Raw genomic sequence first — 72089 nt, forward strand, 5'->3', positions numbered from 1 at the left:
AGGGGTTGCCGCGCTTGAATTTTGTATGGATAGAGGTGTAAACTCTGGCGCATGAGACGATACGTGGACGTTGGCGTCATTTGGACCGCAGCTTCAACACGGCGAACGGAAACCCGAGGCCGCTGTTGGATCACCTGCTGCACTAGCTGCGCGTTGCCCTCTGTGGTTGCCGTACGCAGTCGCCCTACCTTTCCAGCACGTTCATCCGTCACGTTCCCAGTCCGTTGAAATTTTTCAAACAGATCCTTTATTGTATCGCTTTTCGGTCCTTTGGTTACATTAAACCTCCGTTGAAAACTTCGTCTTGTTGCAACAACACTGTGTTCTAGGCGGTGGAATTCCAACACCAGAAAAATCCTCTGTTCTAAGGAATAAACCATGTTGTCTACAGCACACTTGCACGTTGTGAACAGCACACGCTTACAGCAGAAAGACGACGTACAGAATGGCGCACCCACAGACTGCGTTGTCTTCTATATCTTTCACATCACTTGCAGCGCCATCTGTTGTTGAAAATTGTAACTACTGTAAAAATGGTTCAAATGGCTCTGAGCACTATGGGACTCAACTGCTGAGGTCATTAGTCCCCTAGAACTTAGAACTAGTTAAACCTAACTAACCTAAGGACATCACAAACATCCATGCCCGAGGCAGGATTCGAACCTGCGACCGTAGCGGTCTTGCGGTTCCAGACTGCAGCGCCTTTAACCGCACGGCCAACTACTGTAACTTCGAAAGTTTGTCCGCCTGAAAATGTACTGTTGTCCCAAGCATATTGCAACAAACGGTGTGTTTCTATCGCTGCTCGTTTAGTTTTTATTGCCGTTTCAAATATACCGGTCATTTTTGAAACACCCTATATATATATATATATATATATATATATATATATATATATATATATATGTGTGTGTGTGTGTGTGTGTGTGTGTGTGTGTGTGTGTGTGTGTGCGTGCGTGTGTGTGGCCCGCAGAGTACAGTTGAGTGTGAAAAGTGGTGTCAAGTTCTCTCTTGTATGATGATAGTGGGAGATGATAATCTAAAACCCGCTCTGCTGGAATGCCAGTACGTAACGAACTCTGTGCCACCTCAGTGGACGATTGTAGTGCGGCACAAGTCAGCAATTTTAAGTTAGGAGATACATATTGGGCTCGATAAAATCCACAGAGTGTATTCAGAGAGTATCTGAATGCTACCATTAATAAACTTATACGTCTGAATCGCACAGATACCCTACAAGTGCTATGTCATCGGCGCAGTCGTAGAAGTTTTAATGCTATGTTTGAGGTAGAAATACACCGAATTTCAGATCAAGTGTGTTCGTTCATGTATTGTATTGGTGCAAAGGCTTGAAAGTGGAGTGCCACGAGGGGAAATCGGAGCATTTAGAACATATTCTCATATTTTAATTCAGTAGAGGAGTGGCAGCAACGGAGGTAGTCACAGATAATGGCGTCTTGTATGGGAATAATGTCATTCGACACAGCACGGCAAGAAAATGATTTTCTCGGTTTAGAGAGGATAGTTATGATATTAGCGAAACACCACGCTCAGGACGACCTTCGGGGTTTGATGATGATCGTTTAAACACATTAATTGATGATGACCCACGTCAGTGTACTCGAGAACTGGTATTCCACCATTTGCAAGCAATGGGGAAGATTCAAAAATCAGGTGTATGGGTACCGCGTGATCTACGCTAAAATCACAAAAACCAGCAAATGGCGATATGTACATCTCTATTTGTTCCTCGTCCACTGCCTAATGAGAAACGCCGACCTGTCCTATCTTGTATCGTTACTGGTGTCGAGAAATGTCTTCATTCCAACATAAAGACAACAAGAAAGGAGTGGTTGAGCCCAAACAAAGACCTGTGCGCATTCACAAAATATTATCTTGTGTATCAAGTGGAATAGCGATGATATGGTTTACTAAGAATTATAACCATCCCTACTGACTTTTATTGTTAACAAATAATACCGTCTACAGACGCAGTGCAAGAACAACGACTAGGGCCACTTGCTTGAAGTGTTGCTACAGCATGATAACGCCTCTCGCATTCTGCTATTCTGACAAAAAGCACTATACAGGACGTGGTTGGGGAAGTCTTTCAGTATGAACCTTATTCACCTTATCTTGTGCTCTAATATTCTCACAGTTCCCATTCTGTATAGAACAACCTGAAATGAATTTCGTTTCAGGATGAAATTGCGCTCCGAACACCTCAAAACAATGTGATTTCTGCAGTCGTGGAATAGAAAAGTTACCCCAGCGTTGGCAGACTGTCGTAAGTAGTTAAAGGGGATATTTTGTTGATGACTAAAGTCTCAGTTATGTGTATCTGTTGTGTTTATCAAACTTACGGGTAAACGCTACGAATTTATGACCCAGTTGTTGTTGTCTTCAGTCCTGAGACTGGTTTGATGCAGCTCTCCATGCTACTCTATCCTGTGCAAGCTTCTTCATCTACCAGTACTTCCTGCAACCTACATCCTTCTGAATCTGCTTAGTGTATTCATCTCTTGGTCTCCCTCTACGATTTTTACCCACCACACTGCCCTCCAATGCTAAATTGGTGATCCCTTGATGCCTCAGAACATGCCCTACCAACCGGTCCCTTCTTCTAGTCAAGTTGTGTCACAAACTCCTCTTCTCCCCAATTCTATTCAATACCTCCTTATTAGTTACGTGATCTACCCATCCGATCTACAACATTCTTCTGTAGTACCACATGTCAAAAGCTTCTATTCTCTTCTTGTCCAAACTATTTATCGTCCAAGTTTCACATCCATACATGGTCTCACTCGGTAGAAATACTTTCAGACATGATTTCCTGACAAATCTATACTCGATGTTAACAAATTTCTCTTCTTCAGAAACGCTTTCCTTGCCATTGCCAGTCTACATTTTATATCCTCTCTACTTCGACCATCATCAGTTATTTTGCTCCCCAAATAGCAAAATTCCTTTACTACTTTAAGTGCCTCATTTCCTAATCTAATTCCCTCTGCATCACCCGAATTAATTCGACTACATTCCATTATCCTCGTTTTGCTTTTCTTGATGTTCATCTTATATCCTCCTTTCAAAACACTGTCCATTCCGTTCAACTGCTCTTCCAAGTCCTTTGCTGTCTCTGACAGAATTATGTCATCGGCGAACCTCAACATTTTTATTTCTTCTTCAAAGATTTTAATACCTACTCCGAATTTTTCTTTTGTTTCCTTTACTGCTTGCTCGATATACAGATTGAACAACATCGGGGAGAGGCTACAACCCTGTCTTACTCCCTTCCCAACCACTGCTTCCCTTTCATGTCCCTCGACTCTTATAACTGCCATCTGTTTTCTGTACAAATTGTAAATAGCCTTTCGCTCCCTGTATTTTACCCCTGCCACCTTTAGAATTTGAAAGAGAGTATTCCAGTCAACATTGTCAAAAGCTTTCTTTAAGTCTACAAATGCTAGAAACGTAGGTTTGCCTTTCCTTAATCTATTTTCTAAGATAAGTCGTAGGGTCAGTATTGCCACACGTGTTCCAACATTTCTGCGGAATCCAAACTGATCTTCCCCGAGATCAGCTTCTTACAGTTTTTCCATCCGTCTGTAAAGAATTAGCGTTAGTATTTTGCAGCAGTGACTTATTAAACTGATAGTTCGGTAATTTTCACATCTGTGAACACCTGCTTTCTTTGGGATTGGAATTATTATATTCTTCTTGAAGTCTGAGGGAATTTCGCCTGTCTCATACATCTTTCTCACCAGATGGTAGAGTTTTGTCAGGACTGGCTCTCCCAAGGCCGTCAGTAGTTCCAATGGAATGTTTTCTACTCTGGGGGCCTTGTTTCGACCCAGGTCTTTCAGTGCTCTGTCAAACTCGTCACGTAGTATCGTATCTCCCATTTCATCTCCATGTACATCCTCTTCCATTTCCATAATATTGTCCTCAAGTACATCGCCGTTGTATAGACCCTCTATACACTCCTTCCACCTTTCTGGTTTCCCTTCTTTGCATAGAACTGGGTTTCCATCAAAGCTCTTGACATTTATGCAAGTGGTTCTCCTTTCTCCAAAGGTCTCTTTAATTTTCCTGTAGGCAGTATCTATCTTACCCCTAGTGAGATAAGCCTCTACATCCTTACATTTGTCCTCTAGTTATGCCTGCTTAGCCATTTTGCACTTCCTGTCGATATCATTTTTGAGACGTTTGTATTCCTTTTTGCCTGCTTCATTTACTGCATTTTTATATTTTCTCCTTTCATCAATTAAATTCAATATTTCTTCTGTTACCCAAGGGTTTCTCTACCAGCCCTCGTCTTTTTACCTATTTGATCCTCTGCTGCCTTCACTATTTCATCCCTCAGAGCTACCCATTCTTCTTCTACTGTACTTCTTTCCCCTTTCCTGTCAATTGTTCCCTTATGCTCTCCCTGAAACTCTGTACTACCTCTGGTTTAGTCAGTTGATCTAGGTCCCATTTCCTTAAATTCCCACCTTTTTGCAGTTTCTTCAGTTTTAATCTAGAGTTCCTAACCAAAAGATTGTGGTCAGAGTCCACATCTGCCCCTGGAAACGTGTTACGACTTAAAACCTGGTTCCTAAATCTCTGTCTTACCATTATGTAATCTATCTGATACCTTCTAGTATTTCCCGGATTCTTCCATGTATACAACCTTCTTTTATGGTTCTTGAACCAAGTGTTAGGTATGATTAAGTTATGCTCTGTGCAAAATTCTACCAGACGGCTTCCTCTTTCATTTCTCTCCCCCAATCCATATTCACCGACTATGTTTCCTTCTGTCCCTTTTCCTGCTCTCGAATTCCAGTCTCCCGTGACTAATAAATTTTCGTCTCCCTTCACAACCTGAATAATTTCTTTTATCTCATCATACATTTCATCAATTTCTTCATCATCTGCGGCATATAAACTTGTACTACTATAGTAGGCATGGGCTTCGTGTCTATCTTGGCCAAAATAATGCGTTCACTATGTTGTTTGTAGTAGCTTACCCGCACTCCTATTTTTTATTCATTATTAAACCTACTCCTGCATTACCCCTATTTGATTTTGTATTTATAACCCTGTATTCACCTGACCAGAAGTCTTGTTCCTCCTGCCACCGAACTTCACTAATTCCCACTATATCTAACTTTAACCTATCCATTTCCCTTTTTAAATTTTCTAACCTACCTGCTCGATTAAGGGATCTGACATTCCACGCTCCGATCCGTAGAACGCCAGTTTTCTTTCTCCTGATAACGACGTCCTCCTGAGTAGTCCCCGCCCGGAGATCCGAATGGGGGACTAGTTTACCTCCGGAATATTTTACCCAAGAGGACGCCATCATCATTTAACCATACAGTAAAGCTTCATGCCCAACTCAATCAATTGTACTTGGTTACACAAAAGCGCGGAAGATAGATGATCACCTTTTTTTTACATATAAAATATAATTTCTATTTTGTAAGGCTATAAAATACACAATGGACTATCATTGAACAATGTACGATGCTAATTACACTATGTGATGAAAATTAACCTGACACCTAGCTGAAAATGACTTACAAGTCGTGGCGCCATCCATCGGTAATGTTGGAATTCAGTATGGTCTTGGCCCACATTTAGCTTTGATGACAGCTTCCACTCTCGCAGGCATACGTTCAATCAGATGCTGGAAGGTTTCTTGGGGAATGGTAGCCGTTCTTCTCGGAGTGCTGCTCTGAGGAGGGCATCGATGACGGTCGGTGAGGCTGCGACGAAGTCGGCGTTCCAAAACCTCGCAAAGGCGTTCTAGAGGATTCAGGTCAGGACTCTCTGCAGGCCAGTCCATTACAGGGATGTTAAAACATCAGTGTAGGCCTGTGCTGTGATAGTGCCACGCAAAACAAAAAGGAGTGCAAGCCCCTCCATGAGAAACACGACCACACCATAACACCACCGACTCCGAATTTTACTGTTAGCTCTACACATGCTGACAGATGACGTTCACCAGGCTTTCGCCATACCCATATCCGGCCATCGGATCGCCGAATTGTGTACCGTGTTTCGCCACTCCACACAACGTTTTTCCACTGTTCAGTCGTCTAAATATTACGCTCCTTACACCAAGCGGGGCGTCGTTTAGCATTTACCGACGTGATGTGTGGCTTATGATCAGCCGCTTGACCATGAAATCCAAGTTTTCTCCCCTCCCCCGTAACTGTCATAGTACCTGGAGTGGATCCTGATGCAGTTTGGAATTCCTGTGAGGTGGTCTGGATAGGTGTCTGCGTATTACACATTACGACCCTGTTCAACTGTCGGCGGTCTCTGACAGTCAACAGATGAGGTCAGTCAGTACTCTTTTGTGTTGAACGTGGCCCTTCACGTTTCCAATTCTATCACATCGGAACAGTGGACCTAGGGATGTTTAGGAGCGTGGAAATCACGCGTATAGACGTATGACACCCCATCTCCTGAGCCCGTTCAAAGTCCGTTAGTTCCGCGGAGCGCCCCATTCTGCTCTCTCACGATGTATAATGACTACTGAGGTTGCTGGTATGGAGTACCTGGCAGTAAGCGGCAGCACAATGCACCTAATACGAAAACAGTATGTTTTGCGGGGTGTCCGGATACTTTTGATCACATAGCGTATGTGCAAAACAAAGGACAAGCTGACAGAAAGCGAGGAGAAGTCTTCGGCTCTCACTTTCCCTCTCACACAATCATTTATGTTTCATTCCCTATAAATCCTACCAATACTGCCTATACCTCTATCATTTATACGTCATATATGCACTATATCAAAACTACTGAACCGTAGTTTTGGTAGAGCGAATATCTAAACGAAACGACTTAATGGTTGGTTTTACGCTGTACCAATTCCCAATTTCGACAAAAGTCAGTTTTACGATTTCCGATTGCTAGAACAAGTTGTATGTTCTAGCGATGGAAAAAAATGGATCAAAGGGCTCTTGAGCACTATGGGACTTAACATCTGAGGTCATCAGTCCCCTAGAACTTAGAACTAATTAAACCTAACTAACCTAAGGACATCACACACATCCATGCCCGAGGCAGGATTCGAACCTGCGACCGCAGCGGTCGCGCGATTCCAGACAGAAGCGCCTAGAACCGCTCGGCCACCGGCGGCCGGCTAGCGATTGAAAGAAGTGAGCTTCAAACACTTACTTGTGACTACGTCTGTGGCACATGTGGCTTTCGTACCCAATTTCAGGTAATTTACTGGTTTGATAGATCTCAAAAGCCTTATTTCAAACCGTTCATGTGGACTTCTAGTACACCACTGCAGTACTTTATAAGCATCGTTTACAGCCTGTATAATTACTATGGATTTCATGCTTCTCGGCATTTAGTATTAGCTTTTTCTTTTTTTTTAACTGCCTTAGAGAGTGTCTTTATCTGTGCGGAAGATAATCCGCTTCCTTTAAAATCATAAGCTACCCCAGTATCGTGTGCTTTATCGGGTACTGCTGGATGTCAAGGAGCCCCGCAAATAAATTTTCGTCAAATCAATATCTCTCCAAGAGACCTGCAATAGCTGCCGCAAATCTTGTTTCATTTCGTCGGTTTCGAAACGTAGTTTCGAGACTGCTCGGCTTAGCCATGGGAAGTGGCGAGGAAATTGTGGATGGTGTTGCCACGGGTAACCCGTTCAGCCCTGCGATTGCCAATTTTTACATGGAAAAATTTGAACAATTAGCGTTGAATAAAGCACATAAGAAACTATGTTGTTGGTATCGTTATGTAGATGACACATTCGTGGTTTGGTCACACGGTAAAAAAGCCTTAGACGAATTTTTTCATTATCTTAATAGCATAAACCCTAAAATTCAGTTTACCACTGAAGTGGAAAAAGACCAGGCTATTTCGTTTCTCGATGTGTTAGTCATGAGACAGACCGATGGCAGTCTAAAACATAAAGTGTTTCGGAAGAGCACACTGATAGATACTTACATAAGAACTCCAATCACCACCCACAACAAGAAAGAGGTGCAATCAAAAGTTTAGTGGGCAGGGCAAAACGGATTTGTACGCCGGAACATCTGGATACGGAACTGAATCACCTGAAACAGGCCTTAGAAAAGAATGAGTACTCAAACGAAGAAATTAATAGAGTTTTAAGACCTAATTACAGCAGGCCAAAGGACAAGGATGGTACACAGCAATGGAAGAACACGGTGGCTTTACCTTTCATTAGTAAGGTTACAGAACGAATCGGCAAAATTTTGCTGAAACGTAAAGTGAAACCGGTATTCAAGTCTACCAGAAAAATAGGACAAGTACTTCGTTCTGTTATAAATAGAATGCCACCATTATCATCTAGCGGTGTGTATAAAATTCCGTGTACTTGTGGCAACGTCTATATTGGTACTACGAAAATAAGTGTGAATACGAGAGTAAAGGAGCATAAAAGTCTTTGCCGACTGGGAATAATAGATAAATCGGCCGTTGCGGAACATGCACTTCAGTCAGGTGACCATGTAGTTAAGTTTTCTGAAACTACAGTTTTAAGTGCTACCACTAACTGTTATCCACGACTGTATAGGGAGGCTACTGAAATTTATAAACATGAAGATAATTTTAATAGAAAAGAAGAGACCACGAAATTAAGCGAGATATGGACAGTGGCGTTACAGAATTGGTAAGTGATTTTCATCTATGACGGACTATTATCGATAGTTACATTTTATCTTTGACTAGTTTTCTCTCTGCTACTATGTGCAAGCTAGACCACGCCCACTTTCCTCGGTATTCAGGCCGCTCTCCGACGCCCGACTCGTCAGTCGGCAGGACTCAGCAGGACCAGCCATACCTCTGAAGATGTCCAACGTAGTATTAGACGAAACGTTAGGAATAGAAGAATTCCATGGACCGCGGCCATATAACCCGGAAGAATTATCGACAACAGTAGCGAGGAAAGCCAGAAATGCGCGTGAAGTACCTGCGCTCCGCGGCGCGGCTCGTCCGCTCTGCCACTGGGGAGCCCCACCGCGGCGCCGGCGGCTGTGCTCGCGCTTCGCCCTTCGAGCGTGGCGAGGCGTCGCGGCGCCGGTGCGCTGCAGCCTCTCGAGCGGCGTCGCGAACTCTCCAGTTAGCCTGCGGCCGGCCGCGCGCTGCTGCACTCTGCTCACCTGCATCCGCCTGCACGTGACTCTTACCAGCTCGTACACAACGCAGCAGGCGCGTCCGCGCTATGCGGAACTCGTGGCGAACCGACTATTTACCCTGAAAGAAAACAGATCACGCGTTGGTCATCGACATGGTACGATACTTTCCTTTGCTATTAAGCTTCAACTCTTCTTGCTCTTTGGTCACTTGAGGACCACGTTCACTCGGGTACCCTTCGATTCTTCTGGCCTTTATCATTGTCAGTGTTATTTAATTCACATTCTCTGAAATCTTCTTCGCTCTTCATTCCGTATCATGTCATTTCTGGAAACCCAGAATCTACTCTGTAGGAATCAACATGGATTCCGGAATCAGCGATCGTGCGAGACCCGACTCGCTTTATTTGTTCATGAGACCCAGAAAATATTAGATACAGGCTCCCAGGTAGATGCCATTTTCCTTGACTTTCGGAAGGCGTTCGATACAGTTCCGCACTGTCGCCTGACAGTGTAAGAGCCTACTGACTATCAGACCAGCTGTGTGGCTGGATTGAAGAGTTTTTAGCAAACAGAACACAGCATGTTGTTCTCAATGGAGAGACGCCTACAGACGTTAAAGTAACCTCTGGCGTGCCACAGGGGAGTGTTATGGGACCATTGCTTTTCACAATATATACAGGGTGTTACACAAAGGTACGGCCAAACTTTCAGAAAACATTCCTCACACACAAATAAAGAAAAGATGTTATGTGGACATGTGTCCGGAAACGCTTAATTTTCATGTTGGAGCTCATTTTAGTTTCGTCAGTATGTTCTTCCACCCACGCTCAATGGAGCACGTTATCATGATTTCATACGGGATACTCTACCTGTGCTGCTAGAACATGTGCCTTTACAAGTACGACACAACATTTGGTTCATGCACGATGGAGCTCTTGCACATTTCAGTCGAAGTGTTCGTACGCTTCTCAACAACAAATTCGGTGACCGATGGATTGGTAGAGGCGGACCAATTCCATGGCCTCCACGCTCTCCTGACCTCAACCCTCTTGACTTTCATTTATGGGGGCATTTGGAAGCTCTTGTCTACGCAACCCCGGTACCAAATCGTGCTCGTATTGTGGATGGCTGTGATACAATACGCCATTCTCCAGGGCTGCACCAGCGCATCAGGGATTCCATGCGACGGAGGGTGGATGCATGTATCCTCGATAACGGAGGACATTTAGAACATTTCCTGTAACAAAGTGTTTGAAGTCACGCTGGTACGTTCTGTTTGTGTGTGTTTCCATTCCATGATTAATGTGATTTGAAGAGAAGTAATAAAATGAGCTCTATCATGGAAAGTAAGCGTTTCCGGACACATGTCCACAAAACATATTTTCTTTCTTTGTGTGTGAGGAACGTTTCCTGAAAGTATGGCCGTACCTTTTTGTAACACCCTGTATATAAACGACCTAGTAGATAGTGTCGGAAGTTCCATGCGGCTTTTCGCGGATGATGCTGTAGTATACAGAGAAGTTGCAGCATTAGAAAATTGCAGCGAAATGCAGGAAGATCTGCAGCGGATAGCCACTTGGTGCAGGGAGTGGCAACTGACCCTTAACACAAATGTAATGTATTGCGAATACATAGAAAGAAGGATCCTTTACTGTATTGATTATATGATAGCGGAACAAACACTGGTAGCAGTTACTTCTATAAAATACCTGTGAGTGTGCGTACGGAACGATTTGAAGTGGAATGATCTTATAAAATTAATTCTTGGTAAGGCGGGTGCCAGGTTGAGATTCATTGGGAGAGTCCTCAGAAAATGTAGTCCATCAACAAAGGAGGTGGCTTACAAAACACTCGTTCGACCTATACTTGAGTATTGCTCATCAGTGTGGGATACGTACCAGGTCGGATTGGCGGAGGAGATAGAGAAGATTCAAAGAATAGCGGCGCGTTTCGTCACAGGGTTATTTGGTAAGCGTGATTGCGTTACGGAGATGTTTAGCAAACTCAAGTGGCAGACTCTGCGAGAGAGGCGCTCTGCATCGCGGTGTACCTTGCTGTCCAGGTTTCGAGAGGGTGCGTTTCTGAATGAGGTAACGAAAATATTGCATCCCCCTACTTATACCTCCCGAGGAGATCACGAATATAAAATTACAGTGTTTCGAGCGCGCACGGAGGCTTTGTAGCAGTAGTTCTTCCCGCGAACCATACCCGACTGGAACAGGAAAGGGAGATAATGACAGTGGCACGTAAAGTGCCCTCCGACACACACTGTTGGGTGGCTTGCGGAGTATAAATGTAGATAGATGAAGAAGAATGGAAATGAGCGTTTGGCTTCATTGGCCGGGAGGCCCCTTGCGGGGCAGGTCCGGCCGCCTTGGTGCAAGTCTTATTACATTCCACGCCACATTGGGCGACCTGCGTGCCGGATGGGGATGAAATGATTAAGACAGCACAACACCCAGTCCTTGAGCGGAGAAAATCCCCGACCCAACCGGGAATCAAACCCGCGCCCGTAGGACGGCAGTCTGTCACGCTGACCACTCAGTTACCGGAGCGAACACTTCGTTCCGTAATGAGTTTGCTCTGGGTCTAATTCTGCCCTGAGAACTATGACAGCCCGATTTCTGTATTTGAAAGTCATCCTCTTGCATGTTTCTGTTTCCTGAATTCAAATTTTTCCTACATTCCTTTGTGCCTATAGGTAAGCCTATTTTAGCGTCTAGTGCAGAAGAAACTGAATTACAAGGGGCGTTCAGTAAGTAACGCTGCACATTTCTTTCTGGAAGCGCGTTAGTTTTATTCAGAATTCCAGATACTATATTACTCCCCACATTATTCATCACTGTTTTTTCATACAAAATCCTGTTTTTCAACATAAACTCCGTTCAATTAGATGGCTTCAGGCCAATTTACTGGGAGAGCCTGTTTGTCCACATGGTACCACTCTACAGGTCCACGTCGAAGCCAACGTTTTGCTGCATCAATAACCACCCACTTCCTGCAGAGTCCATCCTTCACTGGGCCAAAGAAATGGAAGGTGCGAGACCTACTCTGTGGGAAGATTAATAAAAAACAGTCCAGCGAAGTATTGTGTGTAGAATAGAGTGCAGTCTTCCGCTACTACGCAGGAGACGCTCGTTTGCACTTTTGTGCATGACTAACAGCCTGAAGTCGTTTCTTCAATTTGACAGCTGTGTGCTACCGGGTGGCACGTTGGAGATCGGACAGGTTTGCGCGACCTTGTTGCAATGATGACATAGGGCTCACCCAGCGACTCACTGAGCTTTTGTTCACTGCCAGGTGTGTGTCGATATTCTGCAATCGGCTATGGATATCTGCGGTGCTCCCGCCAAAAGAAACTCGATGACAGCTCTGTACTTTGAGCGCAACCCGTTATAGACGCCACTTTAAGGTCTAGGTATAGCGCCACAAACGACAAGAACTTCATGAAGCTATAGGGCCTAAAGCGGGAATTTTCCACAATATTCCACAACACACTCCACACTTCCACAACAGAAACTGGCATTACTTCTTGAATGCCCCTCGTACCTGATTTGGTCCATTCTGAGAATAAGTCTGAAGAACTTTGCCCTCATTTAACGAAATTCTTTCTGTTTGGTTATACACTTCTTGCTTTCGTCGTCGTCTACACATATTGAACGTCTCCTGTTTTTTTTTTTTTTGAGGTCCCAGAGTCCTCATGAGAATCCGGCGTTCCTCAGTTCTAGCTTCGTAAGGGATCTCGTTCTAACGAGGTTCAGGAACTCTTCTGTGTATAAGGCATTGCAGCTGCACTACGTCGCCAGCATCGTGGTGTCGTTGATGTAAGTGTAAACAGGGGCACTACTCCCAGCCGAACATCAGGCACGCATACCTAAAGAGACATGGCTACAATTCTATTTCCAACCACACATATTTATTCAGTGACATTCGGATACTCAACTTAAAATAATCGAAATCTGTTCTAAGGTGTTGTTTGCTGTATTACATTTCATTTAATGTTACAATACTTTTTCATTTGACTTTACATTTCTCTCACATCTCCGTTACATTAGTTTCTCTCTTTATTTATTTACAAAATTACTTTACTTTGTTATATCATTGGGGTGCCTCGATGACGGCGCCCAGGATTCTTGTGTGGCGCAACCTCTCAGGTGCGACAAACGCCACATAATCAAGATGTCACCTAGTGGGCCTTAGTGCCTCGATAGTAGCAAACTGTTTTCGAGTTGATGGTACGATTACTTCCCTGACAGTCTCCATGTGGAGTTCTTAATGGAGATCCCTGATCGTTGCCACTCTAGGGGCTCCAAGAATTAACCTTACGCATCGGTTTTGTAGGGTTTGCAGGGATTTGCTGTTACAGGTAATCCCCGGACCAGTAAAGATATAAGATTGATGGTAGTGTTGATGTTCGGTAGTTTGGTCCTTGGCAGCAATGGGTATAATAGGTGGAACAAGTGCATTATTCTCTTGCTTTTTACCTGAACATAGTCTCTGAAAAGGAGTTTCCAGTCCAATATCACTACCAGGTATTTCACCCGATATATCCATGGGTAGGCGATGTTGCATAGTGCGAGACGATCCCTGCGTTCAGGTTGACCGTGAATACACTCAGTGGCCATCGTCTTCTTCGCAGTCAGAGTAATATGGTTTCTGCTCTCCATAATTCAGTAAGTATAAGCTGACGTTGGAGGTGCCGTATCGTTGCATCGACTCTGTATATGCTGCTAAGGGTCGCTGTATCGTCAGCGAGTTGCACAAGGACGATTTGTGGATGTAACAGCAGGTCTTTCATGTACGAGATGAGTAGAATCGGGGACAGAACAGAGCCTTCATGGATGGAGCCTTCACGGATGCCATCCGGCAGTTGTTGAATGCTGGGCCACTGACTATCTACACGGACAAAGCTGCGCCTATCTTGAAGGTAACTGTCAATAATCTGCGTGCAGAAGTGCAAGGTGGTGTGCATATTATGGAATCTGCTGAGTAGCTTACTTTTTTTCTGTCCAGGAGCAGACCACCAGAATTTGCAGGCGGACTTTCTGTGCCTAGCGAGTCGGACTTACTGTGTAACATGTGTTGACTGAGGGACGTCTAGTCCTCAAGACTTGCGACTTACAGTTACAACGCAAGACTTCAGGGCAGATCATTGGCAGTGTCTTAGTTTATCACTGATTGACGGATTCTTCTTATTTTAGATGTTTATACTGAGTATTGGTCAAAGTCATCTTGTCCACTCGTGCTCCTATTGGTTATTTTTCTGTCTGACGCGTTTCTGTCCAGTCCCCTAGATATTTAAATCACTATACACACTGAATTTTTCCGTAACTGTGTTCATGTTGGTCATGGAAACTTTTGTTACTGAAAATATGTTCGCAAATGCTACCCGACGATACTAGGCGTTCTTCAGCTCTCCCCGGCCCTGGGACGACCAGGTTTCGCGGAACTAGCAGGGCCTACTGACTAGGTCTACTTCATCTCCATACTACCTACCACAGTAAACTGATATGGTGATATTCATCTTCTGGATCTCCCGCTGTTGTCTTCCTATCCGTGTCTGCAGTTAAATTGTAAGATACAGATTTTCAACTTTTTGCAGACACACTGCTTTCTCTTTTTACCAAACATGTTTCAGCACCTATGTACCATCATCAGTGGGTTTTTCTTTAATGAGAAATGTTCTCACCTACAATAACAAAATTATCCATAGGAAAGCAACATACTGAAGAAACAGCGATTTCAAATAGGATAAAGGACAGACATCACAAAAAAGCTCATAACACATGACACATCCAGAGCTAAATTCAACAGATCAGGAATATATGAACTCACATGCAACACATGTCAATCAGTATACGTAGGACAAACATGCAGGGACTTTAAAGCAAAATACTCAGAACACCTCAGACCCCTAAAAAGTAACAGCATCCACAGCACATATGATGACCAGCTAATAGCTCATAACCACCATCCAACAACAACTGTAACAGATTTAAAAGTACTGAAAACCAGCCACAGCCTATACCATAAACTCACAATAGGAGAGAACTTCCACATACAGAAGACAATAGCAGAGGGCAAAGAAGTTTCAAATGAAAGCACTACACTCTGTAAAGGCACATTATTTAACATTTTAAACGAACTTTACAGGAGGGTAATACGTAACGCCGTACTGGTTCCCAACGGCCTCGTATCACTAGCAGTCGATATGACAGCCATCTTATCCGCATGGCTGTAACGGATCGTGCAGCCACCTCTCGATCCCTGAGTCAACAGATGGGGACGTTTTCAAAACAACAACCATCTGCACGAACAGATCGACGACATTTGCAGCAGCACGGACTACCAGCTCGGAGACCGTGGCTGCAGTTAGCCTTGACGCTGCTTCACAGAGAGGAGAGCCTGCGATGGTATACTCAACGACGAACCTGGGTGCACGAATGGCAAAACGTCATTTTTTCGGATGAATCCAGGTGTTATTTATAACATCATGATGGTCGCATCCGTGTTTGGAGACATCGCGGTGAACGCACATTGGAAGCGTGTATTCGTCATCGTCATACTGGCGTATCACCCGGCGTGATGGTATGGGGGGCCTTTGGTTACACGTCTCGGTCACCTCTTGTTCGCACTGACGGCACTTTGAACAGTGGACGTTACATTTCAGATGTGTTACGACCCGTTGCTCTACCCTTCATTCGATCCCTGCGAAACCCCACATTTCGGCAGGATAATGCACGACCACATGTTGCAGGTCCTGTACGGACCATTCTGGATACAGATAATGTTCGAGTGCTGCCCTGGCCAGCACATTCTCCACATCTCTCACCAACTGAAAACGTGTGGGCAATGGTGGCCGAGCAACTGGCTCGTCACAATACGCCAGTCACTACTCTTGATGAACTGTGGTATTGTGTTGAAGCTGCATGGGCAGCTGTAGCACTACACGCCATCCGAACTCTATTTGACTCAATGCCCGGGCGTATCAAGGCCGTTATTATGGCCAGAAGTGGTTGTTCTGGGTACTTATTTCTCAGGATCTATGCACCTAAATTGCGTGAAAATGTAATCACATGTCAGTTCCAGTATAATATATTTTTCCAGTGAATACCCTTTTATCTTCTGCATTTGCTCTTTAGAGTAGCAATTTTAAAGGCCGGTAGTGTAAACTCATTTCCTCTAAAAATCTGAAAACATTTTAGTCTGCCTACTGAAGGCTACGAATAGGAGGACGAAATCCTTGCTCTTTTTTTTATACTTGTGATTGCTAGATCCATATTCAGTTTTAACTCTGCAAGTGGTCTGTCCTTTCTGAAACCTCCTTGGTACACAACAGCTTGTTGATTTACTTGCTTCTCCACTTCCCTTAGGGATTTGTTAATGGAAGTACCTTGTAGATCACTTGTATTAACAACACTGCGCTGTAACTCGTAGACTTCGACTTATGTCCTGTTTTGTGTATAGTAGTACTTGTGTCAACAGTCACCCTTCCGGAACCAGTTTTTTTCTAATTTTTATTTATAGTACTTCATGACTTCTGAAACGATACCAACTTCCACAAGACTTCTATTTATTCATTTATTTATTTATTCCGGATATTTATGACGGTCCAATTCTCTTCTACCGTTGTTACTTTTGATTCTTTCCGATTGTGCCGGATGTTCATCGTTCCGGTAGTACGATTCTGCGCGCCCGTCCGCTGGGCGGCGCCGGCCTGCTTCTCGCCTCTATGTTGTCGGCGGAGCGCCCTCCATGGAAAGCGTGGAGTGCATGGGGGCAAGCAAATAGCGGCAGTTGGTTCTGGGAACTATTTATTCGCAAACTGCCTATGTATTGTACGGCAGTACGGCGTCGTAGCACGGAGTGTTAAATATTTTTCTTCTGGGAACACAGCGTTGGCCGGCAATAGTGAATTGCGGATTGCAGCTAGTTTTTGAACTACCCGTCTAAGGGAATTGTTTTATTAGCCTGTGGCACCAATAATGCAAAAGCGGACATTGCCTGTTGGTAGATAGATTTTTTTATTGTTGTAGTTGACCGATGATTTACACTGTTTGTCGGTGAGAGTACTTAACTTCATTATAGCAGTAGGTCTGATTTGTCCAGGTACGTCTTTTAAGGTGATATTGACTAACGCATTTACTACATTGGGCTGCGCTACTGAAGCTTTTATTTTGACTGTGTCTCCGAGTGTTCACTTTTAATGTAAAGTTCGGATCGATAGTGCAAGGTCGTCTGATTGTATAACCGACAGCCATCATTGAGGTAGTCGGCACTACAGAGCAAATACTGCTGGATGTTACGTGTTTTGTGCAGCACCGACTGATGCGAAGTGGTATCACGAAGTGTGGTCCTTTTAGCTGTTCCGTCTTTTTCGCGACACTTGCTCCTACTGGTCTCATTCACCAAAATTACTGAAGGTAGTCGTTTCTTCATTTTTTTCTATTTTGCTCACTGCGGTAAGGGTCGGCAGTGCTTCTTTACACCCTTACTTGGGAATGTGATTACATACATTTCACAATGTGTTTTGTCTGTGCAAAAAACTATCCAATTTTGCTAAATTATTGAAGCGTTTGCGTCTGTCCCCACGTGGACGTTTCAGTGAAAGTTCTCCCTGCAATAGCACCGAGCGAGGTGGCGCAGTGGTTAGCACACTGGACTCGCATTCGGGAGGACGACGGTTCAATACCGTCTCCGGCCATCCTGATTTAGGTTTTCCGTGATTTCCCTAAATCGCTTCAGGCAAATGCCGGGATGGTTCCTTTGAAAGGGCACGGCCGATTTCCTTCCCCATCCTTCCCTCACCCGAGCTTGCGCTCCGTCTCTAATGACCTAGTTGTCGACGGGACGTTAAATACTAATATCCTCCTCCTCTCCCTGCAATATAACATTGGTTAAGATGTTACATGTCGTAAGGATAACAGGGATTAAACACGAAGGGTGTGATAGTGGTACCACCATGATTCGAGGAGCTAAGCCCAGATGTGCCAACATGCTGTTTCGGTGTGGGCTCGTCAATAACAAAAAAAAAAAAAATATATATATATATATATATATATATATATATATATATATATATATATATATATACACTCCTGGAAATGGAAAAAAGAACACATTGACACCGGTGTGTCAGACCCACCATACTTGCTCCGGACACTGCGAGAGGGCTGTACAAGCAATGATCACACGCACGGCACAGCGGACACACCAGGAACCGCGGTGTTGGCCGTCGAATGGCGCTAGCTGCGCAGCATTTGTGCACCGCCGCCGTCAGTGTCAGCCAGTTTGCCGTGGCATACGGAGCTCCATCGCAGTCTTTAACACTGGTAGCATGCCGCGACAGCGTGTACGTGAACCGTATGTGCAGTTGACGGACTTTGAGCGAGGGCGTATAATGGGCATGCGGGAGGCCGGGTGGACGTACCGCCGAATTGCTCAACACGTGGGGCGTGAGGTCTCCACAGTACATCGATGTTGTCGCCAGTGGTCGGCGGAAAGTGCACGTGCCCGTCGACCTGGGACCGGACCGCAGCGACGCACGGATGCACGCCAAGACCGTAGGATCCTACGCAGTGCCGTAGGGGACCGCACCGCCACTTCCCAGCAAATTAGGGACACTGTTGCTCCTGGGGTATCGGCGAGGACCATTCGCAACCGTCTCCATGAAGCTGGGCTACGGTCCCGCACACCGTTAGGCCGTCTTCCGCTCACGCCCCAACATCGTGCAGCCCGCCTCCAGTGGTGTCGCGACAGGCGTGAATGGAGGGACGAATGGAGACGTGTCGTCTTCAGCGATGAGAGTCGCTTCTGCCTTGGTGCCAATGATGGTCGTCTGCGTGTTTGGCGCCGTGCAGGTGAGCGCCACAATCAGGACTGCATACGACCGAGGCACACAGGGCCAACACCAGGCATCATGGTGTGGGGAGCGATCTCCTACACTGGCCGTACACCACTGGTGATCGTCGAGGGGACACTGAATAGTGCACGGTACATCCAAACCGTCATCGAACCCATCGTTCTACTATTCCTAGACCGGCAAGGGAACTTGCTGTTCCAACAGGACAATGCATGTCCGCATGCATCCCGTGCCACCCAACGTGCTCTAGAAGGTGTAAGTCAACTACCCTGGCCAGCAAGATCTCCGGATCTGTCCCCCATTGAGCATGTTTGGGACTGGATGAAGCGTCGTCTCACGCGGTCTGCACGTCCAGCACGAACGCTGGTCCAACTGAGGCGCCAGGTGGAAATGTCATGGCAAGCCGTTCCACAGGACTACATCCAGCATCTCTACGATCGTCTCCATGGGAGAATAGCAGCCTGCATTGCTGCGAAAGGTGGATATACACTGTACTAGTGCCGACATTGTGCATTCTCTGTTGCCTGTGTCTATGTGCCTGTGGTTCTGTCAGTGTGATCATGTGATTTATCTGACCCCAGGAATGTGTCAATAAAGTTTCCCCTTCCTGGGACAATGAATTCACGGTGTTCTTATTTCAATTTCCAGGAGTATATATATATATATATATATATATATATATATATATATATATATATAGATTCGCTGCTGCCTGAAAGGGCCTCCTATTTAATCTTAGAATTGGTGCACCACGTTAATTTAAGTTATTGTGTTTACCTTTTCTGCTTCAAGATAGATTAGGTCAGAAGTGAAACTGTCAAGTAATAGTTCTTTATGATCACTTCATCTTAAGCTGTGCTCAGCCATCAAATAACGCTGCGTTATTGGTTTGGGCTGTGGTATTTGGGCAGTAACGAGTTAAAGCGCAGTGCTGCATATTAAGCTGGTGCAGTGGGCCTTAGTAATTGCGTTGTAAGTGCGAGGTTTTTAGTGGTTGATGATGTACTGTAATTTTTGCCCCAGGGCCAAGAGCTTTATCTACGGTATGGGTTTGTTAATGAATAGTATTCAGCTCAGTCGTATCGGTCAATTAACGAAGCCCTCCATACCCAACCAAAAAAAATCCCTCCTGTTTATTGTTTCAGATAGCGCTTCACAGTTTAGGAAATCTTCAAATCTGCTGGCCAAAATTGGACTATTTTCCAACTCATTATACAATACTTTTCCATTCTAGTTCTTAAGACTGAGGTTTGGGCATCATAAATACTTGAGTTAGAGTGTTCTATAATAAGTCTCGTGTATTGTTCTTTCGGAAGTCCCCTTTTACTTAAGCATTCCTTCCCATATTTTCTCTTGAAATTTTTGATTGTTTCGGCAGTAGGGGAAAGTCGCCCAATTTTGGAGGCTTTCTTTTAGTATATAAGAAAATGTAAACTATTTATATTAACTCAAATACTTAATATACTTTCTATCATGCGTTTGAATTATAATGCATGTTCAAATTTCTGCTCTTATTGTACAGTTGTATTAGATATTCTGCCAAACAAATTATATTGCAAAACTGTCTCTCTTGAAAATTTGTTCCTAATTTGGGGAGGTATTATAATCATTGTACATAAACCAATTAATCAGATATTCTTTAATTGAAGCAACTATAACGACACCTACGACAAACTTATCTCTGGCTCTTAGAGCCAGCACATGATGTATGTGCATTTTGAGCACCAAATCACGTTGTGTCCATTCTGATCGTCTGAGAAGAGACCTGCTTTCTGCGTCTTCGTTGTCGTCGCAATCTTCGCTTTCGTCGGATTGTGCAATTTCATCTGCTTTGGACTCTGATGAAGATTGAATGATCCTCAGTTTCTCGCCAGTCGCTTTGACGCGTCCAGGTGCCAGGTTTGATGCTCCATGCTTATCATGGCCTGCCTTCCCAACCTTCTTTGGCGTTACCACCGTTTGTTTTGATTCTGCAAACTGATGCTTATAAGGAGGCCCAGTGATCAGTTGAGCAGAACCACTGAGTATCTTATGGAATCTATTTTGGTTCTAAGTTTTGGAAGAGGGCTAATGTCAGTTGCCATGACACACCTGAATTTTGAGAAACAGCACCTTCTTCACACTCCTTCCTACTCCCGTTATACCATTTTCTGCTGCTGTTGATATTAACCTATACTCATCTGACCAGAAATCCTTATCTTCTTTCCATTTCACTTATCTGACCCCTACTATATCTTTGAGTGAGCCTTTGCATTTCCTTTTCAGATTTTCTAGTTTCCCTTCCAAGTTCAATCTTCAGACATTCCACGCCCCGACTCGTAGAACATTATCCTTCCGTTGATTATTCAATATTTTTCTCATGGTTACCTCCTCCTTGGTAGTACCCTACCAGAGATCCGAATGGGGGACTATTCCGGAATCTTTTTCCAGTGGAGAGCCCATCATAACACTTATTCAATTATAGGCCACATGTCCTGTGGATACACGTTACGCCTCTTTAATGCAGTGGTTTTCATTGCTTTAAAGTCACTACTGCCATTAGACTTGTTTATTTACAATGTCACATTTACACTTACACAATCATGATTTCGGGTTCAAAGTGCCATCACGATTGTGTAAGTGTAAATGTAACACTGTAAGCCGGCCGAAGTGGCCGTGCGGTTAAAGGCGCTGCAGTCTGGAACCGCAAGACCGCTACGGTCGCAGGTTCGAATCCTGCCTCGGGCATGGATGTTTGTGATGTCCTTAGGTTAGTTAGGTTTAACTAGTTCTAAGTTCTCGGGGACTAATGACCTCAGAAGTTGAGTCCCATAGTGCTCAGAGCCATTTGAACCATTTTTTAACACTGTAAATAAACAACAGTCTAACGGCGGTACTGACTTTAAAGAAATATATTATGAATGTGGCCCCTCATTATGAATAAATTACTAAGGTTTTCATTGCCTTCCGCATCCTCATGCCGTTGATCGTTGCTGATTCTTCCGCCTTTAGGGGCAGTTTCTCACCTCTAGGACAAGAGAATGCCCTAAGCTTCTGTCCGCTCCTCCGCCCTCTTTGACAAGGCCGTTGGCAGAACGAGGGGTGACTTCTTATGCCGGAAGTCTTCGGCTGCGATGCTGACTATTAATCAAAATTTAAAGACAGCGGCGGGATTTGTAACCGATACCGAAGACGTTTTGGTATGAACCAAAGACAGTACCCCTAGACCAAGGGTGCCTTAGCAGATCACATTTTACACAGGAAAAAAGGAGGAATAAAGGTGTGTATAAAACGAGTAATGGCCTACAGGATAATGGCTGCGTGAAATGAATCAGACGCCTCTCATTACTGCCTGCTGTAGGCACCAGACTTAGGTTTGCCTCTACAACCTCTAGATGTGGGTAACTTGAATTGTGGAAAACCTTGTAGGTACTGAGTTCTGTTGGTTGATTGTATTGTCACGTTCATAAATTAGTTATTCTTTTTAACTGATTCTAGTGAAAAAAAAGACAGACACTTTGTACAAGTTATATGTAAAGTGCTACAGCGAGGTAGACAAGATGGAGAAAATCAGTCACCTTGGCCAAAGAATTCATAGTACAAACGCAAACGCGGAACCGCCACTATGGCACGGTGTCACTCGATGAAAAAAAAGGAAACGAGCCTTCGGTAGCAGGAAAAGCCACCGCCTGGAGCAGGAGCGAGGCGCCGACAGAAAGGAAGAGGGAGATGGACTGATACCTGGCCTGGGGGTCGGTGCGATGTGCGCCGCTGGTATCGACGTGCGCTAATTGCCCGGGGCTGAGCCAGCGCCTCTGGAGAGCCGGAGGCCCATTGTGTCCGGACGGGAGGACACTTGGCCCGCCGCAAGGCAAGGCAAGCGACAGACCAGAGTTGGCTCACAGCTCCAGTGTAGCGCCCGCCGTGGCGCTTTTCACACTGCCGCGGGCGCTACTGCCGACATTTAGAGAGCCTCCATAGCCATCCTATATACGAACGAAACACACAAATTCATTTTTGTCAGTTTTATTTCGGAAAAAAGCTACTGGTGCCCCACAAGGATCGATACGGTGTCCAATTATTGCGCTTTAAATCGTGTATGTTCAAATTTCTCTGAGGTTGTGGTTGCCTACCACAATTGGTAGCACAGTTCAGGAGGAATAAAGGTGTGTATAAAACGAGTAATGGCCTACAGGATAATGGCTGCGTGAAATGAATCAGACGCCTCTCATTACTGCCTGCTGTAGGCACCTGACTTAGGTTTGCTTCTAATACCGTTTTATTGTGTTTTGATGCGTCGAAAGTTTCAGCTGAGGCGTAAATCAGATACCATTTACGCCGGATAAATTCATATAGTTAATAGAATAGAACAAATAAAAACAGAACAAATAAGTCACATTGTCTGGATGAAATCCCACTTCGGTTTTACAAAGAATACTCCACAGAACTGGCCCCTGTAATAGCTTGAATTTATCGTGAAACTCTAGCCCAGCGCAAAGTCCCAAGCGATGAATGAACCAAAGGTGACTCCCACATATAAGAAGGATAAAAGAACGGACCCACTAATTTACCAAACAAGTTTAACGGAAGCCTGTAATTTAGTGTGGACGTCGAAATACTTTTAATAGTTTCCACAATGAAATATTGTCTCAAAATATGGTAGAAAACGCAAAGAGAGACCAGTCGTATGTAAAGTACACCAGTGGCAAAACACAGTCAATACCGTCACTGCGCGACAGCGATGGAAATGTTACCGATGATGATTCCACTAAAGCGGAATTACTAAATACAGTTTTCCATAATTCCTTCACGAAAGAAGACGAAGTAAATATTCCAGAATTCGAAACCATAACAGCTGAGTGACATAAAAGTAGATACATTAAGTGTTGCGAAACAACTCAAATCACTTAAGAAAGGACAGTCTTCCGGTCCGGATGGTATAAGTCAGGTTCCTTTCAGAGTATGCAGACACAATGTGGCCATTCTTAGCAATCATATACAATCACTCACTTGACGAAAGGTCTGTTCCTAAAGACTGGAAAGTAGCACAGGTCACATCAATATTCAATAAAGGAAATGGGAGTAACCCATTAAATTACAGACGCATATCACTGACCTCAATTTGCTGTAGGATTTTGGAGCATATATTGTACTCGAACATTATGAATCACCTTGAAGAAAATGACTTATTGATACATAACCAACACAGATTCAGAAAATATCGTTCTTGTGCAACGCAGATAGCTCTATTCCCATGAAGTAATGAGTGCTGTCGACAAGGGATCTCAGATCGATTCCATATTCCTATATTTCCAGAAGGCTTTTGATACCGTTCCTCACAAGCGACTATTAATCAAATTGCGTGCATATAGAGTATCGTCTCAGTTGTGTGACTGGATTCGTGATTTCTTCTCAGAGAGGTCACAGTTCGTAGTGATAGACGGTAACTAATCGAGTAGAACAGAAGTGATATCTGGCGTTCCGCAAGGTAGTGTCATAAGCCCTCTGCTGTTCCTGATTTACATAAATGATCTACGTGATAATCTGAGCAGCCCCCTTCGATTGTTTGCAGATGATGCTGTACTTTACCGTCTATTAAAGTCATCAGACGGTCAATTCCAATTACAAAATGATCTAGAAAGAATTTCTGTATGGTGCGAAAAGTGTCAATTGGCACTAAACAAAGAAAAGTGCGAGGTCATCCACATGGGTACTAAAAGAAATCCGATAAATATTGGGTATAAGATAAATCGCAGAAATCTAAGGGCTGTCAGTTCGACTTAATACCTAGGAATTACAATTTCGAGCAACTTAAATTGGAAAGACCACATACATAATATTGTGTGGAAGGCGAAACAAAAACTGCGCTTTGTTGGAAGAACAGAAGATGCGACAAACCCACTAAAGAGGCAGCCTACATTACACTTGTCCGTCCTCTGCTGGAATATTGCTGCGCGGTGTGGGATCCTTACCATGTAGGATTGACGGAGGACATCGAAAAAGTGCAAATAAGGGCAGCTCGTTTCGTGTTATTGCGCAATATGGAGTGTCACTGATATGATACGCGAGTTGGGGTGGCAGTCACTGAAACAAAGGCGGTTTTCTTTGCGGCGAGATCTATTTACGACATTTCAATCAGCAACTTTCTCTTCCGAATGCGAAAATACTTTGTTGACACCCACATACGTAGGTAGAAATGATCATCATAATAAAACAAGGGAAATCAGAGTTCGAACGGAAAGATTTAGGTGTTCCTATTTCCCGCGCGCCATTCGGGAGTGGAATGGTAGAGAAGTAGTATGTAAGTGTGAATTGCAGAGTAACCATGTAGATATAGAACCTTAACATCGGTTCACTGCTTCATTCTTGATTGTTTTCATAGTTCGAACATAATACATTTCCTAGGGACGGGAAAGCTTCTTTCCACAGACCAACGCGTAATTAAAAATCATCGCTCGAAATAAACTCGGCTTGCTCGTTTCTCGCGCCATGTCCTGCGAACCATGAATGAGGCATTTGACACTGTGACCCACTGCACAATCTTAACGAAGAGCGTATGGAGTAAGTTCCTAGATATGAGAGACTTGTAGAGCCCAATATGTCCTGGAAAGAAGCTGTTCATCAGAGACAAGGCAATCGCCAGTAGTGCCACAGGGATGTGTGAAAAGACCGCTCTTATTCTCCATCTACATAAATAACCAGACGAACAGGTTGTGCAACATTCAGAAGCTGTCTGCTGCTGACGCTTTAGTGTACAGAACTGTGTCGTCGTTCTGCGACTGTAGCAGGATGCTTGACAATTTAGACAACATTTTTATGGGAGTGGTGAATGGCAGCTTGCTCTGAATATAGTTAGATGTCAGTTAACGCAGATGAATAGCAAAAATAATCCCTTAATGTTCGAATACAGCGTTCATAGTGTGCGTCTTACACGTTCACATTGATTGAGTATCTAGGCGCAATGTTGGAAAACGATATAAAATGGAACGAATTAGTAGGGAAGACGAATATTCGACTTCGGCTTATGTAAAGGAGAACGCTTGTACATCACAAGTGTGAATCGTTCTTCAAAAATGCTGGAGTGTTTGGGGATCCCACCAGATCGGATTAAAAGAAAACAGCGAGGGAATTCAGAGGCGGGCTGCTAGATTTGGTACCGGTAGAATTTATCAATAAGTGAGCATTAAGGAGATGTTTCGTGAGCTCAGATGGGAGTCCCTGGAGCGAAAACGACGTTCAATTCGTGAGACATAATTGACAAAATTTGGGAACCAGCACTTGAAGATGGATTCTATTGCCGAAAAGAATCTCAGAAGATAAGAGAAATTTGGACTCGCACAAAAATGGTTCAAATGGCTCTGAGCACTATGCGACTTAACTTCTGAGGCCAACAGTCGCCTAGAACTTAGAGCTACTTAAACCTAACTAACCTAAGGACATCACACACATCCATGCCCGAGGCAGGATTCGAACCAGCGACCGTAGCGGTCGCTCGGCTCCAGAATGTAGCGCCTAGAGCCGTACGGCCACTCCGACCGGAGGACTAGCATAGAGGCATGCATGGAAAGTCGTTTTTCGCTCTCTTTGTTTGCGAGTGGGACAGGAAACGAAGTGAGTAGTAGCTGTACAAGATACCCTCCGTCATACAGCATACCGCGCATTTTGTATGTAGACGATGCTGTCCAGTACTGTCACTGTCGATTGAACACAGGCTACATTACCTAACTAGGCATGCGCGAGAAATGCTGCTGCGATGCCTAACGATAATTTTCTTTGTTCTGGTAGGTGAGTGAGCTCTCACAAAGCAAACATTATGCCTGCACTCGCCGGAGTTGAGCCACTTGCCTCTCGCATGCAGTGGGTGGGCGTGTCTGCGGCTGTTGTCGTCTGAAAGTCTTACACTATATGACTTCCCTCCACTCCTCATATGGGACCAGGACTTTGATTAGGACTATCGCAGTTCGCTTTCAATGTTTCTGACGACCAGCTCCAACCATTGTAAAAAGAGACTCATCCTCCCCTTGATTTCCTTAATCAGTTTTCCTCGTGGCTATCGTCCCCAACGTGCCATGGGGACGATTACTTAATAAAAAGAACATTATTTCACAGGGGCATTGTTAAGGCGCCAATTCGTCACTGTCTGCATGTTGTAAAATGCTTGTACCTGGAATCGAACAAAGAATGGCATGACTGAGGAGATATCACCATCCGCTCCAAAATCACTCTCTACTGGCGATTCTGTAGAATAATGAATTTCACCCGAGCTATCAGGAGCCTGGAATGCTCGCGAATCCTATTGCTAGACCGTTGCAGAAAGTCTTTTTCTTCTCCATGTACTTCAGGACACACTTCGTTCCGCCAGGTTAGCCGAGAGCGCTAATGCGCTGTTTCCGGAAGTCGGGTAGGCGCGCCGGCCCCGGATGGAATCCGCCTGGCGGATTAACGACGAGGACCAGTTTGGCGGCCAGCCTGCGTGTGGTTTTTAGGCAGTTTTTCACATTCCATTAGGTGAATACCGGGCTGTCCCGACGTCGCGCCTCAATTACACGACTCGCAGACACAATTTCGCACTTTTCCATGAGTTCCACTAGATGCTAACACTTGGGGTACACTGATTCCGTCCCCAGGGAGGGGGAGGGGGGGGGGGCAGGAAGGGCATCCGGCCACCCATTCAAATTAACATGCCAAATCCGAATTAACCACGCCGACTCTGCGCTCACTGCAGGACAAAGACGCAAGTGATAGATAGTACTTTAGGACACACTTATACTGTACACCTTACATCAAAGTTACGAAGGCAGCTGGCTTCCTGGTAGACGACTCACGGCACACAGAGCCACCAAACGGCAATCTAAGCACCGTCAGAGGTCGCTGGCCCCACAAACCACTTTTGTAAGCCAGCCACGTGACAGGAAGTAAGAGCGACTGTATCCTGACACCAAGGGCTCTGTTTAGCCTGGAACACGGGATCTTGGAGGGCAGTTCACTCTGAGTGTGGTTCTCGGGCCAGGCGCCGAATGCACTCGCATTTCATCTACCAAGAATTCTCGCCAGTCATCTCCACAGTCCATCCCAGTCTCGACAACTCGGAACCCCCCAAAGACTTCATCACAGCTAAAGACGTGCAAATATTTACCGTGAGCAGCCATCGGGCTCCGTTGTATTATCTCTTGAATACTTGACGTCACACCCGGCTTTAGTTTTACCATACCTTTTGCACACTGACTGTGGCCCGTCCTCTATGGTCCTTAACCCTTTGAAACATTTCTATTGACTGTGCCAATCTAATATTCCTACTGGAAATCCTTGCACATTAAGTTCCAACTACCCAATATACTGTGACAGTCTCGGTCGCAGTATTATTATTTGTGCTCTTTAATTATACAATAATTCTTTTTAGTTTCACAATTGTTTCACCACAAACTGGCGTGTAGTTATCAGCCATCAGCCGTCAAAATCAGAGAATTTTTCTGTTAGATAAATATTGAAGAATTAACCTTATTGAAGTCTGTGTGTTACTGTACCTTTCATAGAATTCTGTAAAAGCGATGGCATAACATCACCTTTACGGTGTCTTACGAAAGCAAGCTCACAGATGTAGGCCCAGATAGGATCGTGTGTTCGATTGGAGTTCATCCCCTCACCATCTGTTATGCCCAGGAGAAAATGTATTGACTCACCGAATCTGGTTGCAGTATAATAAAGTAACATCCAAACAACGGGTGTAGGTATTTCATTTTATTGCATTATTGGAGTATTACCGTGACATTTTCTGAGCCATGCATTACTTTGATATGAGCTCTAAGGCATCGTATTATCTCTCTGTCTGCGTGGCTAAGCAGCCATCTTCTTTACGTCCCGCCAGGAGGCATGCGAAGGCTCTACCACACAGATTTAGCAGCATTCTTCATGAGCTATCGCCAGTAACTACTGGACGGCCGTCCAAGGAAAAGGACCGCCAGTCATGTGACGCTTGGACGTCATAAGCATTTGATGAAGCTGAATGTGACTTTGAGCACGTGATTGCTTCTACATTCTACCAAGTTATGTAACTGAAAGTACGTCTCTTGGGTCTGCTGAAAGATGGTGTCGGAATTATGTCTGCTACTTGTGTCTACGTAATTTACAGGCAAAGCGGGATTAGTGAGCCTTACTATTAGTGAGCCTTACTCCTCGGCGCTTGTTGGATCATCTAGTGAGCGTATTTGTGAGTAGACTGTGCAAAAGTTATTTGGATCGATCCGCTGTGCCACCGGTTTATTTAAACTATTCGTCATGTCGTTTTAGGTTTGAGTTAGCACGGTTTTATTTAAAGAGATTACGAGTTCCAGTTTGGCTAGCTTACATTGTTGAAACTGTTTGTCACATTTATACTGGATGTGTTGCCTAGTTGCTGTCCATCACCGTCAGGTTAAGCGCATGTTGGTAATTTAAGAATATTGTATCTACTGGTTATACGTAGTTTACTAATTCTAGTTCAATTTTGCTACCTGGAGTTTTACTTTAAGCCAGGTAGGCTTGTCGTTTACACTTTACTCGTGTTATTGTTGCGGTCGTCAATCAAAAGACTGACTTGATGCAACTCTCCATAACCATACAGTAATGCTGCATGCCCTCGGGAAAAATTATGGCTGTAGTATCTCCTTGCTTTCAGCTGTTCGCAGTACCAGCGCAGCGATGGTATTTTGGTTGATGTTACAAGGCCAGTTAAATCAATCATCCAGACTGTTGCCCCGCAACTACTGAAAAACTGCTGCCTCTCTTCAGGAACCACACGTTTGTCTGGCTTCTGAACAGATACCATTCCGTTGTGGTTGCGTCTATGGTACGGCTATCTGTGTCGCTGAGGCGCGCAAGCGTGCCCACTAACGGCAAGGTCCAAGGGGCAAAGATTTTATTCATGCATTCCTTAATAAGACTAGCCCGAGTTATGACAACTCAGAATCAAACTACATAAATATGTACATTCGGTCTTGGCTGAGATTTGTGGGCCACATAGTTCTATGTCTGGCTAATTGTTCCTAATCTCGGGCTCTTTAATGAGATAACCGCTACCTACTAAAGCCAGTTAAAGTAATTTTCATCTGATTCTCATAAAGATAATATTTTACGGTGTCTTTAAATTTGCTCACTGCCTCTTGTGATCTGGTGTGCTAACTGATATTAACTGATTTGTTAACTGAAGTTTCATTAACACCTGATGTACTATTTTGGAAGTTTTGTTATTTGAAATATTTTCTGTTTATTCTAGTAGTACCTGAATTCATACTGCGTTGCGTTGTATTTATTCTTAGACACAACCATCTGATTGAGGTCAGACTCTACGCAAGGTCATAATTTGAATTCTAAAATTAATATTCCTCAGAACTGAAATTTTTATTGCTCTTTTTTTACTGCATTCACTTGATTTGTCAAATTTCACGTGAAAACAAAAAAGTTCGTAATAGCCATTTGCAAACTTCTTAAACAAAATACATTTATTTTCTCTGAATGGGTGTGTTACGTTTTTTGTGGTCTGGTTCCTTACCACTCCCAGTGGTTTTCAGCTTTTTATGAAGATGATCGAAGTGACAATCTTAGTAGCGCCTTTCTGACTTAGTTTTGTATCTGCTCTTATAGCTATTTGATAAAAACTCAAAACATTGAAATAATGCCCTGTAATTGGTCGCACTAACATCTTATATAGAAAATTAACAGCAATAGCAGCCCTCGGTCACAAAAGGGAGTCTTTTGACCCAGGTTTTGGAACTGCTATGAATGTCTTCATCAGAAATAAAACATTCATATGGGCCTGCAACGTAATTACAAAATTACAGGAAAGAAAAAATTTTATATGTAAGTAATAGCTAGTAGAAAAAATATGAGCAGTACTTACATGTCACGTATTAAACTAAAAATCAAGAGCCAGCCGATGTGGCCGAGCGGTTCTAGGCGTTACAGTGTGGAACCGCGCAACCGCTACGGTCGCAGGTTCGAATCCTGCCTCGGGCATGGATGTGTGTGATGTCCTTTGGCTAGTTAGGTTTAAGTGGTTCTAAGTTCTAGGGGACTGATGATCTCAGAAGTTAAGTTCCATAGTGCTCAGAGCCATTTGATTTGAACTAAAAATCAAGAGATTAGATTGTTAAGTAGCCTGTTTGTATTTGTGGCTACTAGATGGCACTCTGGGTGTAACGTTCACCTGCCCGCAATTGCTAACGCGGGCGCCTCAGTCTGATGCTACCGTAGCTCGACGCATGTGAGCAGCACATAGTGGCTTGCCTTTATGTATTCTGTTTTACAAATTTGGTGACTAAAGCTTTATCGTTTGATTTTTAGTTTCATACATCACATGTAAGTACTTTTTCCTTTTTGAACTGCTAGCTAGTACTTACACTTAATTTTTGTGAGTTTTATTTCTGATGAAAGCACTCATAGCGGTAAACTACTTTTTTGCGACCGAGGTCTGTTATTGCTGTTAATTTTACTTTGTAAACGGTCACTGACCACTCGTCCATGCTCTAAAATGTTATTTTGTATAGGTTTTTCTTTAAAGATACATTGGATTTTCCCATAAAACTTTCAACAACCTAAAGTCTTCAATTCGCTTACCCAAATACTAATTGTACGTGATGTCTCAATTCGTATTGCTTGTAAGTATTACCAGTAAGTACCTATACGGCGTGCTGTGCCTAGGATGTTTACAAGAAATTTCTTAATCATTCTACCGAATTCTCTCTCTTTTTATCGGCATTACGTCATATTTACTCATTCTTAAATAGAGATGCCACCCACTACGATAAGTGGAAAGTTTGTCCATATCTTTCTGCAGTCCCTTAGATGGATGCATGTCTGATGGGACAGATACTGTTCTATCGATTACGATTTTGGTATGTATTTCGAAATGGATTCGCTTTTTGCGCAAATCACTTCGGCTATCCGAGTATGTCACTAGCTACGATCCAGATTCCATGTGTCACAGTTTACACAACACTTACGCTCACCCGTTTAGTGGTTCCAGTATAGGAAGAGACCAATGTCTTACCGACATTTTTGCCCGTCGTGGCAGGGATGTGTTATTGATCAGTAAAGTAAGCGACAAGCGAGAAATCTGGTTTCGCGTTCCGGTCCGGCACAAATCTGTGTGTGTGTCGTAAACAGCTGACGTCAATCCAGGTTCGCAAAATGCGAGTCCAATTCAAAACGTAAGAATGTTCAGGAAAATAAACGAATACAACAAAATAAGTCACAAATTAAATCAATAGGAAGGTCAGGGAAGAAACATTGAAATGAAGAGCGGAAACAGGAAACGTACTAGGTGCCAAATCTCACATTTGTCACGAGAATGTAAGAAAACGTATCTTTGTTTGTACGTAACTGATTTTCAGAGATTAAGAAACTATTTTAACACCACAGGATTACTCTTCTCACCTCATCACTGGAAAGAATAATGCGACATTAAAAAGTAAATACTTTGTCATGAATGTTGTAAGTGCCATAACGATAAATTTACTGTTTCTAAGGGCCAATAAGAAATTCCAAAGAATTTGATATTTCCAAAGAAGAAAACAGCATAGAGCACGAGGGGCCTTTCACTTTTGCACCACATCTGGTATTATTTGCATTAATTGTTGGCATTTTTCCCCACAACTAATGTAAACAACAACAAATACAATATTAACGTGGACAGCCATCTGAAGATGAAGCTGTCGCTTCAAACCTGTTGACGGCGTTAGTTCTGTAAATATTATTATTACCAGTGGCTGTCTGCTGTTTTCTCTTCTGCAGCAATAAACTTGTATTTTCTATACAGCCACATTTTCAAAAATGTCAGTTTTCGTCAAATTAATAAGATCAAAGCTTTTGTTCCAAGTGCTGTTGATACTGAAGCACTTCTATTTTTGATAACAGAAGGACATAAATACATTATTAGGTTCTTAAGTAGTAGAACTGTAGTCAGCAAAAGAATTTCTCCTATCTTTTAAATTTTGGAACTACAGAGTCAATCACAGCAAAGTACAAAGATCACGTGGCATTCATTAATGAATGTTTGGAAGAGTTCCTAGATCAAATGCAGGGACAAGCAGCAGAATACTGAGAAGACAATGAGAGAGGACAAGTTATTCTCTCACCTATTTTCCACATACAGAAAATTATTAAAGATTTTGTTGCAACCTGACGCACCTTGAGCGGGCTCTAGAAAGTTAATGGCCTGAGCAGACGTTGATGGAGGCTGGTAGGACACTAAAAGCATGAGGGATTTTTATGATTCTTAGCTCATAGAAACAGCATGTTGGGAGTTGAAAGCAATTGGTGGCGATCCCATCCCTCAGTATATCTTGACAGACAGGCCCACAGCCGTACAGGGCAAACATAGGAACCCCTGGTCAAGACACATCTCCAGCAGAACAATGCTGTGATACCTGCCATGGTGCCAGTAAAAGCCTACACAGTGAAGTCTTAAACCAGGCATTGTGTGCACAGCTTTGCGTAGTAAAAATTCACAGGTTTTCTTGTTCACTGATAGAGCAAATATGCCAATGAACCACTTCCAGGCCATCTCAGTTGTATAAGAAACTCTGATGTCTGACAAACGTTTAGAGACAAAATCATTATTATATCTCATAGCTAGGACTAACAAGCTCCAAGGCACAGGCGATTTAGATAAAGATCTTTGAAATTGTATCTGTTCGCTTGTTGCTGTGGGAAGTGACATGACTTTGGAGAAAATCATCTTCCTCTCTGCGAAACCTTAAAAAAACAGTAATTGGCAGTTTCTTTTTTTCCAGAGATGCAGGTTACTTAACTCTTGCCATGGTTCAACACGAGTTTGAGCTGCCGTGTGGGAGGGCAGATTTAGCGTCTCTCGAGCGCTATGATTGGCTCAAGACAGGGTGAAGGCAGTGTCGTTCATGCACTTTGCAGGAAAACGGATTTTTTTCTGGAGAGGTGAGAATCTCTCGGGTGCAGGATTTTGCTCTGGCAGCAACTGTTGGTCGAGGCTCTGGCATATGTGATTGGTACTTGGGACCTGTTCTGAGATTGACTTCACTTGCTAGTAGTATAGACTGAGAAGCCTGTGGTGAAGTTCTTACTGTACCGACAGTGTGACTTCAAACGTCTCGGACCGCACCATTGCCGAGGGCACACTTATTCGTTTTTGGTTTACCAGTCTTGACGTTTGGTATCCTTGTGGGCCCTGTCGTATAATTGAGCCAAATTGGTCCTTGGTATGACAAGCGAACGGGTGTCTCACACACTGAAATCTACCGTTACTTCAGACCGTGGGATTTTTACATTTCTTTCGTGACCACGATCGATTCACAGGTGCCGCCTCCATGTCTTACTTCCGCTGTACACATCTCGCCAGCTGCAATTTACATCGCCGCATGAAGCAAATAGGGAAACATATTGCCACTCCGGCATTGTCAGGGTAAATGAAATGTCGTGTGGCTAGGGCCTCCCGTCGCGTAGACCGTTCGTCTGGTGCAGGTCTTTCGATTTGACGCCACTGCGGCGACCTGCGCGTCGATGGGGATGAAATGATGATGATTAGGACAACACAACACCCAGTCCCTGAGCGGAGAAAATCTCCGACCCAGCCGGGAATCGAAGCCGGGCCCTTTGGATTGACAGTCCGTCACGCTGACCACTCAGCTACCGGGGGCGGACATTGTCAGGGTGTACACATCTCAATCGCCACTTGCTCTCAGCTGCACCTAAATAGAGTAACTTCAGTAGATTTGATCTGACAGTCTGCTCAACATCAAACCAATTCAGACTGCGTAATCCACATTTTTAGGGCTGGAGTACTTTAACCACTTCTTCCAAGCAGGGTCCTTGTCCAGTGTAGAGTTAAACCACCTGTTACTTGATTACGGTATTCAATCAATAACTTGTTTAGCATAATTTATGTCTGCTTTTTCTTTTGAAAAATAAATGTTGATAGAACACTAAAATTATATCAACACACCATCAGTCATTTAAATAGTCCCCACCATCGTTAACTTTCAACAGTAACATTTAAAAAGCTTTTTGTGAAAGAAATTACACTAACAGAGTTTTTCATTTCCACTCTTAATAAGTGTGTAGGGAGAAATGGCTCTGAGCACTATGGGACTCAACTGCTGAGGTCATTAGTCCCCTAGAACTTAGAACTAGTTAAACCTAACTAACCTAAGGACATCACAAACATCCATGCCCGAGGCAGGATTCGAACCTGCGACCGCAGCGCCTTTAACCGCACGGCCACTTCGGCCGGCTGTGTAGGGAGAACTTGCAATGAAAAACCATAAGGGCGACGGAAAATGCTAATCCGCTGTCTATAAAAATCAAAACAGCTTTCACATAACTTAAAAGCAGGTTCTGGTAACCGTTCAACATTTTTACTGAAGAAAACTCTCTTCTGAAACTTCCTGGCAGATTATGCCGGAGCGAAACTTGAAGCAGGGACCTTTACCTTTCGCGGGAAAGTGCTCTACCACTGAGCTACCAAAGCACAACTCACAACACGTCCTCACAGCTTCTATTCTGCGAGTACCTCGTCTCCTATCTTCCAGACTTCGCAGAAGCTCTCATACACTTACGATTTCCTTCTCAGTTGCGGCATTCTTAATTTTCCTTCCTGGATAAATTTCTATACTTCTTCCACTGTTACAGGGAGTGACAAAATGTGGAAACATAGCGAGAAATGCATGCTTGAAGATAAATGCAGATGCTAGCCCAGCCTGCTGGTTGCACTATCGTATTTTACTTCTAACGTCATTTGTGCAATGCCCTTAATAATCGCAAGTGCCAAAGAAACTGGTACAGACATAGGTATTCAAATACAGAGATAGGTAAACAGGCAGAACACGGTACTGTGGTCGGCGACGCCTATATAAGTCAACACGTGTCTCGCGCATTTGTCAGATCGGTTACTGCTGCTACAATGGCAGGTTATCAAGATTTAAGTGAGTCTGAAAGTGGGAGCACGAGCGATGCAACACATCCCCGAGATACCGATGAAAATCTGGAGATTTGTGGTAAATTCCTATGAGACCAAACTGCTGAGGTCATCGGTCATTAGGCTTAGACACTACTTAATCTAACTTAAACTAACTTCCACTAAGGACAACACACACACACACACACACACACACACACAGACGCATGCGCAAGGGAGGAATCGCACATCCGACGGGGAGAGCCGCGCGAACCATGACAAGGCCCCTTGGACCCCTCGGCTACATCGCGTAGCAGGTGGCGATGAAGTGGTATATTTCCGTACGATCATTTTACGAATGTACCGTGAATATCAAATCTCCGACATCGCTACGGCTGGAAAAAGATCCTACATGAACGAGACCAACGACAACTGAAGAGAATCGTTCAACGTGACGGAAGTGCAACCCTTCCCAAGACTGCTGCAGATTTCACAGCTGGACCATCAACAAGTGTCATCGATATGAACTTTTGGAGCCAAAGGCCCACTCGTGTACCCTCGATGACTGCAAGACACAAAACTTTACGCCTCGCCTGCGCCCCTCAACACCGACATTGGGCTGTTGATGACTGGAAACATGTTGCCTAGTCGGACGAGTATCGTTTCAAATTGTATCTAGCGGATGGACCATGCATACCAGCACGGGAGTGTTGAAGTTAGTGGACTGAGTAACGTTGTGGGGCCGATGCAGTTGGAGTGGTATGGGACTCAGGTAGATGATACATAAATAAGCATCATGTCTGACCACCTGCATCCATTCATGTCGATTGTGCACTGCAACGGATTTGGGCAATTCCAGCAGGAAAATGTGACACCCGACACGTCCAGAATTGTTACAGAGTGGTTTCAGGAACACTCTTCTGAGTTTAAACACTTCCGCTGGCCACGAAACTCCCCAGATATGAACAGGATGTCTGCAACGTGCTATTCAGAACAGATCTCCACGCTCTCGTACCGTTACGGATTTATGGACAGCCCTGTAGGACTCGTGGTGTCAGTTACCTCCAGCACTAATTCAGATATTAATCGAGTCCCCGCCACGTCTTGGTGCGGCATTTCTGCGTGCTCCCGGGGGTCCTACATGAAATTTGGCTGGTATACCAGTTTCTTTGGCTCTTCAGCGTATATAGTAACTACCAATCGTAGTCAGAACGGTGCTCTATGTACTTGTGAAATCGTTATGTCGGAGATAAACGACTTAGAAGGGGACTATATCGTTGGGGGTCCTATGGTGGACGCTTCGGTAATCAAGAGAGTCGGAATGTTTTATGTTTCAAGAGGTTCAGATGGCTCTGAGCACTATGCGACTTAACTACTGAGGTCATCAGTCGCCTAGAACTTAGTACTAATTAAATCTAACTAACCTAAGAACATCACACACATCCATGCCCGAGTCAGGATTCGAACCTGCTACCGTAGCGGTCGCTCGGCTCCAGATTGTAGCGCCTAGAACCGCCAGGCCACTCCGGCCGGTTATGTTTCAAGAGACACTGAATCGAAGATTTATAGCTGTTACAGTTAAGTTCGAAGAAAGTCGCCTGAAGTCACAATGCCCACGAAATTGTGTGCGTATGATAATCACTGACGATAGCTTAGTGGCGTGTGACGGAAAATAAGAGGACCACAACTGAAAAAGTCGCTGCAAAACTGACTGTGGTACTCGCGAACCCTGTCAGCACCAAAATAACGCGAAAGGAGCTCCATTAGCTGGAAACTGTGTGGCGAGCTGAAGTCCCAAAACCTCTCACCAGAGATGTAAAGACATGTAATTGGTGAACGAGGTTCAGACGACATAAAATCCTGACTATAGAGCAGTGGAAGAGTGATTTGGTTGGCCGGTTGTTGCTTCAAATTGTTTCCAACTTCTGCCTCAGTTTACGTCAGAAGACTGAAAGATGGTGGTGCTTGGGGCAGCCATATCGCGGTGGTGCTTAGAGCCAACGGTTTCTCTACAATGCCACTTTACTGCTAAGGATTATGCGGCTATTTTGGCTGATCAGGCCCATACAGTGGCGCAAGGTTCGTATCCCACTTGTGAAAATGTGTTCCAAGATGACTGCGTCCCTGATTCGTATCATACAGGACTCGTTTTGTCAGCACGAGGGTGAATTGTTGCATGTAACACAGTCACAAGGTCTCAACAGCTTAAGCTCTTGTGGTATAGTTTCAAGAGAAGTGTGTGATCACTATACCCATTACCGTTTCCTGCACTTACCAGTATTTTGCAGGAATAACGGTGTAAGATTAGCCGGCCGTTTGTGGCCGAGCGGTTCTAGGCGCTTCAGTCCGCAACCGCGCTGCTGTCGTAGGTTCGAATCCTGCCTCGGGCATGGAAGTGTGTTATGTCCTTAGGTTAGCTGGGTTTGATTAGTTCGAAGTCTAAGGGACTGATGACCTCAGATGTTAACTCCCATAGTGCTCAGAGCCATTTGAACCTTATTGTGATGCTGTAGCCACTTTCATCCTTGCTGTGCCTACCTTTAAGCCGTTCTCTGTGCTAAGTAGACTGCCCGTTCTGTTCAACAGGTCTTACAAGCCGTGTTTTTATTTTGCCTGAAAGATACGAATGGCAATGTACTGATAATCAACAGCAACTGAAACAGCCTAATGAAGTCAAGACGTGGCAGAAACTAGCACGATATTCCTAGCATTCCGCACAGAGTATAGGATTCGCGCGAGAGACAGCGTGAGTGGGTTCAGGGAACCGGCGCTGGCGGGGACCGCCAATATTCGGCTGGCTGGACGGCCTTCGACGCCACAAAGAAAAGCGCAGCGCTGGCGCAGCGCCATTTCCGATACCACAGGCCCAGCGTGCAGTTGCCGCCTTCACCGCTCGCTACCCGCCCAGGAGTGCGGCTTCGCCCGCATGCGCATGTTCATACGGTGTCCAACGAAGGACTCACCGATTGCAAAACCAAGTAATATGAAAACGGGAAAAGAATTTAGAAAGCAAAGCAGCAGATAGTAGGAGTAACTGCAAACAATTGACTATGTATACAGGGTTTCCATAATTAAAGTTACAGCTTCAGAAGGCTTTAGAGACAGAACCACTGCTCAGAATGACGACAGATTCGAACGGCGTAATACTGACGCAGTGGTAAAAAAACATGAAACAAAAAAAATCGAAAATTTAGCCGCTAGATGGTGCTGTAATTGTCTGAATATGCACACCAACACAGGCGCAGCACGTGGCTATTCTTCAGTTTCTGTCCGTGACGTGCAACATGACTGTCTCCATGAACGGTGAGATGCTGATAAAACACTTTTACAAGAACGGTGACGCCGTCAGTAGCCCTCGAGAAGTTCCAGGAACTCGGGGGTACGGAAAAAGGCACTGGTAAGCTGTCTGCGTAGAGTGTGGAGAAATTATTACAAAATTCGAAAAGAGCAGTTTTTTTAAGTGGAATGTGGTGAGAGAGTAAAGAAATTGATATGATATCTGTCAAAGATATGGCTACAGCACTGCACGAATAGTCAAACTGTGGTGTGCTAACATGCACTGCATGAGGAATTAATTGCCTGAACGTCGAACATGCCTGCTAGCAAGGCGCATGAAATCCTACGAAACTTCCTATACAGAATCACCGACGCTCAGGTGTTACTTCCTGCTGACCTGCTAGCAAGACAAACATACGCTCGGGAACTTCCTGTACACATGGAAGACGACAATGAGTGGCAGTGGAACGTTCTGTGGATAGACGAAGCTCATTTCCATACCAAAGGACAGGTCAGTAAGTCAAATTTGAGAATATAGGCAACGGAAAATCTGCACGCACATCAAACGGTATTTCATTCTGTGAAGATGACTGTGTGCTAAGGCTTGACAGCATCGCTTATCATAGGGCTGTACTTTTCTTGAGGAGATGAGTCCTGTGGGTCGTGTTATCTTGCACCGTCAGTGGTAGACACTGTGAGTGTCTCTTCAGCCCTTCAACAGATTAGTGTGTGAACAGGATCATTTTTATGCAGGATGGAGCTCCTCCGCACATTGCAAAACCTGCTGCAAAGGCATTTCGAAAATGCTAGAATTATCAGCTGTTGTTTTCCTACAGCCTGGCCGCCCAGATCACCTTCTCGTAACCGGTGTAATTTCTACCTGTGGGGTTATCTGAAAGATGCTGTGTTCAGCGCTCCGATTATATTCGAAGCTGATCTGAATGCCCGCATTGCGCAACGCATTCTGAACTTGACTCCCGAGACACTCCGAACTGTTGTGCAACATGCTGTTTCTCGATTTCAGCTTGTGCCAGAAAACGGTGGGCAAAATATTGAACATGTCCTGCGCAAGTCTCAAGAAAAACAAATATTTGGCTTTTTATGCGGTTTTTAGCCCTAGGACAATTAAAATCCGATGTCATTTGGATTTTTTATGTGCTTTTTGACCTCAGTACAACTAGAAACAGATTTTCCCCATCAGAGTTGATACGGCTTTACGGGGTTGGATGGGCTTACCTTATTAACAATGCCAACACTGTCGACTGCTAAACTTGTGCAGTCATGGTGTAATAAGCAGCTCAAACCATGGCAATCGTATTGGGATTCACCGGTCATTTGTACCCAAGCCCACATATGTTGGGACGCTTACCGCATTACCTATTGGTACAATTTTGTTACTGGAACAGGAACTTTAATCCTGGACACCATGCCGGCTGGAGTGGCCGTGCGGTTCTAGGAGCTACAGTCTGGAGCTGAGCGACCGCTACGGTCGCAGGTTCGAATCCTGCCTAGGGCATGGATGTGTGTGATGTCCTCAGCTTAGTTAGGTTTAAGTAGTTCTAAGTTCTAGTGGACTGATGACCTCAGAAGTTAAGTCCCATAGTGCTCAGAGCCATTTTTTTCGAACCTGGACACCATATCCATAGTGAAAATATGGGTGAAATTTAAGACAATTCTTTAAAAAAGTGAAAAACTGAAGATCACCAGAACTCGATGGAATAAATTTCGAATTGATTAAATACAGAGAATCTCCTTTAGAATTAAGAATGCTACAGGGGTTTACTGAAAAGCAATGCCTCCGATTTTTTATTCTGTTCTCTATATCGGCTCCGAATTTTAGCGTGTAGCATGGCGGTGTGTAACTCACTTGTATCGCTGCGTAGAAAAAAGTGTGCTGTAAGCGAGTTTACAACCGCATAAAACGTGCCTCCAATTGAAATCCATAGAACTATGAATGAGGCTAATAGCATTGTGACAGATAGTGAAAGCTGGGTTCAATAATTTGATCCCCAAATTAAGAGCATGAATGGAGTTCGGACACAAACGACCAAAGTCATGTTCACACTGTTCTACTGTGTTCAATGGGTGGTGAGTTCGAAACTGGTGTTTACAGGCACAAGAAGGATGGTGAAAGCACGAATTAGAAATGTTGTTTCACAGACGGAGCACCCGCTCCTTCAGCACGACATCGACAGACCACACATGATCACTGCGACATATGCAACGATCAGACACCTGGGGTTCACTCTGATCGATGGTCCCCCGTAGAGTTCTGACTTGTCCCTGTCCGATTTTCATGTGTTTCCAAAACCTGAAGAATACTTTCGAGGACTTCACTTTCGTAGTGACGGAGTGGTGGAAGAACACGTGAGGCAGCGGCTCCGTCAACCAACATTCTTCAGTGACGATGATTGGCATCTCATTGGGAGAAACGCGTTCGTCACCAGGGTGATTATGTTGAGAAATAAATATGTAGACATGAAGATATAGAAAATAATGTTCGGTTTATTTAAAAAACTTCAATAGATTTCATGTTAAAAAGTTCGTAGGCGTGATTTTTCAGCACGCCCTCGTACAGCTCTTTAACATGTACTCCTTTAAATAAGATTTAGCAGAGTAAGTATCATTTCAGTGTATCAGGAAAGCAAAAGAAGTACAAGATCGGACGGTAGGTTGTAAGTATTCTGAATAATAGATACAACACACACTGAAAAATAATAAATGGAAGGCTTCGAAATATTTCGAATACACACACATCAAAATAACGACAAGCATCACCTCGGTTTCGAGAGTTCCGGAACCTGTACAGAAAATTGGAGTAGATATGAACACAAACATCATTTCCGCCCTTTTATCTTGAGGGAAGCCACTCAGAAGCTGTCCATGATGCGGGTGCGAAATGCCTCGCTAATATGCTGCCGATAAGGTTGCAGTCTCGGTCGGAGGATGCCATTCACGTATCTTACACCTTCCCATGACTACCACATACGTACGTCGGCCCCACACAATGCCACCCCCCCCCCCCCCCCCCAAAAAAAAAAGCTGGGAACCCGCACTTTGCTGCACTCGCTGGACACTGAGTCTAAAGCGTTCACCCCGACCAGGTTGCCTCCAAACACGTCTCCGACGATTCGCTGGTTAAAGGCATATGCGACACTTATCAGTGAAGAGAACGTGATGCCAATCCTTTCGGCATGTTGTTGGGCCCATCTGTACCGCGCTGCACAGTGTCGTTGTGGCAAAGATGGACCTCGCCATGGACGTCGGGAGAAGTTGCCCGTCATGCTGCCTATTGCGCACAGTTTTAGTCGTAACGCGACGTCCTGTGGCTGCACGAAGAGCATTACTCAACATGGTGGCGTTGCTGTGAGGGTTCCTACGAGCCACAATCAGTAGGTAGCGGTCATACACTGCAGTGTAGTAGCCCTTCTCGGCCTGAGCGGGGCATGTCATCGACAGTTCCTGTCTCTCTGTATCTCCTCCATGTCCGAACAACATCGCTATGGTTCACTCCGAGACGCCTGGACACTTCCCTTGTTGAGAGCCCTTATTCGCACAAAGTAACAATGTGGACGCGATAGATCCGCAGTATTGACTGTCTTAGGCATGGCTGAATTACAGACAACACGAGCCGTGTACCTCCTTCCTGGTGGAATGACTGAAACTGATCTGCTGTCGGACCCCTCCGTCTAATAGGCGCTGCTCATGTTTACATCTTTGGGCGGGTTTAGTGACATCTCCGAAAAGTCAAAGGTACTGTGTCTATGATGCAATATCCACAGTTAACGTCTGTCTCCAGGAGTTCTGGGAACTGGTGTGTAATTTTATTGGAGTACCAAGCACACAGAAAACTTTCATGCTGAAACACACACTCGAAGCCAAAAACGACGCACCACGAAGAAATTATCCGAATGAGTCTTCCTAAACAAAACAACTCAATAACGCATTCGTCCATCTCTGTCCCTTATGCAAGCAGTTATTCGGCTTAGCATTGACAGATGGTGTTGTTGGATGTTGGCACTGATTGATCAGAGTGGAAAAGAGAGAGAGCACCATCGGGCAAAAATATTTGGAGGAATAAACGTGTTAACACGCTGTTATTCACTAATGACCAAGTTATCATAAAAGACAGAGAAGAAAAATTACTAATGGCGTCACATAAAATAAATGAAATAAACGCGGGTTATAATCTGACTATTTCTATAAACTACAACCATGACCTGTTCCGGTGAAAACCACAACGAACTGCAACCATCACCAGTAAGAAACCGATAAAATAGGTAGCAGATTTCCAATATTTGGGATGTGACGTATCATATGAAGAAGGTAAGGATATATAGAATAAAAATTTAATACTTACATCATCTGGTACATCAAGGAGTACACTTACGGGTAAAAGAAGTAGATAAACAGAACTGAAATTTTATAATGTCCCTACTTTATTACATGGGGCGTAAATTCAGAAGCTGCGAAAAGAAAGTTTACCATAACTAGAAACATCTGAAATGAAATTTCTAAAATCTGTGAAAAGCTGCACCAAGGAATAAAAAATTAGGAGTGCAAACTATGGTAACTCAATAGAAAGAAAAACGCCCAGGTGCGAGTAGGCCTCGCGCTGTGAAGGTTCTTTAGAAACTTATGTATGCAGTCAGTTCATCCAACGCAGAAATAGAAAACATCGACTGTTTCTTCCTGTTACTGAAATTGATACAGCCGAGATACCGACTATTTCTTCCTGTTATCGACACTCATACAGCCGAGGTATCAATCGCGGGGATTCCAAGACTTCGAGAAGGTTTTAATTTTAAGTCCGTTAAGAAATGACAAGTGAAATAATATTTTTTCGTGTGATATAATTATACATTTTTGTATTTTGCTATTACTTGCACTGTTAAACCTTGCTTCCACCAAATTTCATGATTCCAGACAATGAGAAATAACCTGTAGGTTTTTATGAGGGAGTTTGCGAGTTTCAAATACGTGATGTAAAAGACCATATCTTTTGTTTGCCTGACTTAGAACCTTAAGTACTTTACACCGCAATGGACCATAGACCTTCGTATGTGGCATAAATTTCAATTAGATTCATGAGGTAGAGGGGTCTTAATAGATGGACACAGACAGACGTATAACGAATGACAAATTTTTTTTCCTTTGCTTTAATTACAAAAAAAAATGGCTCTGAGCACTATGGGACTCAACATCTTAGGTCATAAGTCCCCTAGAACTTAGAACTACTTAAACATAACTAACTTAAGGACATCACACACACCCATGCCCGAGGCAGGATTCGAACCTGCGACCGTAGCAGTCCCGCGGTTCCGGACTGCAGCGCCAGAACCGCTAGACCACCGCGGCCGGCCTTTATTTACAAGTTAACAGTTATTTAATTGTTTTCTTTAGTTGTACTTGCAAACATTGCTTCTTGCCAAATTTCACGATTCGAGGTCAACGGGAAGTACCCAACAGTTTGCGAGCGAAAAAGTATGTGACATAAATGTTTCGTATGAAATGGATTAGAAGCTTTTAACCGTCAAGGCACCGTAAAACTTATTATATGATATTTCAACTTGGTTAACTTTTTTAATGTAAGGGAGAGTTACTGCGTTCCCCCATCATTGTGTTTTATCCTTGTCTTTCGGCCAACTGTGGTTCTTGAACTATATTTATGTATTTCCTAAATTCCCATTTTTTTCTCGAAATCTTGCTTCAGATGTTCTAATTCGGCGTCCAGGTGCTCCGGTGCGTAAAATTATTTGGCTCCTTCATCTATGCTTTTAATGACACTCCTGTTTAATTGTGGATGATGGTTGGACCTTAATATGATTTCTGAATGAGTAACAAGCTGCAAAATGTTTCTTTAAATACAGAATGTAAATGGCCTACGTACTGTGTACGACTGCATTGAGGTGCTATTTATTTTCGCATTCAAACACGTAGAAATTTCCTGCCAATTTGATGTCTACTGGATGTCGCCTGCATGATGTCTCAGCACTGTGTTCATTTTGGTCATTATTTTTATCACTCCAGATAACGCTTTTTAATGAACACAACGTATAATTACTAAACTGTTGCAACACTCTTCACCCTTAGCCGTAATGAAACGCTGTCCTGTCCAGCGAAACGACCGATTTTACACTATACAGAGAGAGCGAGTGCATCCACAGACGGCTTGTATAACAAAGCGCGTGTGTTCGTGTGTTCATGGTGTTTCATTATCCAGCTGTGCTTGCTTGAGCCTCCGCTGCCCACGCGGAGCTGGGCAAACAGCGTCTGCAGGCAGAGCACATCTGAGCACACACAAGGGCTTTGCCGCACGGACGTGCTCTCCTGACGGACACGCACCCTTTGCAGCAGCCGAGATGTACCGCCGCACACTCGCCATGCAGAGTACATAGTCTATACGGCGTACCAGTAGCACATACGCGGAAGGCGCAACGTTCGCGTACGAAGCAACGAGCAACAAACGGAGATAGCCTCGTTTCGCCTGATGAAAGAGTTATTTGATGACTGTACCCTACACGTTTTGGTCATTTGCGGGGTAAATGAGTATTCCAAAGCCTTTTTCCACAACAGCATACATTTAGACATTTGCAGTATGTATTATGCCATTTTTCTGGATTTAGTGCATACATCACAATAACTTGCATGACAGCACTTTTATTGATGATTTTGCATGTTAATTACGCCGAAAGTGCATGGCATAAGTAATTTCGCTAATTTTGTTACAGTCTCCAAACTTGATACGGAAGTCAAGCGCCCTAGTTCGGCTTGGCAATGTCGGTAGAAGGCAATACACACCTTAAAGCCCTAAAGACAGAAAACCCCAATTAACAAACTTTGTGGAAACTTAAAGTAGAGAAGTGAGTCATATTTACAGTGACGGCAGCTATTGACGATTAAATCTACATAGGAAATATTTTGATTAACACCAATATCATTCAAACACTGAGAATAGCATACAAAAAGGGGAGAATTATCATCGATTCTTTATCAAACTTCTATAGAAAAAATTAAAAATCATATGAACGAAAGTTAAATCCTAGAAAGTAATTCATTCAAAGATAACATTTACCATGGAAGAGAATTGTAGCCGCATCGAAAAGGAAATTCAATGCGACTACAATGCAACTCGGATATGGAAATTTTCAGTTAGTTACTTGCTCTTGAGTCGCTCTAGAATAATTTTACGATAGTTGTCTGGACGCAAACGCTATTAGATTGTTTCAGTTTTGGAAGTTTGATAATTCGTGAGATAGAGACTGAAGTATTGCTCAGTCATCCGACTGATGAAAGTAAATCTTCACCGTTCTCAACGCGACGGTACAGTAACACGAGTGTTGGACTTCAACTGAGTGACACTTGTTTATCGGATTTTGCGTTCTAACTGATGAACAGTTACAAACCTTAAGAGCAATGGATCAACGACAGAAAAACAATTCCTAGTCTTGAGTAGGACACAATGAAAGGAAGACACGAAGAAAGACAAGTACACCGATAAGTCAAAAGTTGGCGTCAGCGTCACGATTACTGAACTGAACAGAAGTTAATCTTGAATGACATATTGGTGTGCGCGTGTTAATTACAGAAAGAACAATAAAATCTGAGTCAAAGGAAAAATCTTACGTGTCCCCTAACCCATTACACGGACAATGCAATTTGTGTTAATGCAAGTTGATTGACTCTTTAAACATTTTAAGTGACTAAGGGAGTATATGGTTGGTTGGTTTGTTGGGGGAAGGAGACCAGACAGCGAGGTCATTGGTCTCATCAGATTAGGGAAGGATGGGGAAGGAAGTCGGCCATGCCCTTTGAAAGGAACCATCCCGGCATTTGCCTGGAGCGATTTAGGGAAATCACGGAAAACCTAAATCAGGATGGCCGGACGCGGGATTGAACCGTCGTCCTCCCGAATGGGAGTATATGAATAATGGACAGGGAAAAGTGATTAGTTTAAACCAGTAATACGGCGTATTAAAAAAATCATTGACTCCAACGTAAATAATCTCTGGAGTTAGGTCGGACCGTTGTTAATAATTTGAAGTAGCAATGGCATAGCAACGGAATAGTGCACAGCAAAATTTCATCCTCGCTATGTATGATGCGAAAAACGATAGTAATGATGAAATCAAGAATGAAGATTTTACTTCATCACAGAACTAACCGGGCATAAAAATAAACAATTGCAGTTTACCAGTTCCCACAAGCTGAGAAGACTGTTGCGGACAAATAACAGAATATTTCTAAACCACGCGAGGAGTTGTGTTCTTACGATAGTTACAGATGCTATTCCACGTCATACCGACGGGGACGAACATCGTTACGAGTCGCGTCTCCTCCCGGCGAGTAAAGGAGGAGAGAAGGGACGCCACAACACACACCAACAAAACTTTTGCGCAACTTCTTTAATTAGAAATTCATTGCACAAAAACCACAAAGTTTTAGTCATGTGGGTATATTTATTTTTAAAATGTCCAGGTAACAGAACATCTACAGCGACAAAACCATTTGTTTTCCAAGGAGAGCGTTTAACAGTACTTCTGAGCAACGTCAGTACGTGGTGAAGCGTCCCCTTGCACCCTTTAATCCATCGTGGAGTGGCCATCCCTAGTACAGATAGTCCCACCCTTCCATGGTAATTTTGACCAAGTCGCACAGGGCAAGTGGTCGTTGGCGACGTCACAAAACAGATCGTTCCAATCGATCCCACACGTGTTCAATTGGCTTCATATCCGAAGTACATGTAATCCTACACTGGTAAAGGAAGGTGTCCACGAGAACAGCACAATGAGCACGCGAATTGTTATTCGTGAAGATGAAATAATCAGCTACGTTTTGGCAGTAAGGTCCCACAATAGGTTGCTTGCTTAGTTAGTTACATGTTCCACGAATCATATGAACGATTCTTTTATCAAAATGATTTGGAAGGAGTCCGTTTACATGGTACATGGGTTATACATGATTAGTGTTAAAATAGATCAACATTTTATTTAGTCTTATTCATGCAACTAAACGTAATAACAAGTGTTACTGTTAAGTAAAAATATGTCGTGAAATAGAAGCAGTTGCCCAGGAGAAAAGATTTTAAGTTAGATTTAAAATTTCTTTGCTACCTCTCAGAATTTTATGATACTGGGCAAATAATAAAAAACCTTTGTTGCTACGTAATGAACTTTGAGCCACTGAAGGCTTTAGTAATGGGTAATAAACGTTTTTTTCCCCTGGTATGTATCGCTGCTGTTCTCAAATCGTGATGGATTATTCTTGTCACGTTTCATACCGAATATAGGTACTGTGACGGCGCCGTTAAAATGCCTAGCTCCTTGAAGAGGTACCGGCATGACGTCTGTAGGTGAACACCACATATTGTTCTTACGGCCCGTTTTTGTTCAATCAATACATCCTTTCTAAGTGACGAGTTACACTACAAAATTATTCCATAAGACACTGTTGAATGGAAATATGCAAAATTATCAAGAAGTTGATTCGTTTGTTTCCAAGATCAACAATTATACAAAGAGCAAAAGTGGCTGAAGTTAATTGTTTGACAAGTTATGTAACATGTTTCTTACAGTTCAAGCTTTCATCAGTAGGTGCATCCAGACATTTGGGCACTCTACCCTATTTACTGACTCCTGCTCATGTGCTACATCAGTGGTTGGTACGACTCTTCTTTTTGTACGGAACTGAATGTAGTGTCTCTTTTCAAAATTTATGTAGAGTCCATTTTCTGAGACCCACTTTGTAATTCTTTGGAAAATGTTATCATCTTCTGTTGCTTTCTCTCTGAAGGGTTTATGATAACTCTAGTATCGTCTGCAAGAAGTACCAATTCTACTTTCCGAATGTAAAGTGGAAGTTCATTTACGTATATAAGGAGCAGGAGTGGACGCAGAACTGAACCCTGTGCGATTCTCTTCGTGATTCCTTTACAATCCCAAATAATTTCTGCCATTTCTACATTGTTTGAATTGCAATGGTGTCCAAAATTAAAGCAACAAACGGAAATTTCGCAAGGATGAATTTGTTTTGTCACAAAACAGAGTAAACAGATGATAGTAAAGTAGAAGCAATGAAAGAATACAGAGCGTACACAACTGCAACATGCATAACGGTAGACGAAAATGTTCTTCGTTTTTTCCAACTAAACGGATTTGCATATACATTCCAACAACTGGTTGATGTGCTCAGCTTGGGGGTTACCACGTCTGGCTACAATACAGTCCTGACAACGACGGGGCATGCTGCGAGTGATGTCATCAGACTCATGTTGAGGCAATAACGCCCATTCATCCTGCACAGTTGCTCAGAAGTCTTTGAGAGTGGTTGGTGGATGCTGACGTGATGCGACCTGTCTCCCTAGCGCATCCCACACATGCTCTGTGGGATTCAAATCTGGAGAGCTAGTAGGGCACGACGTACATACAGTATCTTCCGTTTCCAAGAAAACGTCAACTGCCTGTATGAGGTCTAACGTTATCGTCCATCAACATGAAGTCTGGTCCCATACAATTTCGCAACAACCCCACGTGCCGTTCTAAGATCTCGTCGCGATACCTGACAACAGCTAAAACCTCCCGACTCAGCCGTAAAGTTTCATAAAGAGGTGTTCAACATAATCCCTGCCCACACCATTAAGGATCCTCCTCGATATCGCTCTCCTCCCACAATGTTTGGAGTCAGAAATCGTGTTTCACGTCCCACCCAGATGGGAAAATGCATCGAGAATCACTCTCCAGGCCAAATCCGGACTCATCTGCGAAAAGAACACTGGCCCACTGCTCGACAGCCCTGGTGTCATGCTGACGATCCATTCTAGACATTCCTTTCAGTGATCACGAGTCAGAGGTACACATACAGGAGGTCTCGGACATTAAAGCCTACCCTCCCGAAGATTTCAACGCACCGTTTTTCTCGATACAAACGTTCAGTGGATGCAGCGGTGACAGATGCCAGTTGCCACGCAATACTAATACTGTAACGTCGTGCCGTTACGGCCAAGTGACGTTCATCTCCCTAAGATATCACACTTGATCGGCCATGATCTGATCTTTGGAATACTGTTCCTGTCTCTCTATAAATCGTCGCCACATCTGAGAAATGATTCACATCAAGCCTTTGGACCACGTCAGTTTGTGACTATCCTGCTTCCATTCTTCTTATGACCCTCCACCGCCGAGACTCTGGTAGGAGTTTTCTTTCCTCTGTAATACACCGTCTGTGACTGTATACACAGCCATTACGGATGTGGGACTACGTGGCAAACACAACCTGCTTTGATAGGTGCTCAGACGTCATCGTTGACGTGATTGTCCATTGACCAGTATGCCATCTTCCGTGCAGTACAAGATTGTACGGACATCTGTTGACGTTTTGGATGATTATACCTTGAATTAGATACAACAAGGGAAAATAGCGGTTTGTTGCTCTAATTTAGGACACCAGTGTAGTTGGTAAATTTACGCAATCAGCCGTTTGTGGCTGGTTGCGTCATTCACCAACTAGCTTTACTACCGCGGAGTTCACAAGATCCAACATGCATGAAATAACACTGTTTGGATTATTCCGCTTTTCCCATTCTGTTTTTTACTTATGATTCACTTAGCTGTGCGTGAAGCCATCCATTATATAAAACGTAACTTTTTTCTACGAGGGTAACATGATTTACACCATCAAACGCATTGAAAAGATCACAAATTCCAACAGGCGATACATTACTAATTCAGGCAGCAGAAGTTCGTTCCTGTACCGTGGAGCAGTGAGATTGCCCTCAACAACTACGAAAAATGTAAATTAGATCCACGTAATGCCAACCCAACACGGTACTCCACAATTACCTTGCCGTGGTAACTGTGAAGTTTACAAACAGTGTCCGGGGGTAACCTCCCGATCTGTAAAAGAACAATCACATAGCAAAACTTTTGCTGATGTGCGTAAGTCATATTTCATTGCTGCCAGTCCTTGCTATATGCAGTGAGTGGTAAGACCTTTTGTACTTGTGTTATTACTGAAGACAACAAGTTTGCTTCACGCTTTTCAAAAGCCTTAGTTGCTGCTTCCTAACTGTTTTTTTTTTTTCGGTTTTACTTTGCAAATACTGATGAAACCATTCATGCATCTTGAATTAAAGACATGCAAGCGACATTCAAGAAAGATATAAAGAAAGACCTGAGTTACATAAAATAAAATTTTGCGCATGTGTTAAGGTAGCTGGAAGTCAGAGTTCTACCACTAGTGGAATCGTCGAAAAATTAGTGACTGTGTGTGTTGTATTAAACTCTAAGCTGAACCAAGATACCAGATCAAATCAGTAGTTATTACCTGACAGTTTTAGACCAGGAAACAACCAGCAAACAAGAAGCTATTTTCAAATTTATTCTGACATTAAAACTGTATTTTTTAGATTTATTGTTTTTCAAACCAAATAACCTCCTTGTCATATGCAGTAATAACATTATGTTTAAAATTAAGAGATAGCAAATGCTAAAAATAGTAAATTAAAGTACCTTTTTTAAATTTATTCCAAAGTTTCCAAGCCCAGTACTTCACCAGATCTAAAATTTATTGTAATTTGTCTCATAACAAAATCCTAATCTATTTTTCAAAATCGATAACATGAACAGAACAATTTTTAATTTGTTTTACCTCTGTATATAAATTTTAATCCAACAAGATTCTGTAGTTTATCTTCATCATCATCCAGATAGATTTTAGTATAATGATCTGGAAGAATAATTTTATATTTATCATTTAGAACTAATGTAACTTGCTAACTATATTAAGTTGTGAAAAATTTATCTTCTTAAATATTATAAAAGTTACTTTTTTAATCTATTAATTTCGTAACACCTTCTGTAGAGCCGTTATTGAAACTGTTAAGGTCGTTTAATAGCTCTTCAGTATTATTGCTCATGGCTGTTTTTTTTTGCTTTATATAGAAAAAAGTTATTTACATTTTTAGAAAGAAAAGTTGTGACATCCTTTAAACTTGTTTAAGCTATGTAACAATTTTTATTTTTAAATCATCAATTTAACCATCACACAGAGAAAAATTTTTCATAATATTAGGAACAATGATTTCGCTCTCAAAAAGTGCAAAAGCTTGGCCCCAGGAGAAACCCAGCAGGATTTTCTTGTTGATACTCTATTTCATCTTTCAGCAGTATGTTTCTTCTTTTTTATATTAATGTTTGTCTACGACTTCAGTTCCTATGTCCTTCCACCCTCTTCTTGTAGCCTGTATACTGGCATCTACGTCTTGGCATACAGATGGGAGAGCTGCTGATGGTGTCCTCGTCATTTTCTTGATGAGCTGCAGTGGTGGATGGACAGCAAATACAGTAGAGATGGCTGACCATTCTAATTACTATAGCATTCAGTTTTGCCTCAAATGGGAAGAAAATAGAGTTTACAAATCGTAAACATAGCTGGTAATCGAGTGACAACGTTGATTTGACAAAAAAAATGAGATGTGTGTTAGCGATTTCCTGAATGAGGTCAAGCTGCAAAAGCCATCCAGGAAATTGGTTTTGTAGCACAGCACAACCTTCTGGCCACGATGGATAGCGATAAAACCTTCGCTGACCATTAGAGTTTGGAGTTTCAAAGTATCTCTGACCAGCTGGCCTGCTGAATAGATCGATTCTCGTTAATTTCTCAGCCAAATATGAACTGCCTATAAAAATTCAAAATGTTAACATAATATACATAAAAAGAGCTATCAAAAGAAAGTATAATGAATAAAATCTGGTATCAATGATATCAATAAGTAAGATATGTCAATTTAAAAATTTACAAGTTAATATTCTCTGTTGTATATCATAAGGGAAAATGTTTTTACTGTACATAATTATGTAAAAATGTGTGTAATTAGGAATGTTATCATTGGAAGTACCACAAAATTTCATGTTAGTTTTCTGTATTAGCATCGCATTCATTCTCCTACACATATTTATAACAAAAAAAGGATAATTCTCATGAAATTTAATGGTTTTACATTGACATCACCGTTTAATTCCATGACCTGTTTAAAATCTCAGAGGTTCTTAAGCCTTCAGAAAGTTTCCTGTTGGGTCAAAGTTCAATATTTATATCATTCTTTATATAAATATACTATAACTTAATCGAATGAATAAGAGTCAGTCAGCTAATTATTTCTTCGAATCGTTTGGAAAACAACCAACAAAGAAAGACATTTCAAATTCTGCAGAATTGTAGTAATTAATGATATCTAACGCAAAATTTCTTTTTCCACTTAAACTGGCAACCTCAATGGTTTGTGATTCACAGAAATAAATGGGAATTTTTGGATTTTTTGTATCTTTCTTGATCCAGTTCAAGTGAATTTGTGGCTCACATCTAAGGCATGTAACACGTATTTCTGATGACAGCATAACTTTTATTTCAACTCCAATGTGATTATGATCAGTTCATCGAAGAATAGCATTATTTGCACTAGAACTCCAGTTAAAAATTACACTTAAATCTCCTTCCCACTTAACTTCCTTGTAGTCTTTAAAGAATCCACCAAGCAAATCTAGTGGAAAGAGAACTTCATTTCTTCTTACTTTTTATCTTCCTACTATTGAAGATATAATCTTCCATGGTCATCTCTTTGGCTAGAGGCAAATTCAATGAAAACAGAATAAGAAATCAAAGGGTACTCAATCCTAGATGAAATGGTGTTCCCTTTCCTTATGGTGATAGTATTAGACAGCTTTGCGATGTAGTTGTCAATCAATTTTTATTGGATTTTTCCATCAGATGTTTGATAATCTCCAACATCAGTTCAGATAATACTGAAGCTCATATACAATTGTGCACGATTGGAACGAACCCAATCATCACTGACATGAATATTAATTTCTGCCTCCATATTAGCAATATTTAAATTATTTTTAAGTTTCTCTTTTGTAGGGAATGAGTAGAACTAATAGCTCTCAATCGTCTTCATTTAGTGAGGATTCAGTTTATTAACACATTTGTAAAGCAACTGTTACACAAGCTCCATAGAAGTCCATCAAACTTTCATTTTCGTAAATTATACTTATTTCTAAATCCTGTATAGTATCAAGAGTTGGTATATGTACAGGATGTGTGTACTAACAGTGCACCAAATTCAGCATTAGGTTTGAATGAAGCAATAACATTAGTTTCTCTGTAAAAATTCTTGCCATACTTCACATACATCCCATTAGCCCAATTAAAATTTATAGTAATTAATTTGAATGGAATGATTTTATGTACATTATTAGAAATAGTTCTTTCATTGGCTTCTACAATTTGGTTATTAAATCATAAGAAACTTACAATCCTATCATATATGTCTAGGTTTAATTTAACATCACTCTCGATAATAATTCCACTTAAAATTTCATCTCCTTTAATGTGAACATTAGGTCGTTTTATGAAATTAAATTTTTCCAGGTATAATGTCCAATAGGGCTTTGTTTCATTTTTCCATCATTTATTAATTTTTGATGTGATATCTGGTATTTGAAATGTTGTGTAAAACTTTACCAGTGAAACATTACTATAGTTATCTCTTCTAGGTATTGTCGTCCACTACTGTAGCTGAGTGGACAGAATGCCAGCTTGTCATGCTGGATGGCCTTGTTTCGATTACTGGCTGGGAATCCGTATTCTATGTGCAACAATAGGACCAACTTAATGTGGAAACATATAATTAATGATTGATCATTATATTTTAGCTCTAGGTTGGTGGAACTGGACTAAAATAACCATTTCTATGTTTTTTCTAAAAGCTAGGTTAAAAAAATACTCGGAATTAATAACAATGCATAAAAAAGTGGAAGATAAAATTAATGAGAAGATTACAGAACTTATCGAAAAAATAATGATGAAATAATATAATTGAATGATGAAGGAATGGATTTTAATTCAGCACAGATTTAACTAAAAATAACAAGACAATTAGTAACAGAGAACTAAATTTTTTAAAATATTTATAGACAAGATGACTTAAATTTAAATAATATTTATCATGAGTTTGTTGGTTGTGATGTAAAAATCTTTGTTTTTAAATAAAATGTAGTAGATGCTGGATTGAAGATAGTATTGGTTTTGTTACAATAGATATGCCAAGAGAAATTAGTACTTGTAAGGATAGATATAAGATTAAAATCTTTTTAAGGATTTAAATATAAAAAACTTGAAACACATATGCTAAATGTAACAAAAATTAAATGTTAAATAAAAACTTTAAATATAAAATTTAAACCATAAATTTAAATCTAGAACTTTCTGGGAGGTGGCTGTTGACAGATATCAAGTATATAAAATCAGCGACTGACTGTCAGCAGCTTTTTTATGTAAAACTGAAACATTGGCCAATTTCAGTCACAGAGTGTCTTCACAGATTAGGGTTAAAACGGTTTAGGTCACAAGAACACATCTACCATTACTTAAATGATGGCCACATGTCATATGTAGAGCATGTCATGAATTCCAGTATAACACACAGAACATTTAGAGGGAAATATGTTAATGCCATACCTTGTTTCACATGTCACGGTAAAACATAGTTTTATACAATCAATACAGAAAATTAAACGTTAAATGTAAAATGTTATAAATAATTATTTGATGTTTTCATCCTTACTGAATATTTTCAGTGTGTGATCGTTTTAAAAGGCTGATTACACATTCTGTGTGTGGCCCTGAGGTTGTTAAGGAGACTAACAGAAATAGGAAGGTAAAACAGCAATTTGAAGTGGAATATAAAAAATAAAACAAACAACCAAAAACAGAATATGAAAACTATAAAAAAAATCGTCATGTTATTGATGTAATTGAAAGACTAAGACAAGTAATCGAAGATTTAGGCGATGATGTTCTGAGAAGTATAGAATAAAACAGGGATTTCGAAAAGCAGGTGGTTTCTTAGAAATATTTTGAAGAATTTACTGACGTACCAGCAATTAAGCACTATGAGGTGAAAGGGACTATACAGTAAGTGAATTAGAAATAAAAATGTTATTGAAGAACTATGATGATGAGAAAAAGCAACCCACTACAAAAACAGATTTAAATTGAAGCATGCTGGTATATATTAAACATATTTAAAATGGTTCAAATGGCTCTGAGCACTATGGGACTCAACAGCTGAGGTCATCAGTCCCCTAGAACTTAGAACTACTTAAACCTAACTAACCTAAGGACATCACACACATCCATGCCCAAGGCAGGATTGGAACCTGCGACCATAGCAGTCACGTGGTTCCAGACTAAAGCGCCTAGAACCGCTCAGCTACATTGGCTGGCAAACATATTGAAGACACAGTTTTTGGACTAAGATATGTTTGTAGATTTAAATATATAATAAATTACCAGTAACATCTGATGGAGATAAGTAAATGATTACTGAGCAAGATGGTGCAATGGTGGACATGCTGAACTCTCATTCAGGAGGACAACAGTTCAAACCTGCATCCACCCATCCTGATTTTGGTTTCCTGTGATTTCTCTAAATCACTTCAGGCAAATGACAGGATGACACCTTTGAAAGGGCATGGCGCTTCCTTCCCAGTCATTCCCTACACCAAAGACCTCGCTGTTTAGTCACCTCCCAAAAATCAAAACAGCAAACCAACCAAGATCATGATTAAAGGAAAGTTATATGAAGTTACAGATGGATTAATGTATCCTTTAAACAGAACATAGATTACTTGGGATAATTTATGTGAAATATTTTACGGTACTGATTTATTAACTTATGATAGTATTTTACATGACTCAAAAGCAGTAAGTAATGAAAATGATCTAAATAAAATGAAACAAGTAATGAAAATAAATATATTTATTTCATAAGAGAAACTGTTGCAAGCTATTTTCCTAGTTTACCACAAAGAAACCTTGATGATTCATTAGAAAATGTACCTGAAAAAATTGGTGAAAGGTTAATTAAAGAATATACTGAAAAACCAATCAAATATATGTAGATGACTGATGCTAGAGATTTAATTGACAGGTTGTAAGTCATTCATTGAGAAGAATTACCTACAGATTAGTATTATCATAATGAAAAAGTTGGCAAAACAAATTTTAACTAATAAATTTAGTGGTTTCATAACCAGTAATCTAAAAGGAATTCCAAATCTGATTATATTTTTGAATAATTTTCCTCACACATATTGTCCCTATTCACAACTGCAAATACATTTAGGGTATTCATATAATTAATAAATCACTGATTTCCTTTGAACTACGATGTTTGTCCATTATTGATCAAAGCCAAATTCTATCGCTAGGAAGATTTCTTTTCTGTTTTCTACTAAATAAGTGTTTTTAACAGTTAAACGTATATTTTCACTAAACACAAGTTACATAGCATTGATAATTCTTGTCTGTCGGCTAACACATTGATTTGCATAAAAGTTCGAACAGCAATGTTGCAACTTTCATGTCATGGTGCTTCCTCTTATTACCGAATACATTTGGAAATGGTTGTTATCTTGCTATGTAATCTCTCTCTCTCTCTCTCTCTCTCTCTCTCTCTCTCTCTCTCTCTCTCTCTCTCTCTCTCTCTCTCTCTCTCTCTCTCTCTCTCACACACACACACACACACACACATACACACACACACACACACAATATATAAAGTTATTGAAAAACCAAATAGTAGTAAAATTATGGTCGATAGCTCAGGAGGAGAGCATTATTCATACAGCAACTGGATATTACAACTAATAATTAGTGTGGCTGTAATAGTAAGTAACAATCCAATCACTTCATAAATTCAAGATTTTGTAATTTTTACAGTTGGAAGACGTTTCTTGTATTGTTATGACCACCATACTTGTAGCATTAGTACATATGTACCTTATGGAAGTTGTTAGAATGATGCACTCCACTGACACTGTTCACACTGTCCACTTACGTTGGCTGTATTTAAGGTAGTACCTCTACATCTCTTCAAGTAATCATGTAAATAATGTAATAATGAAAATATTGTAAAAGATTAGTAAACACGTTAACAAATTTCCATTCAAAACCCATCTAATGGCCCATTTTACCATGGTCCAGACACCAAATTAAATTCAAGATAGGCTAGAGGAAACCCAAGAATATATCAGCTCGATGAAGCATGCAAAAAACATCATACTCATAAACAGATAACAAAAATTTAGAAAAAACGAAGCAGATAAAAAACTCGAATTAGATGAAAAAGAAATAATGCATGCTTCTGATACATCAATTGTAGAAAACTTAGCTGCTACAACAGTTAGAGGACTAATGAATGGAAAGACAAAATTATGTGAGAGTTTAAATGTTGTTGATGATAGTTGCAGACTATGAAAAATATTAATCTTTATAAAACATCATCTCTATATAAGTGATTAACTTCAGTACTAATTATTCTTAGAAACCTAATAGCAAGACTAAACCAAAAGCAATTAAAATTAAACTAAATAACTGAAAACTTGCAACTGATTCAGAAAAAAGAGAGAGAGATAAGAGGACAGATGGGAATTTGCTTACAGCATAAGTTATACTGTTGTGACAAAGAATGTGTTATACCTAACCAAAAAAGAAAGAAGTTTCTCGATAAGAAAACATGAAAGAGGATTTCTTCCATTACTTTTGGTGGCATTAGCGTATTTAGCTACTATTGGTTCACTACCAGATGAAGCAGTAGGTACTGTAAAAACAGTAATGGCCAAAAAACGGTAACAAGGAATAAAAAGAACAAAATACACATAATGTAACAGAAAAAAGGTTCAGCTGGCGCTGGTGTAAAGACAAAAAATCTTTTGAAGGAATAAAAAATATAATAAACTTATCAGATTTTGATTTAGAAAATCTTTATACACAAACAAAAATTAAGGTCTTCCATGGTGTCTTTAATATTGATCAATTACCTATTACCCTATAAAATCCAAATTTGGCAGAGTAAATTTAAATATTTCTCATAATATAGATGCTCACTCGATATCTTGTTATAAGAATAATAACATGAATTTTGTGTTTGATTCATTTGGGGGAAATATCCAAAAAGGATTCGTTAAATATCTAGGATCAAGTGAGCTATTTTACAATGAACAGCGAATACAATATTTTAATGAAGCAATATGTGGTCATTTGTGTATATTTGTGCTCAAGCTATTGACAACCAATCACACATTTAATGACATTCCGAACACGCTAATGGACATATTTGGAAATAAGATGTGGCCTGAAGGCCACCAAATAAATTTGAGGAATTGGAAACAAATAAAATCGACTTTGGAATAATTTGAGCCAGAACAGAGATTATAGTAAAGCAATGTCAGAAAAAAGTTAATTAAATCCTACAATGACCAAGGATTATATTAGGTTTAAAGGAAAAATATTAGGCAATATAAAAGAGCCAATGAGTGATTATGAATGTACTATTAAACAACATTTAGATATGATGTATATTTATTGACAGATGTTAAATGTAATCCCATAAATAACTGAACACATTACTTCTCCACTACTCTGACATAAAAGATAAAGAGACTGGCAAATAAGAGGTAGCCATTATGATGTCTATCATACCAGCAAGAGAACTAATGAAAAAATACCTGAAATCAGTAAGATGAATGGTGAATGGAAGAGTTACATCTGGTAGAATGGTTATGGGAATGTGCAGAACATTCATAAAGAAATTAGTGTAAAAGCAAGTGCAAAATGTTCTGGAGTACTACTGCCTTATTTGGAGTCCTAAACAATTGAGCCTGACAGCAAAAATAGACAGAGTTCATAGACACACTGGTAAGTTCATAGAAGATCAGTGTAGCCAATAGTGAAATTGTTAGAGAGATGTCGAGGAAACTTTAATGGAAATCTTTGGAACACAGGTGATTTCCTTCCAAAATCTTGCTGAATTTCATGAAAAATAGTGCTGGTCTGACGTTACTGTATTTAAATCAAAGTTAAATTCTGGCATATAACAAATACAACAGACTTTCGACCTCAACATTAAGAAAGTAACAAATGAACTTTTTTTGAGCAGTCTTTTGCCAAAACTGCAAAGATGTCCACCACTAAAAATTATGGATGTAGTGTTTGTAACAGACAGAGTAGAGCTTTTTGTTCAGTGAAATTCAGTGAACTTGTCGAATATTTATAAAGGGTGTAGTTACTGTTAGCGATGACATGCACTTAAAGAATATGCATTTCAAACAAAATTAATATTTAAATTAAAAATTTTAATTTCTTTATTTTTTGAGCTGGCTGTGTCATACTATAGTGTTGTTAGATACCCATTATGATAAATTAATAGTGAAACTGTACTTTTGGTTGTCATCAGAAATTTTATTTGCTTTCTTTTCTTCAGTTAAACGTTTCAACCTCAGAAGCATTGTATTTTTTTTGTAAATGTGGAGGTGTATAATAAAATACTTGTAACAAAAGTTATGATTCAAACTGCTTACATTAGGTGTAATGATCTTTGGATACAGTAATTATTCATTAGCCTTCAAGTAAAATTTGTTCATAGTAAATGTGCCTGAAATTATATGTGTAATGAATGTAATTTATTTAACTTGAATAAAAATAAAATTGTAATATGATGTTGAAGTCTTCTTTTCAAAAGCTTTTTGTTTCCAACATTCACAATGAATGTTACAACAGTTATTACTCTTGGCAAAGTTAAATGGAAATCTCCACATCTGAAAATAAACATAAGGCTACAGGCCAATATGCATAATATAAAGACTAGACGAAATTAAATGCTCAGTAAGGGGTGTAGGGAATCATACCACAAAACATAACGTATCAGTTATTAAAGTGAAGTGATTCATCTGAATCATGATTATAATTTTAGATTGTAGGATAAAAATCGAGTAAATTATACACAAAAAAACACAGTCATTGGTAAAACGTCATATACAAAGAGACTTTCACAATACACAAACCTCGAAAATTGTAGTTACAATTTGATACAACAAATTCATATAATGACATGAGGCAACATAAAGAACTATCTTGCCTGCCGATGATATCACAAGACACCGTCCAGCAGACAGCAGAATGCAGAGTTATCAATATTGTGTGTACTGACTTTTGATTCACTGAAGATGCTACCAATTGGCACTTCAGTAAAGATTAATAAAATAATAGTTATGAATTCAGTAGTTTAAAAATAGGTGTAGAATACATTACTATGTTTTGTACATAAAAATATGAAAAATGCACAGATAGTTAGAGCCAGTGAATAGCATATGTGATGATTTCACACTCCGGAGATGCAATACATCTGGCTATATGAAAACAATTAATGTAAAATGCCAGACACTACATCATATAGTAGTGTGTTGAAAATTATAAAACTGATACACAACATGCTTATACAAAAAAAAATTAAATATATTTTATCATGGACAGTCACTTCACAAATAGGAGAAATAGAAAAATATACAATACCAATGGATTTGATCATAACTTGGTAACCATGTCTAAGACAATTACAAACGTTATATCAAAATACCAAACAAGTTGATATAAAGGTGGAATACCATAAAAGCATATCATGATTACTTGAAGAGATGTAGAGGTACTTCCTCAGATACAGCCAACTAAGTGGACAGTGTGAACAGTGTGAATGGAGTGCATCATTCTAACAACTTCCATAAAGTACATATGTACTAATGCTACAAGTATGGTAGTCATAACAATACAAGAAACGTCTTCTAACTGTAAAAATTACAAAATCTTGAATTTATGAAGTGGTTGGATTGTTACTTACTATTACAACCACACTAATTATTAGTTGTAATATCCAGTTGCTGTATGAATAATGCTCTCCTCCTGAGCTATCGACCATATTTTTACTACTATTTGGTTTTTCAATAACTTTATATATTGTGTGTGTGTGTGTGTGTGTGTGTGTGTGTGAGATTAAATTACATAGCAAGATAACAACCATTTCCAAATGTATTCTTGTAATAAGAGGAAGTACCATGACATGAAAGTTGCAACATTGCTGTTCGAACTTTTATGCAAATCAATGTTCAGAATGTTAATAATAGCAACTGATATTATAGATGTTTAATCACTGTTAATTGTATTTGAGTGATGAGTTAGCCGACAGACAAGAATTATCAATGCTATGTAACTTGTGTTTAGTGAAAATATACGTTTAACTGTTAAACACACTTATTTCAGTAGAAAACAGAAAAGAAATCTTCTTAGCGATCCATAGAAATTGGCTTTGATAAATAATGGACAAACATCGTAGTTCAAAGGAAATTAGTGATTTTTTAATTATATTAATACCCTAAATGTGTTTGCAGTTGTGAATAGGGACAGCCATCAGCTGTGCAATGAAAATATGTGCTGGACTGTGACGCAAACGCGGATATCGCCAGTATCGCATACATGTCCAAAGGAACTTTGTATCATAAGCAGAGTAACACAGGCACGGCAGTGTCAGAATGACAATAATGTTGGACTGAACTACTTCATCCAAGGTAATTATGAGTGCTGAATTGTTTATCTCAAGGATAAAATTTCAAAGTCAGATCATGTGCTAATCAGCGATAATGTTCATTGTGTCGGTGAATCAGAGTCAGAGCTGTTATTGTTTTGCTCCTGAAGAAACTCTGTGGCCTGATTTTATGACGATGACAAAACCTTTTCTATGCATTATAGTTTACATAGTCTTGTTATATTCAGGACCAGGGTTAGTCCATCAGTAATTATTTTTCCATTACGTCTCTGTGCTTTTTACCAGATATAGCAATACTGATAGTTAAACAATTTATGCCTCTCCCCTTCGTAGTACTGACCTGTAAGAAAATACGAAACCCAAATGTTAGTTACATCGTATTAATATTCGTAAGATTTAAGGAGATGCCCTACTTTCCCCATATTAGTCGTGCGTGTTTGCTCTGTTTTACCTAAACTTCTGTCCGTCTTTTACAACTTCCCATTTCATTATGTTCTATAATTCGGAAACGATAGTTCTAATTTTTTTCCTAGAGACAAACATACTATGTCTATGGCGTAGCCGATTTGAATAGGAACATCACAGGATCTGGTAGAATGTGCTGGATTCGAATGAAATTATTGGTTATATCTGCATCGAATTTGGGTACTTTGGATGAATTTTCACTGAGTATCGCTGTGTTATACACTGCCTGTAACATGTAAGGTAGCCTAATTGAAGGACGATGAAGCCACACACGAACCTCAACGAGCAGTTGTAGGATTGCTGAAGACAGGATGAAAACGAGACACTATTAATTTGCGTAAGTAGTTGGTGGTTAGCCTAAAACCACCACCTGAGAGATTTACAATAACATTTACGTCGTGCTGCTAGAAACAGTAGGAGAACCTAATGGAGTCGGATTTAGAGAGTTCTTGGTGCCTGGAACTGACACATCAGTTTTTCTAAACAGGTAAATTTAAATGTCTTGCTTTATGAATATATTGTACGAATTTCGAATTGCATATTCCATCCTTATGCAAGTCATAAACACTGAATAGGCCCACAGCGTCTATGGTTAGCTCAACTGATTAGTAATCAAAACGTCTTTCGACCCGCATCAGAGCCCCACCACAGCCTACACTTTGAAGACATATCATCAGTAAGAGCGGCCGAGAGCCTTCTGCATAAGAATTCATCCTCGTTCTGCCGACGGCCTTGTCAAAGGGTGCAGAGAAAGATACAGAGATTCAGGTCAGTCTCTTGCCCTAGTGGTGGCCAAATGCTCCTAAAATGAGCAATGATTTACAGCATGAGGCTGCAGAAGGTAATGGAAACCACTGCATTTAAGAAATGTTATGCCTGTCCACAGGACATGTGGCCTGTAACTGAAAAAGTGTCATGATGATCTCTCCATTGAAAAAAGATTCCAGACTAGTCCCCTGTGTGGATCTCTGAGACTGCCAAGCGGGAGGTGACCATGAGAAAAAGATCGACTACCCAACGAAGTGTATCGTTCTACGAGCCGGGGAGTGGAAATTCAGAAGTTTGACGTGTTAGGGATGCTAGAAAATCGGAAAAAGGAAATTCTACGGATCAGTCTAGATACGGAGGCCGTCAGTGAAGTTAAATGAACGACTATACGGTAATAACAACAGCAGGAGAAAATGGTACAATAGGGATAGTTTCATTATGAGCAGGAAGGTAGGGCAGAGAGTGAGTTACTGTAAGGAGTTGAGTGATAGAACTGTTCTCATAAGAATTGACAACAAACTAACACTGACAACAGTAGCTCAGTTATGCATGGCGACCTCTCAAGCAGAAAATGAAGAGATAGAGAAATTAAATGAAGATATTGTACGGGTAATTCTGTACGTAAAGGGAGATAGTAATGGGGGATTGAAATGCGGTTATAAGGGAAAGAGTGGTAGGAAATGTTACAGGAGAATATGGGCCTCGTAATAGCTATGAGACAGAAGGAAGACTAATCTTCTGCTATAAATTACAGATGGTAATAGCGAATAATCTGTTCAAGAATCACAAGAGGTCCAGTTTCGCTTGAGAAAGGCCGGAAGATACAGCAGGGTTTTAGTTCAATTACGTTGTAGTCAGGCAGAGATTCCGAAATCAAATACTGGGCTTTAAGACGTACCCAGGGGCTGATATAGACTCTGATTACAATTTAGTAATAATGAAGCGTAAACAGAAGAGGCTAGACAGGAACAATCAATGTGCAAAGAAGTGGGATACAGAATTGCTAAGGAGTGAAGGGATACCCTTGAAGTTCTCTGAGGCTATAAATACAGTGATAATAAATAGCTCAGGTGGCAGTTCATTTGAAGAGGAATGGACATTTCCAAAAAGGACAGTCACTGAAGTTGGTGAGAAAAACTTAGGTACGACGAATGTATCTGCATAGAAAACATATGTAACAGAAGAAACTCTTCAGTTGATCAAGGAAAGCAGGAACTTTACAGAAGTTCTCCTGCTTCTGTAAAGTTTGGAAAGTAGGAGACGAGATACTGGCAGAAGTAAAGCTGTGAGGACCTGGCGTGAGTCGTGCTTCGGTAGCTCAGATGGTAGAGCACTTGCCCGCGAAAGGCAAAGGTCCCGAATTCGAGTCTCGGTCGGTGCACACAGTTTTAATCTGCCAGGAAGCTTTAAGAGTCGTTTGGAAACCATAAATTCTTGTGTTTTTTTATGTTTCCATATTTTTGTTCACTCCCTGAAATACTTTGAACAGTAACTGCTTCAGAACCACAAATATATTTTGCATTGCGACTGGTCTAAAAATCTTTGATTCAGAACCTCCAACAGCTGATGATAAAATAATGTGTTTGACGTCAACAAAAAAATGTACTAAGCTGTTGACTTTATTATACATTTTACTGCTGAGAACAGTGAACTTTGACATGCTGGCTCTTGTAAATAATTTTTAATTATGAAGACGAACAGATGATCGAAAAGATAAATAAAGTATTATTTCATCAGAAGCTCTTGGCGGTACTGAAATACAATTTTCTTCAAATATCTACAAGCTGTAAGTTACGCCTGTGCACAAGTGACCGATTTCGCCCACTAGGCCGTTACCATGCGTTTAAAGTGTAGTAAATACAAAAGCCGTTGGGCCGTTGCGGCTTCTGTGAGGAAGGGGTGCGAGTGATCCTACTGGCACCACTTGCGAGTACGTTCCACCGATTCGGGCCCTCGCCGTAACCTTTGCTTGGTTGTGTGTTCCCTCTGGGGCTGTGAGCTTGGGCTTGGTGTGTGCGACACGGAGCTGGACTGGTGTGACTCAGTACCCGGCGTCCTGGTGATTGCCGCGAGGTGGAACCATTGACCATTCCCCTATGGGGCTCGCGTTTTCCTGCAGCGTTGATCGTTGCTAACAGCGAGTTTAGCGGGCAATCAGTGGCTCTAGTCGCGTGCAATCTCGTTACGAAGTGCATCAGTCAACTGTGATGTGGCTACGAGCAGGAAGGCAGTATTTTCCGGAACCAACCTGTAGTCCTGAAGCTACTGGCCTCCTTGACATTCATTTGAAATTATGTATGAAGACTGTTTAGTAAATATTCTACATAAAGAGACTTGTACGTGAATAGCTGTCAGAAAATCAATTGGTTAATTTTTGTCTTAAAAGAATTATGTGTAGTTTTCTGAATGAGAAAAAGCTTACTTCCAGGAAATTCGACCATAGAAAATACCAAAATTGGAGGAATTTAACAGTGGCTGCACGATCCAGGGCGTCCCCACGGCACACAATCACCTCTGTGAAAAATAATGTTTTGCTCTCATTTGTACCGTTTTTATGACTTTGTTGTGTTGGCTAACCTGCGAAAGCTATACAGTTTGTTTACACAGAGAGTTTAGCCATTATTTGCTGTTGTTTTAACGCGAATATTTAATTTACAGCAAATTAATTGTGTGCGTGAGTTTCTTATTGTGTGCGTGAGTTTCTTATTCCACTTGAAATCAATGGGAAGAATTAAGAAGTTCTGTGTTACACAATGCAAACTTTATGGAAAGCAGTTAATCAAACGGATTAACTCTGCTAATACTTCAACTACTCCAAATGCTTCAAACCTAAAACTGAAGTATTTGAACAATGAGCTTGACAGTATTAATGCTGATTACATAAAGATGCCAACTATTGATTCAAGTTGTGTTATTTTTGAACTCCCTGCTCTCTCTGAACTAATAAATAAAGCTTTGCAGTGTAAGGAATGTGGCAATACTGGAGTGAAAGTAGTCGAGGAGATACGTGCTAGAAGAGGTTGTTTGTAATTTTTCTGACTTAAGTGAATGTGATTACGCTTGTGTCGTAACTAAACAGAGCGTGTATAACACAAGTATGAAACTTGCTTATGCTATGAGGTTCATAGGCAATGGTTACGTAAGTGCACAAATTTTCTGTCCTCTTATGGACTTACTTCCCCTTACACGGTTTGACAGGAACAATAAAATTATTCTATAGTCTTTAGAGAAAGTAGCGGATGATTGTACGAAAAATGCTGTTCAGTAAAGTGTGGACATGAATGACAGCTATACTTTTATGTCTGCAGCCCTGGCTGCATCCTGGTATTGAAGAGATGATAGTTCCCTAAATGGTGTAGTGACAGCTACCTTCTTGGGCAATGGTGAAGTCGTTGATGTGCAATGTATTGCCAAGTAGTGTCATGGCTGTGCTAGTGGAACTGAAAATCGTAAATGTTTGATTCATGTTAGTAGTTATAGTCGACAGATGGAATCTGAAGGTCTTGAGCAGATATTTCATAGGTAGTGGAGAAATGTGGTCTGATGTACATGTCTTAACTAGGAGATGGAGACTCAAAAAGTTACCAAAAATGTTGTGAATCCAAACCTTAATCTGACTCAAAAACTGAAAAAATGGAATGTGTTGGACATGTCAAGAGAAAGTTAGGTACAAGACTGAGGAACTTGAAGAGAAATTTGAAGGGAAAGAAATTAGCTGATGAAGTCGATTAATGGACATAGTCGGCTTACAGACGAAGAAATAAACAGGTTGTAGTATAATGATGAACAAGCCATAAGACAAAATAAAAATGACCTAATTTCATTCATATATCCTCCACAGTGACAACCCATGTCATGCACTCTGCCCACCTGGCAGTGATTTATGATGTGACTACCAGAGGGCTGGTACTCAAGATGAGACCTACAACCATAAACATTGTCATTTGTTATAACAGAAGTTATAAAACCTATATACAGGGCAGCCCATCTCCGCTCATAAAGGGCGAGAGCGATGAACAGCAATGAAGAAAGAAAAAACATTCAGTTCACTAGAACAAGATTGAAATATCTCCAGAGCTCTCAACGGAAAAATGAGACCCATGGTCTACTGGAAGCCCAGCCTCTCCAACCAGTATCTGCTTTCCGAAACCCTGAGTACCAAAATCCGCAATATTGGAGGTACGAACAACGTCAAATCAAAATTGAAAGAGTTACACAAAACTTTTCAAGACAACGGATACGGCAATGTACAGCAATAGCCAGAAATCTCAGCAGTAAGCTAAACACAAAAAATGAAATGTAAGAACACATCTCGGTAGTGAGCCCAGATCCTCATTCAAAATGTTCGAAAATTCGGTTTTTAATCGCATTTTTTGAAAGGTATATGTGTCTAGAATGTTGGGGCAAAAAGGGTTTTTAATCCGTGCATTACAAAAGATTCTACAAACCATTGTTCGAAGCCGGAGACGCCCGGCACAGGCAGATACACAATGTGATCAAAAGTATCCGGACACCCCCTCAAATATACCTTTTTCATATTAGGTGCATTGTGCTGCCATCTACTGTCAGGTACTTCGTATCAGCAACCTCAGTAGACATCAGACATCGTCAGATAGCAGAATGGGGCGCTCCGCGGAACTCACGGACTTCGAACGTAGTCAGGTGACTGGGTGCCACGTATGTCATATGTCTGTACGCGACATTTCCACACTCGTAAATATCCCTAGGTCCACTGTTTCAGACGTGATAGTGAAGTGGAAACGTGAAGGGACACGTACAGCACAAAAGTGTGCAGGCGGACCTCATCTATTGACTGACAGAAACTGCTGACAGTTGAACAGGGTCGTAATACGTAATGGGCAGACATCTGTCCAGACCATCAGACGGGAATTCCAAACTGCATCAGAATCCACTGCAAGTACTACGACAGTTAGGGGTGAGATGAGGTGAGAAAACTTGGATTTCATGGTCGAGCGGCTGCACATGAACCGCACAACACGCCTTAAATGCCAAACGACGCCTAGCTTGGTGTAAGGAGCGTAAACATTGGACGATTGAACAGTGGAAAAACGTTGTTTGGATTGACGAATCATTGTACACAATGTGGCGATCCGATGGCAGGCTGTGGGTATGGCGAATGCCCGGTGAACGTCATCAGCGTGTGCAATGCCAACAGCAAAATTCGGAGGTGGTGGTGTTATGGTGCGGTCGTGTTTTCCATGGAGGGGGCTTGCAACCCTTGTTGTTTTACGTGGAACTATCACACCACAAGCCTACATTGATGTTTTAAGTACCTTCTTGCTTCCCACTGTTGAAGAGCAATTAGGGGACGACGATTGCATCGTTCAACACGATCGAGCAACTGTACATAATACACGGCCTGTGGCGGAGTGGTTACACGACCTTTGGCGGAATTGTTACACAGCAGTAACATCCCTGTAATGGACTGGCCTGCACAGAGTGCTTATCTGATTCCTATGGAACACATTTGGAATGTTTTGGAACACCATATTGAACTCCAGTATTGCCTACTGAGGGCGCCACGAACTTGAGTCATTTTCAGCCAGGTGTCCGGATACTTTTGATCACATAGTGTAACTTACCGTGCCGTTGTGCATATAGACAAAATGGTTTATACTGCGGTATGCATGCAAACTTATTCTCCGAAAAAGCCGACGAACAATGTGTGCAGACAGTGTAACGCCGCATATCCAGATCAGCCAGATCGGTTTTCCTCGCCTAGAAGAACGAGGGAATTACTCTCCAATCACAATTCGAAATAGAGTAAGAGTGGGTATATGGACCTGGAATTGCAGACTAAATATAAATAACGAAAACGCTGATTTTTGGTCGAATTTCTGTCAAAACATAATTTTCGGGTCCGCCATGGTCACATGTAATCGCAGTGCAGCGGCCTCAGCGGACACTACACTCTAGTGTGAGCGGTTAACGGACAAACTGGCGTCGAAAATCCTCAATGAATCTCAGAAAAACATGGTCACTACAAGCGTGTCACGTATTTGTAACGGGCTATGAATTATCAGAAAACTGTATAGCCAACATAGTGATTACCTTACATGCTATCCCTTTCTCTTAAAAATGACCTGTGTAACATTTATGGCAATCAAATCTAAGGAATTTACCATCAGTGTTCTTATGACATCGTTGTGCGTGTGTGCGTGTGTGTGTGTGTGTGTGTGTGTGTGTGCGTGTGTGCGTGTGTGTGTGTGTGTGTGTGCGTGTGAGTGTGTGTGTGTGCGCGCGCGCGCGCTTGCGTGCGTGCGTTCGCTCGCGCGCTTGTTTATGCACATGTATGCAACGTGTTTCCGTATGTGCATGCAAAAATTTAACAGGACATAGCGGTAGCTCCACCGTTGAACAGTTCGAGGTGTGGAACCCAGGCGTCGGAGAAGTCAGCTTAAGGAGATAATACGACTGCAGTAATCACATTACTGTGTAGTGTTTTGAACTGATGACCTCAGAAGTTAAGTCCCATAGTGCTCAGAGCCACTGTGTAGTGTTTTATTTACATCAGTTACAGTTAACTGCAAATACCATCACTGACACAATGAACTTAACATTTTCTGTAACTCACGGGCATCAGCGTCAATGCAAACTAGACATCGGCCAACAAGATTCCAAAGCAGCTGACAAATATCCCTGGTGTTTTCCGAATCACATCACCGGCAGCTACAATTCTTGCAACAAATCCCATCTCCGTATCCACTGGGGTCTCATATACAAGTGACTTTAGAGAAATAAGCAAGGGGATTCAAATCAGGTGACCTCACAAGCCCTGAATAGGAGCTCTCCTTCCAATCCAGATACAAGAAATACAGCACTGAGACGGTTTCGGTCATCCACACTGTAGTGAGGTGGTGCACCGCCACGTTGTACCCACATCCTCTCACGAACAGCCAAGGCTACGTTCTCCAACAACTCATTCAGAACTCTGCACGAACCTCAATTACAGGTGGCCATTCAGATACCAGGTAGAAGATATGGCGAAATGAGACTGTAGCGTTTCAGGAAATAAAAAATTTACGTGTGGATGAACAGCACAGTGCATGTCAACATGTACACATGTTAGTTGAAAGCAAGCTGGAAAACAGTAATGCTAGACAAAGTGGTAGACCAGTTTACTTCTTAAGCTGGATTGTTGACTGGAGCATTCTCTATGTCCAGTTACATTTTGCACACTCTTACGGTAACACCCTGTATGTATGTAGCGCCGTGGCCCGTACTGACTGCTGCCACCATGCAGCAGCGCTGCTGATTCACTGCTGCAGTACTGGCTATTCTTTGTCTTTGTCTGTCCCTGGTAACACATATCGATAAGATAAATATCACACTACGATAATTTGGGAGTGCTCCGTAGAATACACATGTTTCTGCTTCAGAAATTATTTCTTATGTAACGGAAAAAACTCGGCACTTTCCATCGATACTCAGCGCCGTGAGCAGTGTTTGTTTGGACCGACTCCAGCTACACATTACAAAAAGGAGATTGCAAATATCTTCTGCTTTTTATTTTATTATATAACTCCAAGACTACAATTTGTTTTATTTTAGATATTCAACTGACAAATTATGCACCTTGGCCTTAATTACAATTTAACCTACCTCATCACTTCTAAGGATACATAAAAGAAAGCACCAGTGTACCTCGTCCACGTGAACTGAGTACATCAGTTTTGTGTGTCAGTAGTTTTCAGCGTAAGATCTTTGAAAAAGCTGTTTTGTAGTCACACGCCCATATTAAACATTGTGCAGCCATAACGCTTATGCTGACTGTATTGGGACGTGAAATATACGTAATTTTAAATGGTTCAAATGGCTCTGAGCACTATGGGACTTAACAGCTGTGGTCATCAGTCTCCTAGAACTTAGAACTACTTAAACGTAACTAACCTAAGGACATCACACACATCCATGCCCGAGGCAGGGTTCGAACCTGCGACCGTAGCAGTCGCACGGTTCCGGACTGCGCGCCTAGAACCGCGAGACCACCGCGGCCGGCCGTAATTTTAAAATCTGTTACTTGTACCCCAATTAATGGGGTTTGTAATATCAGTATTAGAACAATTACTGCACCTGCTCTAAAAGACAATAAGAGTGGACGTCATTTAAATATACACAGGTGCAAGACGTGTATGGCATAATATGCCAAGTATGAGTTTCTTGTAAAGCAGGTTATTTCTCATAGATTTTATAAAGATCTGTTTCTGTTACGTTTAACTTTTAACTGATTTCTAGCGCATTGGATGGAAGATGCTTGCATTTTGATAGATA

The sequence above is a fragment of the Schistocerca piceifrons genome, chromosome 8 (genome assembly GCF_021461385.2).
Source record: "Schistocerca piceifrons isolate TAMUIC-IGC-003096 chromosome 8, iqSchPice1.1, whole genome shotgun sequence".
NCBI classification, from domain to species: domain Eukaryota; kingdom Metazoa; phylum Arthropoda; class Insecta; order Orthoptera; family Acrididae; genus Schistocerca; species Schistocerca piceifrons.